Source organism: Camelus bactrianus, chromosome 3, assembly GCF_048773025.1.
Source record: "Camelus bactrianus isolate YW-2024 breed Bactrian camel chromosome 3, ASM4877302v1, whole genome shotgun sequence".
NCBI classification, from domain to species: Eukaryota; Metazoa; Chordata; class Mammalia; order Artiodactyla; family Camelidae; genus Camelus; species Camelus bactrianus.
Window position 1 is genome coordinate 663,131 of NC_133541.1, and position 72,089 is coordinate 735,219.

A 72,089-nucleotide genomic window follows, 5' to 3' on the forward strand; every position below is an offset into this window, starting at 1 on the left:
GGATAGCATAGCTTTTAATGGGTTAATAATTATGGTTGTGGTGGCCCCAATGAATATAACCAGCTTCAAGTGATTAAAATTTAGACCAGCTTTTCAAAATGCTGTAGCATGTATTGATCCAATACATTGATTAACATAATAAAGTACTCTAAGAATAATAGCTCAATTCAAAAGTAGAATTCACTTCAACAATAGGTTTTATACCCTCAGAATTGGATCAGAAGATCCCAGTGTTTTAACTGCTGAAAATGTTTCATTTAATGATTAAAGTTCTTTGAGATATGAGTTCAGACTGGAATGATCCCAGTAAGTTTGTATCTATTATACACTTGTCCCAGTATGAGAGGACAAAAGAATTAAGGGTCACTTTATAAAAGCACCATCAAATTAATTGGTGATACAGTAAAATTTTAATAATTTATATATACCCTAGTGTAGAACATGGTTTGCTACAGTAGCAGAACACAATTGCTTCAAACATAAATCTTTATTTCCTTAAGGTTAAGTCCTCTTCCTAAGAACAGATTTACAATCTACATTCTTTTACTAAGTATTACAGGTTTGCTCACTGTGTCACTTTTCACATTAATTAAAGGGAATTCCTAGGTTCTGGAAATTTAGAGAGGCTCAAATATCATCAATTTATGTATATTATTGCACCAATGCTGGCCTTAACCATGGCTTTCACATTAGCAGTTCCTCTTAACATAACTTATCCACTATCCACTGATGTAAACTTAGGCACACTTCTTATACTGGCTGTATGAAGCCTAGCTTCTTATTCCATGCTCTGATCTGGATGAGTATAATATTAAAAATACACACTAATCAGAGCTTTATGGGCAAGAGCACAATCTCAAATAATGTAAACTAGCAATTATTGGTTTATTATCCCCACTGATAAATGGGTCATTTATACTCTCATTTATTAAACAAGAATACATATGATTAATTTTCCCCTCCCAACCCCTAGCCATATTTTTTTATATTTACCTCTACTGTAGCAGAAATCAACAGAACCCTATTTTGATTTAACAGGAGAATCAAAACTTGTATATACCTTCCATGTAGAATATGTAGCAAGTCTACTTTCTCTGATCTTTATAGCTGAATATGTCAGTATCACTATAATAAATGGTTTCAAAATTATTCTATTTTTAAGGGCATTTCAAAATCCCTGGATAACAGAATTATATACAGCCAAATTACATACAGCCAATGTTATTATTCAAACATGCATCCTAACAATATCCTTTCTATGAATTTGAATATCCTACACACAATTTTTAGATGATCATCTTATACATCTCTTACTTTTTAACATTTTTATTGAGTTATAGTCATTTTCCAATGTTGTGTCTAATTCCAGTGTAGAGCATAATTTTTCAGTTATACATGAACATATATATATATATATATATACATTGTTACATTATTTTCCCTGTGAGCTATCACAAGATCTTGTATATTTTTCCCTGTGCTATACAGTACAATCTTGTTTATATATTCTGCATATGCCTGTCAGTATCTACAAATTTTGAACTCCCAGTTTATCCCTTCCCACCCCTCTCCCCCTTGGCAACCACAAGTTTGTATTCTATGTCTATGAATCTATTTCTGTTTTGGATTTATGTTCTCTTTTTAGATTTCTTTTTTATACATCTCTTATTTATGAAAAAAATTAACACAAAGACTAGCTCTATGTATATGTTTCAGTACCTGTCAGTGCATCAGGCATCCCACTACAAACATAAGAATTATGTCTGACCAAAGAGTTTTGTTTGTTTGTTTTGCTTTGCTTTTAGGGGGGAAGTAAGTAGGTTTATTTATGCATGTTTAAATTTATTATTATTATTATTATTATTATTATTATTATTATTATTATTATTTAAAATATTTAATATGTTATTATTATTATTATTATTATCATCATCATCATCATCATCTAAACATACAATCTACCACTGAGCTATATCCTCCCCCAAAAGAGCTCTTTTAAAATAGTAAATAAAAGAGGTTTAATCAGTTCCTAGAATCATAGGAATTGATCCTACCCCTAAGAATTTTAAAATGTTCATGCTACCATATTATGCCACATTCTATGGTGAATATAGTCTGTTAAATAAACTATCAGGTACATACCCTAAGAGTATTGTTTTATATCTTTAGTATACTAGTAAACCCTATTTTTACTGTCACTCTGCTGACCATTATCTCAGGAATCATTATTTTAATAAAAAGCTCACATGGTACTAGTATTTCCATTCTAAAAGAAAATTAAATGCACAAGTTATAGAAGCATCCAACAAGTCTTTTCTAACAATAAACACCACATCAATACTATTTATATTGGATATTATTATTAATCTAGTATACTCCAGTCAATGAACAAGTACAAAATTCTTTAATCTAAGAGCATCCACCATTTTAACAATAGCCCTATACATAAAATTGAACTTCGCCCATTTCTTTTCTGAGTGATTGAATTTATACAGGGCATACATCATACAATAGAGCCAATCTTATTAATGTGACAGATGTACACCCCTATGTGTTACACCAAATCTCACTGCCCAAAAAACATACTATTCTTCAAAGCTGTATTATTAAGTATCATCAGAAGCTGAGACAGACTAACAAAACCCACTACAAAATTTATAGCCTGCTCATCAACTGTCCATATAAGATGAATAAAAGCTATTACAATGTGTAATCCAATCATGACAACCCTAAATGCACTAATTTGTATCAAAAACACTGTCAACTTACTATTTATGCCCTGTGCATGGACTGCAACAGTATCATTATCACACACATAAAATAAAACTCTTCTGATCATAATTTTTATCCCCATCATCATATTGTCTAAGGTGGTCTGCCACCAGCATAAGGGTTTTTCCTCAAATGAGTAATAACTCAAGATATAACAAAATTCATTAATATCAATCTACAAACATTAGTATTTCTTGCAGCATTTTTCAACATATATTTGTACTTCTGGCTAAAATCTTCCATAGCACTACCTATATTTTTAACAATAAATTATGAAAAAAATGAGATTTTAAACATAGAAAACAACACTGATTATTACTAATCCTAACAGTCACAGGATTACTGCCCTTAATATCAACTGTATCAGTGCTTAAGTATGGATTCAGGTTATACACACCAACAGTTTTCAAATGTTTAAGGAAGTACAATTTCCTTTCTGAAAATATGGATTACAAGAGTTTGTACTACATCAATTGAAGCCAATCAAACACTTTAATTAAGGAAAATACTTAGTAGATTGGTGGGCTTCCACTACAGGAAGTTTCAGTCAGCAGATAAATCTTCTAGTAAACTGGCTTCAGTCTATTTCTCTCTAGATCGCTTTGGGCACTCCTTCCATGTTTAGTTTTGTTATCAACATGGGATGTCTTCTTTTTATAAGGTTTTATTTTATTTCTTTTGGTAATGTCTTTTCCATTTCAATTTACTAGTCTTACACCTTGATAAAGTTGATTCTTAAGTATTCTAGTAATATTGATATTATGTAAAATATAATTCTGTTAAATTATTCTTGATATTATTCATTGTTAGTGTGTACAAGAAAGAAATTCTGATAAATTGACAATTTGTATTGTCTACTTGCTGAAGTATTTGAGTCGCTTACAGCTTAAAAGTTAAGCTACTCAGTGAATTGTTCATGATTTCAAGACTTATATATATATATATGATGTCATCTGATTGGTGAATAGATTTGTTTTTAGTGTAACAATTTTATTTGTTGATAATTTTACGGTCTTTCACCCTGGCTTTTTGTGGAAGTTCCAGGAAAATAGTGAATAAAAGTGTTGAAAGGAAACCTCTGGGCTTTATTCCAGATTTTTATTTACTGTTTCTTATAATGCTCTGTATCATACTAAGATAATTTGTTTCTACCCCTATTTTCAAGAGTGTTTATTCCATGAAGTAAGAGTGGAGTTTCTTAACGTTTCTTGTGATCAATTGAATCAGATTATGTGATTTCTCCTGCTGTAATATTGTTGTTTATTATAGCATTTAGTTTTATGTTAAAATTTAAGACATTGTTTGGTTTAAAATGTTAAAAAATTATAAAATCTTCTGTGGAGACATTTGCTTAAGGTGCATAATCTTTTTATTGTGTGGTTAAATTAAGGTAAGTAGTACTTTAGGTAAGTGGAGGAATCGAATTTAATAGGCAAGTTGATTGTTTTTCTGATGTTTCTGTGGGATTTTATTCCATCAAGATAGTCTTAGGTTATTTCAAGAAAATAGGATTAAGGGATGAGGGGTAGAGAGAGGGTGAAATTAAAATAATCAGTGGTAACGGTTAGATGAAGTGTGTTAGGGGTCAGTGCTAGGGAACAGGGGCCTGGGGAAGTATTGGATGTTTATGTCATGTTTATGGGCTGTGGTTGGGTCTATGGGTAAGAGCTGGGTTAGGCATTATGGCCTAGTGTCAGGGCAAAGGTCAAGGTCTGGGTCATGGTCTAGGTCAGGGTCTAGGGTTTAGGGTCTAGTGTCTAGGGTCAGAGTCAGGGTTTTAGTGTTCGGGTTTGGGTTCAAGCTTGGGTTGGGGTTCAATTCGGGGTTGGGGCTGGGGTTGGAATCAGGTTAGGGTTAAGGTTAGGGTCAGGGTTCAGGCTTATGGTCAGCATTCAGCCTTAGGGTCAGGGTTCAGGTTCAGGGTCAGTGTTTTGGTTCAGGGTCAGGGTTAGGGCTAGGGCTCTGTCTATGGCTAGGTTTAGGGTAAAGGCTTGGTTTCAGGTTAGGGTTTAGGGTTAGGGTTAGGGTAGGGTTAAGGTAAGGTTAGGGTTAGTGTTAACGGTAGGGTTAAGGTAAGGTCCTGTTCAGCATCTGGGTCTGGGTCAGAGTCTGGGTCAGGGTCAATTTCAGGGGTCAGCATTAGGGTCTGGATAGGAGTCAGTGGTCAGTGTTAAGGTCAGTGTTTTTGGTGTGGGGACAAGTTTCTGGGAGAGGTTCAGTTTCAATATCTGTCAGGGTCATGTTCAGGTACAGGGTTTATGGTCAGGGTCAGCAGATGGGGTCAGGGCTTCTGGGTCATGGCTATGGATTGGGCTAGTGTTAGGACTAGGGTTAGGACTAGAGCCAGGGCCAGGGTTTGGGCTTGGGCAGAGTCAGGGCTAGGGTCAGTGTCAGGGTCAATTTCATGGGTAGTGCTGGGTATAGGGCTAGGGGTCAGGGTACAAGTTTATTGCACGGGTAAGTAGGATGCGGGCTCAGGTGTTAGTTAGGGTACATGTTCGTGTTTAGTATGAGGGAGAGGGTGAGGTTGAGGGAGAGGATGAGGGTGCGGATCAGGATGAGAATGAGGCTCGTGTTCAGGTTAGGGGTCAGGGACAAGTTTCTGGTTGGGGTTGGGTCAAGGTTAGGGTTAGAGCTGGGGCTGGGGCAGGTTCAGTGCCAGGGTTTAGTGATAGGAGAAGTGTTCATGGTGAGGGTCAGAGTTCAAGGTTAGGGCCTGGATCCCAGAATGGAACATGTGGAGAAGCATACATTCAGTTAGCATAATGGGCAAGGGTAAATATAGAATCACTTACCCTGAGTTCTCACCACGTTTCTTAGAGCCGGTTTCAAGGTAAAGGCCGTTTGTGATGGAAAATCGATTTGGAGAGAGTGCCTCCCCATATATATACATAGGTATGACTGTGTCCAAATCAATGAAACTCAGTGTTCGCAAAAAGGTAGGTGATGGATGGCTTCCACACACATTCAGTTCCGAGATTTATTTTTTAAAATTTTTATTGATTTATAGTCATTTTACAATGTTGTGTCAATTTCCTATTTAGAGCACAATTTTTCAGTTATACATGAACATATATTTCACATTTTTCTCTCTGTGAGCTACCATAAGATCTTGTATATATTTCTCTGTGCTATACAGTATAATCTTGTTTAACTATTCTACAATTTTGAAATCCCGATCTATCTCTTCCCACCCCCCGTCCCCTTGGCAGCCACAAGTTTGTATTCTATGTCTATGAGTCAGTTTCTGTTTTGTATTTATGCTTTTTTTTTTTTTTGATTCCACATATGAGTGATCTCTTATGGCAATTTTTTTCTCTTTCTGGCTTACTTCACTTAGAATGACATTCTCCAGGAACATCCATGTTGCTGCAAATGGCATTATATTGTCGGGTTTTATGGCTGAATGTTATTCCATTGTATAAATATACCACTTCTTCTTTATCCAGTCATCTGTTGGACATTTAGGCTGTTACCATGTCTTGGCTATTGTAAAGCTGCTATGAACATTGGGGTGCATGTATCATCCTGAAGTAGGGGTCCTTCTGGATATATGCCCAGGAGTGGGATTCCTGGATCATATGGTAACTCTATTCCTAGTCTTTTGAGGAATCTCCATACTATTTTCTACAGTGGCTGCACCAAACTGCATTCCCACTAGCAGTGTAAGAGAGTTCCCTTTTCTCCACAGCCACTCCAGCATTTGTCATTTGTGGACTATTGAACGATGGCCATTCTGACTGGTGTGAGGTGATACCTCATTGTAGTTTTGATTTGCATTTTTCTGATAATTAGTGATATTGAACATTTTTTCATGTGTCTATTGATCATTTATATGTCTTCCTTGGAGAATTGCTTGTTTCGATCTTCTGCCCATTTTTGGATTGTGTCGTTTATTTTTTTCTTTTTGAGTCATATGAGCTGCTTATATATACTTGAGATCAAGCCTTTATCGATTTCATTTGCAAATTTTTTCTCCCATTCCGTAGGTTGTCTTTTTATTTTACTTATGGTTTCTTTTGCTGTGCAGAAGCTTGTAAGGTTCATTAGGTCCCATTTATTTATTCTTGCTTTTATTTCTACTAGGAGAAAAGTTTTGATATGTATGTCAGATAATGTTTTGCCTATGTTTCCCTCTTATTGTATCTTGTCTTATATTTAAGTCTTTGATACATTTTGAGTTTATTTTTGTGTATGTTGTAAGGGAGTGTTCTAGCTTCAATGGGGAATTGTACAAAGCATGCAAAGAAGAACCGATACCAGTCCTTCTCAAACTCTTCCAGAAGATTGAAAAGTAAGGAATGCTCCCAAACTCATTCTATAAAGCCACCATCATCCTGATACCACAACCAGGCTAAGACACTACCAAAAAAGAAATTTATAGGCCAATATCACTGATGAACATAGATGCCAAAATCCTCATCAAAATATTAGCAAATAGAATCTAACAACACATAAAAAGATTATACTTCATGACCAAGTGGTGTTCATCCCAGGAACACAAGGGTGGTTCAACATATGCAAATCAATCAATGTAATACATCACATCAACAAGAGAAAAGACAAAAACCACATGATCATCTCAATAGATGCAGAAAAAGTATTTGATTTTTATTTATAGTCCTGGATTTTTATTTATAGGGAGGTTTCTTATTGCAAATTTGGTTTCATTACTAGTGATTGGTTTGTTCAAGTGGTCAGTTTTTATTGATTCAGTCTTGGTGGACAGCATGTTTCCAGAAACTTGTCCATCTCCTCAAGGTTATCCAGTTTGGTTACATATAGTTTTTCATAATATTCTCAAATGATATTCTGTATTTCTATTTTATTTGTTGCAATTTCTCCATTTCTTTTCTTTTTTTGCTAATTTGTGCTCTCTCTTTTTTCTTCTTTGTGAGTATGGCCAGAGGTTTGTCGATTTTATTTACTTTTTCAAAAAACCAGATTTTGGTTTGGTTGATTTTACCTATGGTCTTGTTAATCTCTATTTTCTTTATTTCATCCCTAATCTGTATAATTTCCTTCCTTCTGCTGCCTTTTGGGGTTTTTTGGTCTTCTTTTTCTAGTTCATTCAGCTGGTGGGTTAAATTGTTTATTTGAGGTTTTTCTTCTTTTTAGAGGAAGGGCTGTATCACTATAAACTTCCCTCTTAGCACTGCCTTTGCTGTGTCCCATAAATTTTGTGTGGTTATGCTTTCATTGTCATTTGTCTCAAGGTATTTTTTAATTTCAGCTTTCACTTCCTCATTGACCCATTGTTTTTTTTAATAACATTTTTTTTAATCTCCAAGCTTTCCTTTTCTTCTTCTTTGTTTCTCTGTTGTTGATTTCTAGTTTCATGGCATTGTTGTCAGTAAAGATGCTTGAGATAATTACTATCTTCTTAAAATTGTTGAGGTTTCTTTTGTGCCCAAGTACATGATCAATCCTGGAAAATGTTCCATGTGCACTTGAAAAGAATGTATATCCTATTTTTGGGGAGTGTAATTCTCTGAAAATATCCACCAAATGTAATTTTTCTATTGTATTATTTAATTTCTCTGTTGCATTATTTAATTTCCCTCTGGAAGATCTGTCTAGTGATGTTAATGTGGTGTTAAAATCTCCAACTATGATTGTATTCCCATCAATATACCCCTTTATCTCTGTTAGTAATGGTCTTATGTACTTAGGTGCTCCTATATTGGGTGAATATATATTAATGTGTGTAATATCCTCATCTTGTATCACTCCTTTAATCATTATAAAACATCCTTCTTTATGGCCTTTGTTTTAATGTCTATTTTGTCTGAAATCAGTACTGCAACACCTGCTTTTTTGGCTTTTCCATTTGCATTTATTATCCTTTTCCATCCTTTCACTCTCAATCTATATGTGTCCTTCTCCCTGAAGTGGGTCTCTTGTATGCAGTATATTGAATGTTCTTGCTTTATTATCCAGTCTGCCACTCAGTGTCTTTAGACTGGAGCATTAGTCCATTAACATTTACAGTAATTAATGACAGATGAGTGTTTATTGCCATTTTGAACTTATCTTTGCAGTTGATTTGGTATTTCCTCTTTGTTCCTTTCTTCTTCCTTTTGTGGTTTGGTAATTTTCCTTTGTATTATCATGAATTTTATTTAGTTTTAGTGACTCCCTTGTAAGTTTTTGGCTCGTGGTTACCCTTTTTTTTAAGTCTATTTACCCATTACTATAACTGTTTTTATTAAACTGATAGTAACATGATCTCAAAATCATTCTACTGAGAACAAGAAATTAAAAAAAAAATTCTGTATTTTCCTGCCTCCCTCTCCCACTCTCAATTATTATATGCCTTCTTTTATAATTTTGTGTTTATTTTATTTGTAATTCATGAGTTATCACCTTTCCAGTTGTGAGTTTCTCGTTTATGTAGAATCCTGCTGCTTTTCTATTTAGAGTAGAACTTTCAATATTTCTTTTAGCATGGGCTTAGTGTTGCTAATCTCTGTAGTTTTTTCTTGTCTGTGAAATTCTTTGTCTCTCCTTCTATCCTAAAGGATAGCCTTGCTGGATAAAGTATACTAGTCTGCATCTTTTTTTCATTCAGGGCTTTGAATATATTTTGCCACTCCCTTCTGGCCTGTAGTGTTTGTGTAGAGAAATCAGCTGAAAGTCTTATGGCGGTTCCCTTGTAACTTACTCTTTGCTTTTCTCTTGCTGACTTTAGGATCATTTCTTTATCCTTGACTCTGGCCATCATGATTATGATATGTGTTGGTGTGGGTCTTTTTGGGTTCTTCCTGTTTGGGACCCTCTGAGCTTCCTATACTTGGATATCTGATTCCTTCTTTACGTTTGGGAAGTTTTCAGTCATGATTTCTTCAAAAACCTTTTCAATCACCTTTGATCTTTCTCCCCCTTCTGGGACCCCTATTTTGGGAAGATTGGGATGCTTTATATTATCCCATATGTCATTTTCATTTATTTTAATTTGTTTATCTTGTAGCTCTTCTCATTGGGTGCTTTCTATTGTCCTGTCTTCTAGGTCACTAAATTGTTCCTCTGCATTTTCTAGTGTGGTTTGCTCAGCCATTAGATCACTCCTCATCTAAGTCAATGAGTTTATCAATTCTACTTGGCTCTTCTTTATAGCTTCAATTTCATTTTTGGCATATTTTATTTCTCTAAACACTATCTCTTTTAGTTCCCTCAATATTTTGATCACTCCTTTTTTGAAATGATCTATTAGTCTATCAATGTCTATTTCATTGATTTTCTTTCAGGGTATTTCTCTTGGTCTTTTAATTGGGGATGCTTTCTCTGCTTCTTCATCATGCTCATGCCTTTCTGGCACTGTGTTTTATGGAGTATCAGTTATCTATTGTGGTCCTTAAGTAGTTTATCTATCTAATGCCTATGTAGGAATGAGACTTAGAAAAAAAAGAGAGAAAGAATTTTAAAAGAATAAAAAAAAGGTTTGAAAAGAGTGTATAATGAATGATAGAACAGGAAGTTGAAGCAGAATAGCAATCGGGTTGAGATGTCATTTAAAAACCTTTAAAAAAGGAGAAAAGTGGAAAAGATGTATCTGGAACCTGTGTGTAATCAATAACAGGACACCAAAGCCAAGAGAAATAAAAATGAATTAAGAAGTAAAAATTAAAAGAGTGATAGAAAATAGAACAGGTAAAAACAGATTTAAAAAAACAAAAAAGGAGGGGCTCAGTGTTCTCCTGTAGACTGTGTGCTTTTGATGTGAGATCTTTCTGTCTTTATCCTGTTTTGGAAGCTCAGCTTGCTGTTTCCAGAGGCCCTCCATTGGCACCCTTGTCTGTGCTGCTCCCAGTGCCTGTCAGCAAGCAGATTGTGCCTCCTCCCAACACTGAGTCAGGTGCAGCTCTCCTTTGCTATGGGTGGGCATGTCACTGCCCCTCCCAATGCCACAGTCAGATTTTGCAGACTGGCCAGGTAGAAGGGTGGGTCACTGCCCCTCCCAGCACTGTGGTCAGGGGCTGCGTTCCTGCCCAAAAGTCAGGGGCCACCCTCCTTCTCCTGGTGCCAGTCGCTTTGCTACTTTCTGCTGCTGTGCTCTCCGCCTGGGTCGGTGCTCCACAGGTGGGCTCAGGGAAGACTGAGGAACATCCCTGTCCCTGCATTGGTATATCTAGAAACAATTATTCTGATTTCTCAGCATGTTTCCTAGAGCTGGTTTCAAGGGCAAGGAGCTTTGCCCTGTAAAAATTGTGTTAGAGCGAGTGTCTCCCCTTAGATATGTAGGTAGCATAATTCCCTTAACACAGAAATCCAGTGTTCCCATCAAGCTCGGTAAAGGATTGCTTTCACACACATTAACATCCCAGAATGGAGTATGTGGAAAGGCATTCTTTCATTTACCAGAAATGGAAATTTTACATCTAGAAACACTTACTCAGATTTCTAAGCATGTTGCCTAGAGCCGGTTTAAAGGGAAAGTCTGTTTGCACTGGAAAACCGAGTTGGAACCTGTGACTACCAATAGATATGTAAGTAGTGTTGTTCCCCTAACACAGTAACAATGTGTTACCAACAAGCTAGTTGAAGGACGGCTTCACACACATTCGGATCCCAGAATGGAGCATTTGGAGATGCATTCTTTCTTCTAGCAGAATCGGCATTGGTACATCTAAAAAACACTTACTCTGATTTCTCAGAATGTTTGCTAGATCTGATATCAAAGGAAAGGAGTTTTTGCTGGAAAACAGAGTTGGAGCGATTGCCTCCTCATAGATATGTAAGTAGTGTAGTTCTCCTAACACAGAAACACTGTGATTCATTAAAGCTAGGTGAAGGACACCATCCACATATTCACATCCCAGAATGGAGCATGTGGAGAGGAGTTCTTTCATTTAGCGTAAAAGGTAAGGTTACATCAACAAAAACTTACTCTCTTTTCTTAACATGTTTCCTAGAGCCGGTTTCAAGGTAAAGGCAGTTTGAACTGTTAAACAGACTTGGAGCCGCTGCCAGTCCATAGATACGTATGTAGATTACTTTGGCTAACCCAGAAACCATCTTCTCCCAACAAATTATTTGAAGGACGGCTTCCACACACATTCGGATCCCTATATGGAGCATGTGGAGAGGCACTCTTTCATCTAGCATAAAGGGCATAGGTACATCTAGAAACACTTACCTGATAACTCAGCATGTTTCCTAGAGCCAATTTTAAGAGAAAGGCAGTTCGCACTGAAAAACAGATTTGGAGCGAGTGCCTCCAGATAGGTCACTTGCATAGTTCCTCTAACACAGAACACCTGTTTTCCCAACAAGCTATTTGAAGGAAGACTTCCAGACACATTCGGATCCCAGAGTGGAGCATGTAGGGAGGAGTTCTTTCACCTAACATAAAGGGCATGGGTACATCTAGAAACACTTACTCTGTTTTCTCAGCATGTTTCCTACAGGCGGTTTCAAGGGACCGGCAGTTTGTGCTGGAAAACCGAGCTGGAGACAGTGCTTCCCCAAAGATATGTAAGTAGCATTGTTCTGCTAACCTCAAAACCCTGTGTTACCCACTAGCTAGGGGAAGGATGTCTTATATGAACACTTACTCTGCTTTCTCAGCATGTTTCCTAGAGTTGGTTTCAAGGGAAAGTCACTTTGCACTGGAAATCCAATTTGGAGCGATTGCCTCCTGAAAGATAGGTAAGTTGCATAGTTCCCCTAACACAGAATTCCTGTGTTCCAATCAAGCTAGTTTAAGGCCGACTTCCACACACATTCGGATCCCACAATGAAGCATGTGGAGAGGAGTTCTTTCATTTAGCATAAAGAGTATGGGTACATCTAGCAATAAATTTTCTGATTTCTCAGCATGTTTCCTACAGCCGGTTTCAAAGGAAAGGCAGTTTGCTCCAGAAAACTGATTAGAAGCAAGTGCCTCCCCATGGATATGTAAGTAGTGTAGTTCTCATGCCACAGAAACCCTGTGTTCAAAGCAAGCTAGATGAAGGATGGCTTTCACACACTTTAGGATCCCAGAATGGAGCATGTGGAGATTCGTTCTTTCTTCTAGCATAAAGGGCATAGGTATCTAAAGATACAGTTAGTCTTAATTCTCCACATATTTCCTAGAAGCAGTTTCAAGGGAAAGAAGATAGCACTGGAAAACCGAGTTGGACTGAGTGCCTCCATATGGATTTGTAAATAGAGTATTCCCCTAACACAGAAACTCTGTGTTCCCAACAAACTAGTTGAAGAATAGCTTACATACACATTTGGATCTCAGAATGAAACATGTAGAGAGGCATTAAGTTCATCTAGCATTTAGAGGAATGGTACATTTAGAAACAATGACTCTGAATTCTTAGCATGTTTCATAGGGCCTGTTTCAAGACAAAGGTAGTTTGTGCAGGAAAACAGTTTTGGAGCGAGTGCCTCCCATCAATCTGTAGGTAGCGAGTTCCTCCAACACAGAAACAATGTATTCCCATCAAACTTGGTTAAAGATATCTTCCACACATATTCAGATAACAGAATGGAACGTGTGGAGAAGAGTTCTTTCGTCTAGCTCAAAGGGCATGGGTACGTCTAGAAACAATTACCCTGATTTCTCAGCATGTTTCCCAGAGCCAGGTTAAAAGGAAAGGCAGTTTACTCTGGAAAAGCAAGTTGGAATGTGTGATTCCCCATATGCTTGTAAGTTGTAAAGCTCCACTAACACAGAAAATATGTGTTCCCAACAAGCTAAGTGAAGGACAGCTTCCACACACACTCGGATCCCAGATAGGAACATGTGGAGAGGCGTTCATTCATGTAGCATAAAGGGCATGATTAGATTTAAAAACCATTAATCTGATTTCCCAGCAAGTTTCCTTGAGCTGGTTTCAAGGGAAAGGAACTTTGATCCGGAAAACTGTGTAGGAGTGATTGCCTCCCAATTGGTCTCTAAGTAACATTGTTCCCTTAATACAGTAACTATGGTTTTCCACCAAGCTAGATTAAGGAAGTCTTCCCAACATTCGGTTCCCAGAATGGAACATGTGGAGAAGCATTCATTCATCTAGCTGAAAGGCATGTGTACATTTAGAAACACTCTGAATTCTCAGCATGTTTTCTGGAGCTGGTTTCAAGGAAAAGGCTGTTTTCCCTGGAAAACCGAGTTGGAGCTATTGCCTCCCCATACGTATGTAACTTGTGTAGTACCCCTAACTCAGAATCTCTGTGTTCCCAGCCAGATAGTTGATGGACGGCTTCCACAGACATTCATATTCCAGAATGGAACATGTGGTGAGGTGTTAATTCATCTAGAAGAAAGGGAATGTAAACATCTAGATACACTTTGATTTCTCAGCATGTTTCCTAGAACAGGTTTCGAGGGAAAGGCAATTTGCCAGGATAACAGAGTTGGAGCAAGTGCCTCTATATAGGTTTCTAAGTAGAGTAGTTCCCACAATGCAGGAACTCTGTCTTCATAACAAGCTAGGTGAAGGAGGCCTTACACCCACATTTGGATCCCAGAATAGAACTTATGGAGAAGTGTTCATTCATCTTGCACAAAGGGCTTGGGTACATCTAACACAAATACTCAGATTTCTCAGCATGTTTCCTAGAGCCAGGTTCAATGGAACAGCAGTTTGTGCTGGAAAACATAGTTGGAGCTCCTGCACCCCCATATGTATTAATGTAATGTAGTTAATTTAACACAGAAGCTATGTGTTAAGAAAAGCTATGTGAAGGATGGCTTGCACACATATTCTGAACCAAATATGGAACTCGTGGACTGGCATTCTTTCATCTAGAACAAAGGGCATCTGTACAGCTATAAACACTCTGAAATCTCAGCCAGTTTCCTAGAACCAGTTTTAAAGGAAAGGCAGTTTGCACTTCAAAACTGAGTTGGAGTGATTGCCACGACATACATATGTAAGTAGCGTAGTTCAGCAAACTTCAAAACACTGTGTTCCCAACAAAATATTTGAAGGAAGGCTTCCACAAATATTCATATCCCAGAATGGAGCTGTGGAGAAGCATTCTTTCACCTAGCATAAAGGTCATGGGTATATCTAAGAACATTTACTCTGATTTCTCAGCATGTTTCTCACAGCCAGTCTCAAGGGAAAGGCAGTTTGCAATTCAAAACTGAGTTCGAGCGAGTGTCTCCCAATAGAAATATAAGTAGCTTAGTTCCCCTAACACAGAACACCTGTGTTTCCAACAAGCTAGTTGAAGGGCTGCTTCCACACACATTCGGATCCCAGTATGGAGCAAATGGACAGGCTTCCTTTCATCTAGCATAAAGGGCATGATTACATCTAGAAATAATTACACTTATTTCTCAGCATGTTTCCTATGGCCGTTTTCAAGGGAAAGGAAGCTTGTGCAGGAAAAACTAGTTGGAGCAAGTCACTCCCCATAAATAGGTAAGTAGCATAACTCCTTTAACACAGAACACCTGTGTGACCAACAAACTTCTGAGAGCAGCTTCCACACACATTCAGATCCCAAATGGAGCATGTGGAGAGGCGCTATTTCATCTAGCATAAAGAGCATGGTTACATCTAGAAAAACTTACTGTGATTTCTCAGCATGTTTCCTAGAGCCATTTTAAAGGGAATGGCTGTTTGCTCTGAATATATGAGTTGAAGTAAATGCCTCCCCATAGATATTTAAGTTGTGCAGTTCCCAGAACACCGATCAACTCTGTTCCCAACAAGCTATATGAAGGAAGGCTTCCACACTCATTTGGATCCCAGAATGGAGCATGTGGAATGCCATTCTTTCATCTAGCATAAAAGGCATGGGTATATATAGAAACAGTCTGATTTCTCAGCATATTTCCTAGAGCTGTTTCAAGGGATAGGCCATTTGCATTAGAAAACCTAGTTGGAGCGAGTGCCTCCCAATAGATAGGTAAGTAGCGTAATTCCCGTAACTCAGAATACCTATGTTCCCAACAAAGTAGTTGAAGGACGGCTTCCACACACATTCAGATGCCAAAATGGAGCATGTGGAGAGTCGTTCTTTCTTCTATCATAAAGGGCATGTGTACATCTAGTAATACTTACTCTGATCCCTCATGTTTCCTAGAGTCGGTTTGCAGGGAAAGGCAGTTTGCGCTGGAAAATTGAGTACCAGCAAGTGCCTACTCACAGATATTTATGTAGCATAGTTCAGTTAACCCAGGAACACTGTGTTAACAAGAAACAACCTGAAGGACAGCTTCCACACACATTGAGATCTCAGATATGAGCATGTGGAGAATGGCATATTCATCCAGCATAAAGGACCTGGCTACAAGTATAAACAATGACACTGATTTAATAAAATGTTTCCTTCAGCCGGTTTCCAAGTAAAGTCAGTGTGCACTGGAAAGCCGAGCTGGAGTGCCTCCCCATAGATATGTAAGTAGCATAGTACCCCCTCATCAAAAACTCGGTTTTCCAAACAAGGTAGGTGAAGGATGGCTTCCACACACATTCAGATCTGAGAATGGGACAAGAACAGAGGCATTGCTGCACCTAGCATCAAGGGCTGGGCATCATCTATAAACACTGACTGTGATTTCTCAGATGTTTCTTAGAGTCACTTTGGAAGGAAAGGCAGTTTGTGCTGGGAAAATGAGTAGGAGGAGCTGCTTCCCGTAGAAATGTAAGTTGCTTTGTTCCCCTCAAGCATAAGTTATGTGTTCCCAACAAGGTAGGATAAGGACGATTTCCACACATATTCAGATCTGAGAATGGAACAAGAAGAGAGGCGTTGCTGCATGTAGTATCAATGGCTGGGGAATATCTGGACACACATACTGTGATTTCTCAGCATGTTTCCTAGAGCTGGATTGTAAGCAAAGGCAGTTTGCACTGGAAAACCTAGTTGGAGTGAGGGCCCCCCCATGGATATGTAAGTAGCGTAGTTCCCCTCAAGCAGAAACTCTGTGTTCCCAAGAAGGTAGGTGAAGGACTGCTTCAACACACATTCTGATCTGAGAATTAAAAAAGGAGAGAGGTGTTTCTCCACCCAGCATCAAGGGCTGCGGGACATCTGGAAACACTCACTGATTTCTCATCATGTTTACTAGAGCTGGTTTGGAAGGAAAGGCAGTTTCCACTGGAAAAACGATTTGGAGTGATTGCCTCTCCATAGATATGTAAGTAGCCTAGTTCCCTTCAAGCAGACACTCACTGCTCCCAACAAGATAGTTGAATAACAGCTTCCACACACATTGAGATCTGAGAATGGAACAAGGAGAGAGGCATTGCTGCATCTAGAATCAAGGACTGGGAGACATCTAGAAACACTGACTGTGATTTCTCAGCATGTTTCCTACAGCCGGTTTGCAAGGAAAGGCCGTTTGCACTGGAAAACTGAGTTGGAACAAGTGACTACCCATGGATATATAAGTAGCGCATTTCCCCTTAAGCAGAAACTATGTGTTCCCAACAAGGTAGGTGAAGGACGGCTTCCACATACATTCAGATCTGAGAATGAAACAAGGTGAGAGACGTTGCTGCATCTAGCAAGGGCTGGGGGACCTTTAGAAACACTGACTGTGATATCTCAGCATGTTTCCTAGAGCAGGCTTGAAAGGAAAGGCAGTTTGCTTGAAATCGGTGTTGGAGAGAGTGCCTCCCCTTTGATATGTAAGTAGCATAGATTACCTCAAGCAGAAACTGTGTTCCCAACAAGGTTGGGGAAGCACAACTTCCACACAAATTCTGATCTGAATATAGAACAATGAGAGAGGCAATGCTGCATGTAGCATTAAGTGCTGGGTGACACCAAGAAACAATGACTGTGAATGCTCAGCACTTTTCCTAGATCTTGTTTGCAAGGAAAGGCAATTTGCAAAGGAAAGCCGAGTTGGAGCGAGTATCTTCCAATAGATTTGTAAGTTGCATAGTTCCCCTCAAGCAGAATCTTGCTGTTCCCAACAAGGTAGGTAAAGGACAGCTTCCAATCACATTCAGAGCTGAAAATGAAACAAGGAGAGAGATATTGCTGCATCTAGAATCAAGGGCTGGGAGACATCTAGAAACACTGTAATTTCTCAGCATGTTCCTTACACCTGGTTTTCAAGGAAAGGCAGTTTGCAATGGAAAGCTGAGTTGGAGCGAGTGACTCCCCATAGATATGAAAGTAGTGTGGTTCACCTCAAAAAGAAAGTTTATATTCCCAACAAGGTAGGTGAATGACAGCTTTCACACACATTCAGATCTCAGAATTGAACAAGGAGAGAGGCGTTACTCCATGTAGAATCAAGGGCTAGGGGATATCCAGAATCACTGATTGTGATTTCTCAATTTGTTTCCTAATGCTGGGTTCCAAGAAAAGGCAATATAAGCTAGAAAAGCGAATTTGATCAAGTGCCTCCCCACACATATGTAACTAGCATAGTTCCCCTCAAGCAGAAACTCAGTGTTCACAGCAACTTAAGGGAAGGACAGCTTCCACACACATTCAGATCTGAGAATGGAACAAGGAGAGTGGCTCTGCTGCATCTAGCACAAGGGCTGGGGAACATCTAGAAACACTGACTGCGACCTCTCAGCATGTTTCATAGAGCCGGTTTGCAAGGAAAGGCAGTTTCCATGGGAAAAGCATGTTGGAGCGAGGGCCTACCCCTAGAAATGTAAGTCTTGTAGTTCCCCTGAAGCAGAAACTAAGTGTTCCCAACAAGGTAGGTGAAGGAAAGCTTCCACACACATTCAGATCTGAGATGGAACAAGGAGAGTGGCGTTGCTGCATCTAGCATCATGGGCTGGGGGACATGTAGAAATAAAGTCTGTGATTTATCAGCATGTTTCCTAGAGCCAGTTTGCAAGGAAGGGCATTTCACACTGGAAAAGAATGTTGGAGTGAGCTCCTCCCCATAGAGATATAAATAGCATTGCTCCCCTCAAGAAGAAACTCAGTGTTCGCCACAAATTAGTGAAAGATGGCTTCCACACACATTCTGATCTGAGAATCTAATAAGGCAAGTGGTGTTGCTGCATATAGCATCAATGACTGGGGACATCTAAAAACACTGACTGTGTTATCTCAGCATGTTTCGTAGAGTCGGTTTGCAGGGAAATGCTGTTTGCATGGTAAAACTGAGTAGGAGCGAGTGCCTCCCAATTGATATGTAAGTAGTATAGTTCACCTCAAGCAGAATGTCTGTATTCCCAACAAGGTATTTGTAGGATGGCTTCCAAACACATTTAGATCTGAAAATTGAATAAGAAGAGAGGTATGCTACATCTAGCATCGAGGGTTGCAGGACATCTAGAAACACTTACTGTGATCTCTCAGCATGTTTCTTAGAGCTGGCTTGCAAGGAAAGGTTCTTTGCACTGGAAAATCAAGTTGCAGCAAGGGCTTGCCCATAGAGATTTAAGTCACATAGTTCCCCTCAAGCAGAAACTCTGTGTTCCAACAATTTATTTGAAGGAGTGCTTCCACACACATTCAGATCTGAGAATGGAACAAGGAGAGAGGTTTTGCTGCATCGAGCATCAAGGTTGGGGATCTTCTAGAAACACTGTCTTTGATATACCAGCATGTTTCCTAGAGTCGTTTTGCAAGGAAAGGCAGTTTCCACTGGAAAAGAGAGTTAGAATGAGGGCCTCCCCCTAGATATGTAAGTCACATAGTTCCCCTCAAGCAGAAATTCTGTGTTCCCGACAAGTTAGTGAAGACGGCTTCCACTTACATTCAAATCTGAGACCCGAACAAGGAGACAGGCATTACTGCATCTAGCATCATGTGGTGGGGAACATATAGAAACACTGACTGTGATTTCTCAGCATGTTTCCTGGAGCCGGTTTGCAAGAAAAAGTAATTTCCAATGGAAAGCCAGTTGGAGCAAGTCTCTCCCAATCAATATGGTAGTAGTGTCAAGCAGAAACTTTGTGTTCTCAACAAGGAAGGTCAAGGACGGCTTCCTCACACATTAAGATCTGAGAATGGAACAATGAGAGAGGCGTTGCTGCATCTAGCATCGAGGGCTGCGGGACATCTAGAAACACTGACTCTGATATATCAGCATGTTTCTTAGAGCCAGTTTACAAGGAAAGGAAGTTTGGACTGAAAATCGGTTTCCAGTGATGGCTTCCCCATAGATATTTAAGTCACATATTTTCCCTCAAGCAGAAACTTTTGTTCCCTACAAGGTAGCTGAAGGAAGGCTTCCTCACACACTCAAACCTGAGAATGGAACAAGGAGAGAGGTGTTTCTGCATTTAACATCAAGGGCTGGAGGACAGCAAGAAACACTGACTTTGACTCTCAGCATGTATCCTGGATCTGGATTGCAAGGAAAGTATTTTGCGCTGGAAAACCAGGTAGGAGTGAGTCCCTTTGAATAGCTATGTAAGTCACATAGTTTCCTGCAAACTGAAAATCTGTGTTCCCAACAAGGAAGGTGAAGGAAGGCTTCCAACACATTCAGATCTGAGAATGGAACAAGGCGAGAGGCGTTGCTGCATCTAGATCAAGGATTGGGGGACATCTAGAAACATTGACTCAGATATATCAGCATGCTTCCTAGAACCCCTTTGCAAGGAAAGGCCACTTGCATGGGAAAGCTGAGTATGAGCGAGTGCCTACCAAGAGATATGTAAGTCGCATAGTTCCCCTTAAGCAGAAACTCTGTGTTCTCAACAAGGTAAATGAAGGACGGCTTCCATACACATTCAGATCTGAGAATGGAACAAGGAGAGAGGCATTGCTGCATCAAGCATCAAGGACTGTGGGACATGTAGAAAGAATGACTGTCATTTCTCAGCATGTTTCCTAGTGCCAGTTTACAAGGAAAGACAGTTTTCACTGGAAAACCGAGTTGGAGCGAGTGCCTCCCCATATATATGTAAATAGTGCAGTTCACCTCAAGCAGAATGTCTATGTTCCCAACAAGGTAGGTGAAGGGCTGCTTCCATACACATTCAGATTTGAGAATGGAACAAGGACAGAGGCGTTGTTGCATCTAGCATTAAGGGCTGGGTGACACCAAGTAAGAATGACTGTGATCTCTCAACATATTTCCTAGAACATGTTGGCAACATAAGGCAGTTTGCAATGGAAAGCCGAGTTGGAGTGAAAGCCTCCCAATAGATATGTAATTAGCATGTTTCCTCTCAAACAGTAAGTCTGTGTTCCCAACAAGCTAGTTGAAGGAAAGCTGCAACACACATTCATATCTGAGAATGGAACAGGGAGAGTGGCATTGCTGCATCTAGAATTAAGGGCTGGGGGACATCTAGAAACACTGACTGTGATCTCTCAGCATGTTTCATAGAGCTGGTTTGCAAAAAAAGGCAGTTTCTGCTGTAAAAGCAGTTAGAGCATGTATCTCCCAATACACATGGAAGTAGTGTACTTCCCCGCAAACAGAAACTCTGTGTTCCCAACAAGGATGGTCAAGGATGGCTTCCTCACACATTCAGATCTGAGAATGGAACAAGGATAGAGGCGTTGCTGCATCTAGCATCAGGGGCTGGGTACATCTCACAACACTTACTTTGATTTCCCCACATGTTACCAAGAGCCAGTTTGCAAGGAAATGCATTTTGCATTAGAAAATCGAGTTGGAGAGAGTGCCTCCCAATAGATATGGAAGTAGTGTTATATCCCTGAAGGAGAAACTGTGTTCCCAACAAGTATTTGAAGAAAGGCTTCCACACACATTCAGATCTGAGAATGGAAGAAGTAGAGAGGCTTTGCTGCATCTATATGCATCTGTAAGCTAGATGAAACAATGCCTCTCCACATGCTTCATTTTAGAATCTGCATGTTTGTGGAAGCCATCCTTCTCTTAGCTTGTTGGCAACATGGAGATTCCGGTTATGAAAACTATGCTACTTATATATCTATAGGCATGCACTGACCAATCTCAGTTTTACAGCCAAAGTGCCTTTCCCTTATAACATGTTCTAGAAAACATACTGAAAATTCATTGTTAGTGATTCTACATGTACCCATGCTGTTTATGCTAGATGATTCAATGGCTCTCCCCATGCTCCATTTTGGGATGTGTATGAATGTGGAAGACCTCCTTCACCTAGCTTGTTGGGCACTCAGAGTTTCTGTGTTAGGAGAACTAAGCTACATTCCTATCAATGATGAGGCACTGACACCAAGTCTGTTTTCCAGCATAAAACTCCTTTCTTGGAAATCGGGCCTAGGAAACATGAGGAGAAATCAGAGTAATTGTTTCTAGAAATACTCGTGCCCTGTATGCTAGATGTAAGAACGCATTTCCACATGCTCCGTAATGGGACCCAAATGTGTTTGGAAGCCATAGTTCACCTAGCTTGTTGGGAAAACAGACTGTCTGTGGTTGGGGAAAAACTCTACTTACATACCTATGAGTATGCACTCTCTCCAACTCGGTTTTCCAGCACAAATTGCCTTTCTCTTGAAACCTGCTCCAGGAAACATGCTGAGCAATCAGGATAAGGGTTTCTAGGTGTATACCTGCCCCTTTTGCTAGATGAATGAACGCTTTTTCACATGTTCCATTTTGAGTTTCTAATCTGTGTGGAAGCAGTCCTTCAACTACTTTGTTGTTAACATGGAGTTTCTGGGATAGGGGCACTGGCCAAACTGTATATATAAGGGAAGGCTCTCGATCCAACTCGACTTACCAGCACAAACTGCCTTTACATTGAAACCGGCTCAAGGAACCATTCCGAGAAGCAGGGTATGTATTTGAAGATATATCTATCCATTTTGAGCTACGTTAGAGAATGCTTCTTGTAATGTTCCATTCTGGGATCCGAATGTGTGCGTAAGCCAACCTTCACAAACCTTGTTGTGAACACAGAGTTACTGGGTTAGAGTCACTGGTCTACCTATATATATTAGGGGAGAGCCTCACTCCAAGTCATTTATTAGCACAAACTGCCTTTACCTTGAAACTGACTATAGGAAACATGCTGAGAAATCAGGGTAATTGTTTCTAGATGTAAACTTGCTCTCTGTGCTAGATAAATGAATGTTTCTCCACATTTTCCATTCTGACATTCGAATGTGTGTGCAAGCCCTCCTCACATACCTTGTTCAGAACACAGAGTTTCTGTATTAAGGGCACTAGGCTACTTATATATATGAGGAGGCACTCACTCCAACTCAATTTTCCAGCGCAAACAACCTCTACCTTGAAACTGGCTCGATGAAACATGCTGAGAAATCAGGCAAAGTATTTCCACGTGTAACCTTGCCCACTCTACTAGAATGAAAGAATGCTTCTGTGATCCTAATGTGTGCAGAAACCGTGATTCACATACCTTGATCCGAACACAGAGTTTCTGGTTTAGGGGCACTGGCTTCCCTATATATATTAGGGGAGGCACATACTCCAACTCAGTTTTCCAGTGCAAACTGCCTTTACCTTGAAAACTACTCTAGGCAACATGCTTAGAAATGAGGGTGTTTCCAGATGTACACTTGCCCTTTGTGCTAGATGAATGAATGCTTTTCCACATGTTCCATTCTGGGAACTGAATGTGTGTGGAAGCTTCCCTTTAACTAGCTTGTTGGGAACACAGAGGTTCTCGGTTAGGGGCACTGGCCAACCTATGTATATTGTGGGAGGTACTTATTCCAACTCAGTTTTCCATTGCAAACTGCCTGTACCTTGAAACTGACTGTAGAAAGCATGTTGAGAAATCAGGGTAACTCTTTCTAGATGTACCATTTCCCTTTGTGCTAGATGAATGTACGATTCACCTAATGTTCCATTTTGGGATCCAAATGTGTGTGGAAGTCATTCTTCACCTGTGTTGTTTGTATCTCACAGTTTTTCGGTTAGTGACACTGGCCTACCTATATATGTAAGGGGAGACAATCGCTCCAACTTGGTTTTCCAGTGCAAAAGCCTTTACCTTGAAACCTGCTCTAGGAAATATGCTGAGAAATCATGGTTAGTATTTTCAGAAGTACTCTTGCCCTTTGTGCTAGCTCAACTAACGCTTCTCCACCTGTCACATTCTGGGATCCAAATGTATGTGTAAGCCACCCTTCACCTACCTTGTTGGGAAAAAAGGGTTTCTGGGTTAGGGGTAATGGTCTACCTGTAATAAAATTGGAGTGAATCACTCCAACTCGGTTTTCCAGCACAAACTGTGTTTACCTTGAAACCATCCCTAGAAATCATGCTGAAAAATCAGGTTAGGTGTTTCTAGAGGTACTCTTGCACTTTCTGCTTGATGAATGAACACTTCTGCACATCTTTAGTTCTGGGATCAGACTGTGTTTGGAAGCAGCCTTTCACCTACTTTATTCTGAATGCAGTGTTTTTCGGTTAGTTGCATTGGCCTACCTATTTATAGAAGGGGAGGCACTCACTCTAACTTGGTTTTCCAGAGCAAACTGCCTTTACCTTGAAACCCAATCTAGGAAGCATGCTGAGAAGTCAAGGTACTTGTTTCTAGATGTACATTTGCCCTTTGTTCTAGCTGAAAGAAAGCTTCTCCACATGTTCCATTCTAGCATCCGAATGTGTGTGTGTAAGGCAACCTTCACCTACCTTGTTCAGAACACAGAGTTTCTGGTTTAGAGGCACTGGCCTACCTCTGTATGTAAAAAGGGGAGTGACTCTCTCCAACTTAGTTTTCCAGCAAAATTGTGTTTACTTTGAAACCCTCTCTAGGAACCATGTTGAGAATTCAGGGTGTTTCTAGATATGTCCACGCCCTTTCTGCTGCAAGAATGAACGCTTCTCCACTTGTTCCATTCTGGGATCTGAAAGTGTGTAGAAGCAGTCTTTCACCTACACTTTTGTGAAAATAGTTTCTGGGTTAGTGGAACTAGCCAAACTTTATATATAAGTGAAGAACACACTCCAACTCGGTATTCCAGAACAAACTGCCTTTACCTTGAAACCAGCTCAAGGAACATGATGAGAAAGGGTAAGTGTTTCTAGATGTAATCTTGCCTTTTGTGCTCGGTGAATGAACGCTTCCCTACATGATTCATTCTGGTATCCAAATGTGTGTCGAATCCTTCATTCACATACCTTGTTCTGAGCACAGAATTTCTCGGTTAGTGGCACTGGCCTGCCTATATATCAAAGGGGAGTCACTTGCTCCAACTCGGCTTTACAGAGCAAACTGGCTTTACTTTGAAACCAGCTTCAGGAAACATGCTGAGAAATGAGGGTAATTGCTTCTAGATGTACCCTTTTCTTTTGTGCTACGTGAATGAACGCTTCTTCACATGTAACATTCTGAGATTCATCTGTGTGTGGAAGCCTTCCTTCAACTACATTTTTATGAACACAAAGTTTCTCTGTTAGTGGCACTGGCCCACCTGTACATATAAGGGAGGCACTCTCTCCAACTGTTATCCAAAGCAAACAGCCTTTACTTTGAAATCGGCTGGAGGAAACATGCAGAGAAACCAGGGTATGTGTTTCTAGATGAACCCTTGTCCTTTGTGCTAGATAAATGAACACATCTCAACATGTTGCATTCCGACATCCCAATGTGTGTGGATGCTGTCATGTAACTACCATGTTGGGAAAACAGAGTATCTGGGTTAGGGGGTCTGTCCTACCTTTATATATAATGGGAGGCACATGCTCCAACTTAGTTTTCCAGAGCAATCTGCCTTTACCTTGAAACGGATTGAGGAAACATGATGAGAATTGAGGGTAAGTGTTTGTAGATGTACCCTTGTCCTTTGTGCTAGATGAATGAACGTTTCCACATGTTCCATTCTGGTATCCAAATGTGTGTGGAAGCCGTCCTTCAACAACCTTGTTGGGAACACAGATTTTCTGGTTTAGGGGCACTTGCCTGCCTATATATATATAAGCAGATTCACTTGCTCCAACATGGTTTTTGAGCACAAACTGCCTTTACATTGAAACCATCAATAGGAAACATGCTGAGAAATCAGGATAAGTGTTTCTAGATATATCCTTGCCCTTTGTGCTAGATGAATAAACTCTTCAGCATATGTTCCATTCTGGGATCTGAATGTGTTTAGAAACCGTCCTTCAACTACCTTGTTTGGAACACACTGTTCCTAGGTTGTGGACACAAGCCTATATACATATGGCAGGACATATTCCAGCTCTGTTTTTCAGGGCATACTGCCTTTTCCTTGAAACCTGCTCTAGGAAACATGCTGAGAAATCAAGGCAAGTGTTCTCAATGTAATTTTGCCCTTTCTGCTAGATTACAGAATGCTCCTGCATATGTTCCATTATGGGATCCTAATGTGTGTGGAAGCTGTCCTTCACCTACCTTGTTGAGAACACAGAGTTTCTGGGTTAGGTGCACTGGCCTACCTGTATATAAAAGTGGAGTCACTCGCTCCAACACGGTTTTCAAGCACAAACTGCCATTACCTTGAAACTGTCTTTAGGAAACATGCTGAGAAATCAGAGTAAGTGTTTCTAGATGTACCCTTGTCCTTTGTGCTAGATGAATGATCGGTTCTACACATGTTCCATTCTGGGATCTGATTGTCTGTGGAAGCCGTCCTTCAACTACCCTGTTGGTAACACCTAGTTTATGGGTTAGTGACACTGGCCTACCTATGTATATAAGGGGAGACACTCACTCCATCTTGGTTTTTCAGCACAAACTTCCTCTCCCTTGAAACCAGCTCTTGGAAACTTGCTGAGAATTCACATTGTTTATACTTGTACCCTTCACTTTCAGTCTAGCTGAATGAAGGCTTTCCCACATGTTCCATTTTTTGATCCAAATGTGTGTGCAAGCTGCTATTCACCTACCATGTTGGGAACAAAATTTTTTTGTGTTATGTTGACAGGCCTTCCTAAATACATAATGAGAGGCACTCTATCTAACTCGGTTTTCCAGCTCAAACCTCCTTTAGCTTCAAACCATCTCTACAGAACTTGATTTTTATTTCAGGGTAATTGTTTCTAGATATACCATGCCTATTCTGGCTAGTTGAATGAACGCTTCTCCACATGTTCCAATCTGGGATCTGAATGTGTTGGAAGCTGTCCTTCAACTACCTTGTTGGAAACAGACTTTCTTTGTTAGGATGACAGGCTTACCTATGTACATAAGGGGAGCAATCACTCCAAATCAACATTCCAGCACAAACTGCCATTACCTTGAAACTGTCTTTAGGAAACATGCTGAGAAATCAGAGTATGTGTTTCTAGATATATTTATGTTTTACATGAAGTTCTATGATTCATTTTGAGTTATTTTTACATAAGGTGTAAGACTTAGGTCAAGGTTCATTTTTTTCTATGCATATCCAATTGTCCCAGTACCTTTGGTTGAAAAGACTTTTCAAAAGTTGCTTTTTGTATCTTTGTCAAAAATCAGTTTCCTGTTCTTGGGTGGGGGCTATTTCTGGGTTTTCTATTCTGTTCCATTGACTTATGTGTCTATTGACTAATATAAATTTTATGTAATGGTTCTAAATATTTCCTACTATACAATCTAGTCGCCTGTCTACTGTAGTCTCCTGTTCATTGCTGTCCTCAACCAGGGACTCTTATCATTATGTTCCTGGTGTAAGTTTTTTGTTTTGGGGTTTGTTTTTTATTTTTGGTCTATAAAGAAGTTATAGAGAATCTTGAATATTATTTTATTTAATGGTATTTTGTGAATTTCCTTGTGAAGAATTTAGTCTCTTTATTAAGCTTTCTTAGAGGGAAAGCCCTCAGCCTCACCATTGAGTATATTAGCTGTGGGCTTTTCATATGTATCATTTATTATGTTGAGGTAGTTATCTTTTATTCCTTGTTTGTTAAGGGTTTACATAATTAAAAGGTGTTAAATTTTGTCAAATGCTCTTTCTGCATAAATTGAGATTATCATGGGTTCCCTTCATCTTTATTCTGCTACTGTGGTATATTAAATTGATTAATATTTGTATGTTGAACAATTCTTGCATTCCAGGAATAAATTCCACTTGGTCACAATGTATAATACTTACAAACGTGCTGTTAAATTGTCTGCTGATATTTTCTTGAGAATTTTCATCAGGAATATTGGTCTGCAATTTTTATAGTGTCCTTGTCAAGATTTGGTATCAGTGTAATGCTGACAGCATAAAATGAGTCTGGAAATGCTCCCTCCTCTTCAAACTTTTGGAAGAGTTTGAGGGAGAATTAGTGTTAATTCCTCTGTAAATGTTTGGTAGACTTCACAAGTGAAGTCTTCTGGCCCTGAGCTTTTATTTGTTGGAAGTTTTTTGATGATTGATTCAATCTCCTAACTAGTTTTGGATGTTTAGATTTTCTATTTCTTTATGGTTCAGTCTTGGTAGGTTTTGTGATTCTAGGAATTTGTCCATTTCATCTGAGATATCCAAATTTTTGGTGTACAATTTTTCATAATGCTTTTATAATACTTTTTATTTCTGTAAAATTTATTGCAATATCCCTTCTTTCATTTATGATTTTAGTTATTTGAGTCTGTTTCCTTTTTCCATAGTCAACCTAGTAAAAAGTTTGTCAATATTGTTTATGTTTTCAATAAAGCAACTCTTGGTTTTATTGATTTTTCTCTGTAGCTTTTCTATTCTCATTTTGAGTATCTCTGCTTGAATCTTTATTATTAAATTTCTGCCACTAGTTTTGCATTTAGTTTGTTCTTTTTTAGTTTTTAAGTTGTAAATTGTTGATTTGGGAATTGTTCTTTTTTTAATATAAGCATTTGCAGGTATAAATTTCCTTCTTAGTACTACTTTTGCAGAATCCCTAAGTTCTGTATGCTAAGTTTTCATTTTCATTTGACTCAGTTTTCCTAAATTTTCTTATGGTTCCTTCTCTGACCCATGGGTTGTTTAAGGGTGTTAATTCTTCACATTAGTGGATCTTCCCAGTTTTTTTCTGCTACTGATAACTAGTTTCATTCCATTTTGATTTAAAAGATTATTTGTATGGTTTCAATCTTTTTAAATTTATTGAGACATTTTTGTGGCCTGACATATAGTGTAACCTGGAGAATATTCCATATGCATTAGTGAACAATGTGTTTTGTTGTTTTGTGAAGTGAAGTTTTCTATATATATATATATCTCTTAGATTCAAATGATCTATAATGTTGTTCAAGCCACCTATTTCCTTATTGACCTTCTGCCTTGTTGTTCTAACTATTATTGAAAGTGTGTTATTGATGATTCCTACTATTATTGTAGAGCTGTCTACTTCTCCCTGCAATTTTGTCAATGTTTTCTTCATATATTTAGGAGGTTTTATGTTTGTTACATATATCATTAAAAATTATATTTGTATAACAACTCAATTGAAAAATAGGCAGGAGACCTGAATAGACATTTTGCCAAATAAGACACAGATGGCCAACAAGCACATGGAAAGATGCTCACCACCACTAATAATCAGAGAAATGCAAATCAAACCCACAATGAGGCATCACCTTTCACCTGTCAGAATGGTCATCTAAAAGAACCCAAGTAACAAATGTTGGCAGGGATATGGAGAAAAGTAATCCCTCATATGCTGTCGGTGAGAATGTAAATTGGTGTAGCCATTGTAGAAAACAGTATGGAGGTTCCTCAAAAAGCTAAAAATGGAACTACCATTTGATCCTTGGTGTATATATATAGATACATATATACACACACACATACATAGAATGGAATACTAATCAGCCATAAAAAATGAAAATTTGCCATTTACAACAACATGGATGGACTTGCAGGGTATTATGCTTGGTGAAATGAGGCAGACAGAGAAAGACAAATACTGTATGATATCACTTATACGTGGAATCTAAAAAATACAACAAATTATAAACTAGTGAATATAACAAAAGAAACAGACTTGTAGAGAACAAACTAGTGGTTACCAGGTTACATTGTTTGTCTTTGTGTTGTTTTGTTAAGTGACTGTGCTAATTTGTCATCATTCAGGATCATCAGGGTGTGCTTAAATAACACATTACTCATAATAATTGAATCATCTTACTTTTTGGAACTCTTAAGAGTTTCTTCATTTCTAACATATGAGAGTTTTCTCCTGCACAGTGAAAAAAAAATTGACAATGAATATATGTATGTTCATGTATAACTGAAACTTGTGTTCTAAACTGGAATTTGACACAACACTGTAAAATGACTATTAGTCAGTAAAAAAAAATTTAAAAAGAGAAAAAGAAGAAAAAAAGAAACTTTTTTAATACAAAATAAAGCACTAAAATATAAAATAGAGGAAAAAAAAAAGAGTTTCCTCCTGGATTCATCTCCCTGTACTCACTTGAAACTCTTATTTTAAAATGTTGCTTTACGGTTTGGTTTGAAGTTTCTAACCCTAGTCTGTATTAACTTTTATATCTTTTCCTTTTTAAAGTTTATCTGAAAAGAAAACTAGAAAAAAAACCCTCTGGCAGCTGTGATATCAAACAGAATTATATTACAATAAAAGTCTTACAAAAGATGAAATGCATTTTTAAACACTTGTAAACAGAACTTACCTGCATGAGGTATGGTTACTAAGCCTAATGTATGGATTTTCCTTGCTTCTGCTTTGAAATCCATGATGCTGAACCAGCAGAGGATGTTGTTGTTTTGTCCCTCCATGGTGTCATGCAGGTGGTCCCCCTATGGTGGTACAAAGAATGACCAGCAATACACCAGACAGGAGATCGTGTCTGGTGTGAAAGTGATGATCATGGCCTATGCTGGGAAGAAAACAGTAAAGGGAGCTTTAATTTAGAGCCTTTTTATTTATGGTCAACAGACAAGCCAGAATTTCGATTTCAGCAGTAGATTTTTTTTTTAGATTCAGAAAACTTAATTCTTTCCTGTAAACTGAATATAGATAGTGAATGTCTTAAAATATTTGAGCAACTGCTTTAAAGTAGAATAGTTACTTTTCTTTTGGTCTTTAACTTAAGGGAATATCCAGAAGTCCAGTGGCATTTCAAAAGCAAGGGCTTGATCCTTGCCTATTACATTTTTTAAGCACAGTAAGAATAACTGTAGACTAGGGTACTGTGGATAACTCAAGAGCTACTTGGATATGTTATATGAAAGTTATAATATCAAAAATTAGAAATATCATGAAAATCAATCAACCTTGGAAATCAATTTGGTATAATTTATTATTTAATAATGTAGATTTAGATAGCCCTTTTGTATTTGTAACACTTATGAAGATAATTTGGCTTTATATAGCTCCTTTGTAGATAAATTATGAAAAATTTGATTTTTTTATCACTTGCTTCTTAAAAATAGAATATTAATTGCATAAAATATATTTTCCTTCAAATTCATAATTTTTCCCTATACTATCTTCATTTGTTTAGATAATTGAACCCACAATCTGATTTATTTTAAACACTCAGTATTGCTTCTGTCAGTTGCTTTATTAGATAGCAAGAATTCTTTATTATTTTTAATAAAATGCACTAGCAGGAAACTATACTGGGATTCTTCCATTCACAGAGTCAAGCAATGATACCTGTTTTGTTAGATCAAGTGTCTAAGCCTCTCAACTTCCAAAAGATTACATGGACAAAGTTAAAAAAGTCATAAGTGATCAACTAACAAAATTTAACATGTTCCTTGATTAAAAGTATAAATATGGGTCAATCTTAAATTCGGATGTAAAGCTTTTATGAATTACATGAGTTTTCTCCAAAATTCTTTAATTTGGGCTTTAAACCCTCCAGTAAAAAACTGGTTTGAAGGAAGAAGTAAGTCGAAAATACATTCAATCCAAATTCTATGGGAATAAACAAAGCTAAATATTTCAGTCATTTTTTGAAGCAGAACAGATATGTTTTCTGCACCATATGATTTTAATAGTATTCATCTTAACATACAGTTTAGACACCATGAGACCACAAGCCAACAAACAAGATCTCAGGCAAATCAAGAAAAACAACTAAGGGGATTTTCTATTGCAAAATTTCCCCCAACTAGAACTGTAATAGAGGAGAATGTATCTGACGCCATATTGGATCTGTTCCTTTACTTTGAAGCACTGTGTCCTGTTTTCCAGGCTTAATCTTGCTGGCTCTGCATCTTTCATAAAACAACGTTGCCTTTAGCCTAAAACCTACAGGAAAGCCTATTCTCGGGGCTCTGACCTTTAAGGATGTTAGCATTTCTGCACTTAGGCAGAGATGGCAAGTTGCAAAATAGAGAATAACCGTTGTCTTGTTGGAGGTTTACAGGGACACCATAGCCTGACTCACATGGATGGCTACAAGAACAAAGAATGCCTGCAGCAAGAAGTTTGCACAATCAACCACACCCCCTCTCCTTTTTAGTTTAAAAGGAGCCTGAATTCTGACCGGCAAGATGGTTCTCCAGGACATTTGTCCCCCATCTTCTTGGTCTGCCAGCTTTCTGAATAAAGTTACTATTCCTTGCCCCAAAACCTCATCTCCTGATTTATTTATTTATCACTGTTGGGCAGTGAGCAGAACAAGTTTGGCCTCGGTAACAGAACCAGCTTTGTCATTACCTCTGATGTGAAATCTCTCTGGGTGTACACGTGCTTGCCTGGTGGTTGTGGTGGTGGTGGTGATGGTGTTGGTGTTGGTGGTAAGCAAAAATATTTCACTTCTCCTAGAATTCAATAGGCTAAAATTTCCTGTTATTTAATTCAACTCTAGACTTTTACATAATCACCTGCAGATGTGCTTCTGGAAGCTACAAAAATTCCAACAAGGAAAACAATTCTATTGTCTCCTGACAAGATACTTTTCCTCAAAATTGAGCAGCTCTGAAATACACTGCGGGAGTACAGATAGATGAAGTGTGCTTCATTTCCCATGCTGTTCCAACACAATTTTCCACTTATATCAAAGTAAATTAAAATCAGCCTTCAATAGCAGATGCTCTAGCATGATACAATAATGTCAATTTCACTTATTTATTGAGCCAGAGCAGCTTTAGAATAAATTATTTGATACCAAACTCCTGCTTGATGCCCTGTCTTCTCCCTGGTGGCTAATTTCTTCTTCTTACTTCCTTCCTTAAAGTTCTACTGTTATGGGAAGTTAGCCTTTACTATGCACATTTGATTGGGAAGGCACAAATTAAATATGTGAGGGGATGACATACATGTTTAATTCTTACTTATACATATATACAAGCACACAGGACCTGTGTCTTGGAAGATGTCATTTCCTAATGTGGGCAAGAGGATGGTCTATAGTACAATCAATGATCTAAAAGCAGTTTTCTAGGGTATAATAAAGCAATGCCTGAGTTATAAGGCAGAAAAACTACTGGATATGGATCAGTGGCACCAATCAGTGGGTGCACGTGAGTACACAAACACGCCCATGCACATGGAGCAGCCTTGGAGACAATCCATCTGTGTTGATGGAGCAAAGCCATGCTAGGGTGATGAGGAAAAAGTGCCTAATACAATCAAACCAGGACACCTGAGTAATGGGTAATAGGAGTCAATTGAATTTTCTGGTTAGCTGAAGGTCAAACAAAAACACTTTTAATTTTAAAAGCCATTGCTAAAAATTTTCTTAAAGCACAGGAGCCCGCTTTCCTGCCTTGCTTAGTGTCATATGACATATTAAACATGACAGATTCATACTTCTCTGAATGTGGAACTGGAAAGGCCTCGCTGTCATATTTCTGAAAATTAGTCTATGTTTTGCAGCACAGTGGATACTGAAAATGGGGCAATTTGAGTGAATGGAAATGGACATAAACTAGCAGTCATTATCTTTGTGTGATTTGCCAACTTTCTCCAAAAAGTAGGGGTAGCAAGCAAATCAGATAAATTGAGTGTTCTTGGGGTGGGGAGTCAGGTGGGCTGACAGTTTAGTGGCCCCAGGAATCTTGTTTTACTGTGTAAAATTGTGACTATGATCCAGACAGTGACACATTGTCAAATTCTTGTGCCTGTAGCTTTGATACCTGGCCAAGTCTGTGCAGCCAATTTTATCGATGGTGCATAATGAAGATAACTAACATTCCCTGAGGACCAGGTTGTGTGACTTCCATGCATTGACTCACTGAATTTCCTAAGCACACTTTGTGGTACGTAACACTCTTAAAATATGAGGCAGGGAATTATTCTGTTTACAGATGATAAAATGAAGCTGTGAACAGTTGAAGCCTGGCCCGAAATCATGCAGATGGGAATCTGCCATGCTGGGAGCTGAGCTCGGGCCAGACTCTAAAACCTGAAGTGCCCAGCAAGTCCCCTAACCCAGGAACCTGGCCCACAGCCACTGCCAGGCCCTGTTCTGTTTCTATGAATGCTCATGGGAAAATGCCAGGGACTCAGGGCCAGTGTGACTTGATTAAGAAATTCAAACTGCAACAGCCTTTTGTTGGGGACTGTAATCTGGGAGTGAAATTGGCAGTGTAGTAAGGGAGGAAACAGCCCTGGTTGTAAGGGTATTTCTAGGGAAGGAGGTTCCCTGATGGGCTGGCATGGGAATCTGTGGTTGTGAGCCCCCAGTTGCCCTGTGGGAGTGGAGGCAGGGAAGGAGAGAGATTCTTCAGACTGGCCATAGTCAATACAGTTTGTAAACAGCTGAGTTCTGTTCCCTCATAGCTCATACACATTCAGGGCATGAGGATGCTTAGCTAATGAACAACAGTGGGTAGTAAAGGCCAAGAGTGGGGTGGGGAGGAGATATATGACCACCCCCTGGAAGAACCTCTGCCCCAGGGGACCAGGAAGCTAATGAATGTTTGGGGATGCACAAAGTGTTTATATGGCCTCATCAGGTAGTTCCCACTTTAAACTGATAATCTGGACTATATGGTAAATTACGGTGGAATGACTGCTCTTATTTTAGGTTCTACAAACTCTTAAACAGATAGATTTTTATCTCCATTACACAAGCACTGCTGGGTAAACTTTATATTCATGTTAGGATCAAAAGAGTGAGTACTTATTAATATTATTATCATGCTTCTACTGAATTAACACTCCAGCAACAGTATAATGTTCCCACTTCTTAACAACTGCCTCTGTAAGAGCCCTTGTAAGTCACAAATAATAATTATAAAGAAAATATATTAAAAATAATAATTACAGTTACAACAACTATGTTATTTTTAACGATGTTAGTGTTAGCATCTCCCTGTCATATTAAACAATACCCAACACTGGATTCCTTAGGAAGGACCGCTAATGCATTTTTGGACTTTTCAAGGTCTTCACCGTGTGAAGCCTTTTTACTCACAGTGGTCCACCACAGCCAGAATTGCTGTTCCTTGCATGATGGGCAGCCACGATCTGATGTCCTGGCCTTTTTCTGGCACCATGCATCTCTACTGGGTAGTCAAGTTTCCACGTGTCCACTCTGATTTCCAATATATTGTTCCCCAGATACAACAGAGGGGCCAGTGGAAAAGAGGCTACAAATAAGGTGGTGAATCCAAGTTGAATAACTGTTGAAGGAATGGACACACATCATGGAGTGGTGGATGGATGGAAGGACAACATATATTCCTTTACTCCTGTAAAGAGAGGGAGGCATATGGTGAACAAAATCCCAAAGAGAAAAGACAGTCATGGTAATAATAATGTTCAATAGTGAAAGAATCCAATCAAAAGACAAATATAAAATCTCTGGGAAGAAGACTAATTACAACCTGTTTCTTTCACGTATATAACATTAATAGGAATAACATACTTAAAAATCTTTAACCAACCATAGTTATTTGCTGATAATAAACTTGGGAATCTTGAAGCATATTATTCATTCTCAGTGTTGAATAATACAATCTTGGAAGATGATTTGTAATTGAGGATTAAAAAAAGAATATTGTGGAAGTATCTAACAATTTAAATAGAAATAAGAAATGTACCTTTGGGAAAGCTATGCATAGAGAATGTTGGAGGAAATATGCTGCAAATAGGCAAGTGAGCAAGCTCCCTTGAGTCTGGGAAAGTGAGTGCAGCACATCCAGAGAGTCTATGAAGTTGTTACAAGTCACAGAAAGGTATGCAATTAAAGTGTCTTCATAAGCAAAATATCCTTCTTCAGGAATTTTTATATTGATATTTCTATGGTCTGTGTGGTCACAGGAAGTGAAAATTATGGTGGTGGCTTGGAAGTTCTTTTCTCTTTGTCTGTAATTTACACGGCGTTGTTACAGATGGGGCAACAGAGACCTGTGGTAAGCTGTTCCATGGGGTGGGGGAGCAGTTAGAAATGATAAGGCCAGAGATCTAAAAGACTTTTAGACCCTCCCCTCCTAACTGGCAGACCTTTAAAGTAAACTAGCACAGGTATGTAACTAAGACAGTGGATGAGAGGAAAATTTATGGTCCCTTTAGGGTTACTGCTCAGTCAAGGGATAGGGACCTCTCGTGCCAGGAACGGCAAGACCGTGGATGGGGTGGATGGGTAGGAGGAGCTGACATTTGCTTCTGACCTGAGAGGCAGGGGTGGGTTGCAGAAAAGCAGACAGTGTTGGAAAGATGCAGCAGCTCCATAGCCCAGAAGGAGCTGTCATATTCAGGGAGGTCAGAGAGGCAAGAACCAGAGTTAGTGATGCCACAAAGTCAGCAGCGTGGCAGCAGTGATGTCAGTATCTGTGTCCATAACCCACCTAATCCTACATGAAATCGTCTGCCTACAGGGGCCAGGTAAGTAACAGAAATGTGTGAAGTGGGTGCAGTTACTGGCAAATTGGCAAGTGGATATCCTAATGAAATGCACTGCTCACAATCACCATATTGGAAAGTGGGCCCCACACTGTCAGATCTCTTTCTCATTCAAGAGAAGCTAGAAATTAAGACTTTATTAGAAATCAACCCAGTACAAATCCCAGAAATCATTTATAATGAAAACAAAGGCACAGAGTATTTAGAAATAAATTAGTGAAAAAAGTTAAAATGGTTCTGATAAATGAGTTAAAAAAAAAGAAGAAAAAAAAGATGATTGAATGAACAGTAGAATACACCATACTCTTCATTGGGCAGACTCAAATTTGGGGGATATAGCACACATTTTCTCCAAAATAAATTTAGAATCTGAATGCAAATTTAGTTAATAATCCCAAATGGATTTAAGAAAAAAAGCTGAAAGGTGATCCTAAAGTTCTTCCAGAAATATACACAAGTATACAAGTAAAATAATGAGGAGGGATGTTTGAATTGGTAATATTAGGGACCTTCTGGAAAAGGATAAAGTAGGACCAAATCTAGGAGGTATTAATCTATGGTCATGGAAACAGTTTAGAAATAGTGCACTGAGATTATGAATGAAATAGTATACATTTCAAAAACAGATGTGGATATTTATGAGATTTCAGTAATATTATAAAACTGACACTTCAAATCAGTGGATTCAACTATTGGAGTAATTAGCTAAATCATTGGAAGTCCTGATAGACTGTCCTCACTTTTGACATTAAAATAAATTCCAGATAACTTTTTTTAATTAAAAAATAGAACACCAGAAAAAAAACCACAACATGATTTAATCTGTTCAGATATTCAAGCAAGAAGAAATTTCTAAAAAGCTTTTGGAACAAAGACCAACAACAGAAAAGGCCTAGCAACTCAGCAAGGCCAGAAAAGCCCACTGTAAAACAAAACTAACCCTCACCTGACCTTCTCTCACGGCCCTGTATTGCTCTCTGATACTTTATACACTTTATTCTTCCCTTTAAATTCCAGTTTCTTGGGGAAGTACATGTGCTGATAACTCCTCCAGGGCTCAGACCCCTGCATCCCCCACGGCCCTCACCACGGCACTGAGAAGGAGTTGCACTGTCGGTGGCTGTGAGTTCCAAACCAGTGGGCGTTTTCAGTAACTGTTTATTTGATTACCAGGTAGCTTTTGCTGTGGACAATTATTTTCCTCTCTGTGGAATGTTCTTTCCCCTTGATTTTTGTTTTACTTAAATAAAATTAAAAAGCCCAGGCAGATATACACAGATCTGTTTTTTAAAGGCTACCTAAGTATAGTTCTCCTCCATTTCCCCAGTCTTGGCAATTAAAGGTGGGCTTTAGCTCTTGCTTTTTTGCCCCACACACCCACCTTTCTCACTATGCTTCTTTTAGTCACTGTTCAAATCCCTCTTAAGCCAGGTTACAGTCTTCCCTGTGTTGCTTCAACTAGTTTTCTCCCAACTGCTCTGCTATTCTTCTTTATCTTGGTGGATTTCTCTTCTCCCATTTGCCATGTACATGGCCATTTTCCCCAGGGCCTCGTCTTCAATCCTCTGCCTGGGAGGACTGAATCACCCCCATGGCCTCACCCACAGCACCTCTGAGATCCTGACTGGTGAATCCAGCTTAACAATGGACATCACCCCTCAGATGTCCCATAGACAATTCACACCCAAAATGCCACACACAGAACCACCTCCTCAAAACCAGCTTCTCCTCTTGTACTCCCCCTGCAGACCCACTCTCCGGATGGGTCGCTGGAAAGTCATCTCAGCAGCTCTGTGCCTCGCCGCCATGCAGTCACCTCTACAGCAGTTACCACTTCTGCCGCCCATGTCACTATCACTCTGCCCAGGGCCTCTCTGCACGTGTGTGCCACTTGTTGTCAGGGTTACCTGTGGTGGCCCCCTGAAGTATCATTTCCCCCAAATATGGGCCTCCCCCCAAAATAGTATCTTCCATTCTGCTGCCAGAATAACCAGATCTTCTCTAACATAAACATTATGCAATTCTCTTGCTTACAAATATTCCAATTTATACTTGTTTCTTTAAGGATACATAAGGTATACTCATCATGACAGAGGCCTTGTGTACCTTATATTCCCACCTGTGGATACTTTGTTCTAGCCCTACTTGTTCTTCAGTCTGGCCAAGCTGCTTCATGCCTGTGTACTCTTATATGTCTCCACCTCTCTGCATGAAGTGTCCACTTTCTCTACCACATGTTAGAGAACTAACTTCCATTCATCGTTCAAAATTCAGTTCAAATATCTCCAGGTCTAAGAAGTCCAATTTGCGTTCACCTGCTTAGTAATACATCAACTACTCGCCATGCCTCACCTGGCCTGGGGAGTGCAGACACCAAGTTTTACCTGTCTTGGTCTCCCCAGCAGTTGATACAGTTTTTGGCATAGCAGGTGCTCAATGTTTGTTGGGTGGATAAATGAATGAGTGAGTAAAGAGATGAGCGGTCTACATTCCCCCCAGTTACTCAGCTGCCATTTTGGAAAGTTCATTCTGCAGAGACAAGGAAATCTCAGTGCAGGTGTTGGGCAGACAGAGCAGAGGTGAGGGCGTGGGGGAGACAGGCCTGGTCCTGGAGGGCGCAGAAGAGTTGTGGATGGGATAGCACTGGAGAGAGGGGGAATGAAGGGGGTGGGTGCAAGGAGATGTTGAAGAGCAACTGATATTAACTGTAGTAAATTAAAAGGAGAACATATTATATGAAGGGAAGATCAAGTTAACACAGCACAGGTGGAAGAGGCAGTAACAAAGACAAAGAGGTCTCACTTCATCATTCACTGCATTTCACTTATGGCACCTGCCCTCTGGGAAGGCATCACCAAATTCTTGACAGACTGGTGTTTGTGTTGTGGGTGCTCTAAGTACAAAAAGGTATCTTACGGCTTCCAGATTTTAAGAATGATAGATTATTTCTCTTATGACCCATGTCTGAGTTCTCAGACAGCAGGATCATTTGCTGGTGGGGGGAGAGCTATTGTGGTTAACAACTCATGGTTACTCTAATAATCTCAAAGGATGGTAGGGAATTCACTAAAACAACGAAAAGAGAAAATTCACTCAGAAAAAAACATGCCATATAGAATCTTGTGGGGGCCTTGAGGGCAATGTTACCACCAACTCATCTAAGAGTTGTACAAGAGTGTGTTGAAACTCCAAGCTCAAGTCACTTAAACACGTATGAGAACCAGGGTCCAGGCTGTGGTGCTCTGGACCTGGACAGGAAAATGCAAAACCTGACTACTGCCTCCAACAGGATCAATCCAGCCGAGGAGCACAATGGACACGGACACAATCACACAACATCAGGAGAAGAATCAAGTGCAATCCATGCCTAGAGAGGAGAGCAGAAAATCTCTAAAAAGTGGAGGGGTTCCTGCCAAGGCTTGGCAAGAATCCTTCCAGGCAGAAAAGGAGAGAAAGGTACTTCAGGCGAAGGAGAATAGGGTTGGTGTCTGGGTGCAAGGCCTAATGAAGCACGGGTGGAGGGCTCCAGGATCACCTCTCAGAAGCTGTTCCCCTTCAGCAGCTAAGAGGTATAACTAAAAAGGCAGGTGGGGTGTCATTAATGATCATGGGGAAAACAGGGATGAGGAAACTGAGGTCAGGAGATCATCACCAAAGGCACTTTATTTTAGAGGAACAAAAATAATTCAAAAAGCAATTGGAAATTCTATCTCCCATGAACCAAAAGAACAAAAAATAGGTTTCACTCCAGCGTTGAATACAGAATAACAGACTGCCTACTCTCAGAAATGGATTGAATTTTCTAATTCATTAGGGATTATTTAGATAATAGGAAAACTAATAAATCTGAAAAATCTCTCTAGAATTGATGTTACTCCATCCTGTTTTGCAGGGTAGGGGGAGGCTGAGTTATTTAATTGGTATTTTAATGAGACTATAAAGTTCTAAAAATCCTATCAATTTCTCCCGAAAGCCTACAACTTTTCCTTTCAATTCCCTTTATTTGACTTAACTAGAACAATAAATTTTTTCCAAGGCTTTTTCTGTGTGTGTTAAAATAATAAATGCTATTCTGCCCCCAGAATGTTGTTGTTATTATTAATGCTGATAATAGCTCCAATAAGAAATATTTACAATTATGACTCATTTTGAAATAACAGGTCAATGTGTTATAGTCCTTTTGAAAATAAGCAAAATAAATGAACATAACTTCTACACCAGGGACTGCAGCTGCACCTTTAATGGAACCTGGTCATGAAACACAGCAAAAGCAAAAATGTAACTCAAATCAGACCCCAGGCCACAAAGCATCACTGACTGAAGATGCCACAAGATGACCTTTCACTCACTGAGGGAACCAGATGCGTTTCCATGTATAATGTATACTTTTAAAAGCAATTATTTTATATATAGAATGTGATTTAGGAAAAAAAAACCTTCCTTTATCTCTAGACTTATAAACAGGAAGCACAAAGTGGTGCCTTTGCTGACATGAACCCTCATGCATAAATGCAAAGCCTATTGGCCAAAATCCTTTTCTGTTTCCTAAGCTTAAAAAAAAAAACTAATTCAAGGCAGTGGTGAGCTGAAACGGCTCAGATAGAAAACTTGCACATCATCAGCTTTCTAGTAGATAAAAGTGTCCCATGCATAATAGAATAGATGGCTTTTCCTATGGAAATCTATTTTAAGATACAACCATTTAAAGGCAACTGAGATCTCAAAACCAAGCTCAACCAAAGAGAAACAGAGCCCAAGCAAATGTACAGAAATGGACAAAGACATTGGAGAAGGAGGGCATCTGTGCTTAACCGATATATGAGATCAGCAAGTTCATCCTGAATTCAAGCCAGTGATGTGCCATGAGGTCACTCAAGGAACCAGGCAGAAACCATCGGTCAGAAGAATGTGAAAAGGAACAATGTGAAAGGCAGGTGTGAGATGTTTAAGGGGTGACACTGTGAACCTTGCTGCCATGACGCAGGATGCTCTTGCAGGCTTTCTGCACAGGCTGGCGGGCTCACATGACACTGTTTAGAAGGATATCAGCCAACAGCTGTGCCACACGGGCTACATGAATATTCCATTTCATTCCTTGGCAGTAAATCTTCAGGTTTGTACAACATAAATATTGACAAAGATACACGGAGGCACCCTATTTGAAAGCCTGACTGCATAATTGCTTCTAATGGAGAAAAGTGGGCTCCGTTTCGGTATGATGGTCATTGTTTGGCTCAGTAACAGATGCTTCTGAGACCCAAAACATACTCTAGTATAACTGACAGCACCGAAATCTCCACTGATGACTTACTCATTTCAAGGTATTCATAAAATAACCCCAGTTTGCCCATGGGCTGCAGATGGCAGTACCATTCCCATCGTGGGGTGGTCTGTTCTGCTTCCGAAACTGTGGCACCATTAGATTCATGACCCAGATGCCAAACAGATCAAATTATAAAGCAGGATATTATCAGACCAAGGTAATAAAAGTATTACTGACAGTTCAAGCTGAACACATCATCTTCCGAAGAATTTAATTTCTTGTTTTCAGGATAAATTTCTTTTTATTGCTGCCACCCTACCCCCAAACATTGTGAAAACTAGTCCTGACTACGTATCTGGGTTTACCAAAATTGTAATGACTGCTAATTTATCTCCTACCTCCTTTTCAGGTGGGCATTTTAGCTTTTAGAAGATACCTTCCCTCATTTGTTTTTTTCCCCCATTTCTCTGCTATTATCCACCATGGACTTTCCAGTCTGAAAATCATCAGAGAAAATAAGCAAAAGAAAGAAAGACAGGGTCTGTGAGCTGGTGATAAGTGCTGTGGAGGAAAATAAAGGAGGACGAGGAATTTGTGGTAGGGAGGAGTGGGGATGGTGCAGTGACCTTTGAATAAGGCAAAGAAGGAGGCCAAGGGGTGGGCAGAGAGAACAGTGATCACAGGCCTGGAGGTCCCTCACGCTGGACAGACAGCATGGAGACTGATGTGGGCCAGAGCAAACAGGAAATCAGTGGTGGTTTTGGGGGTGGAGCCTAAGAGACCACAGTGAGGATGTGGGCATTTTTCCCTCTGTAGGAATTGGAGAGCCATGGAGGGTCACCCTGAAGAAAAAGTGTTACTCTAACTTTGGATCAAACAGGTCCAAGGCCCTAATTTAAGCAGAATAAATCAAGGGTCAGAGAAGTGACATGCCGCCTCAAAGTCAGTGCAGAGCTTAAAAGAAACACAGCCTCGACTTACAGCCCAGTGCTCTGCCCCCTCCTGGATGCTGTCCCACAGAGCTGTCTCTAAGGTTACCTTTTTTCCTCACTCAGAGTCTTGTGGGCCAACTGAATGCTTCCCCCTATTTCAAATGGCAATTTTTCCTGAAATGAAATCGGGGTTGGCAGTGAAACAAGGCATGGGCCTGTAGCCTACAGAGCTGTTGTCCCTGAAAGCAACAGCTGGCACGTGGCTTACTCGTGGAGTTCAGGAGAAGAGACAGAGCAACAACAGACAACTTAGTGTCTGGCAAAGCTTCGGCTGACTGCACTGCACGTTTGGATGGATTTCAAATTTGGACAGAGAGGCAGCTTCACACGAAAGGCCGGTGTATACACCGTACATGCCCACACGTCTATATGCACACACACACGGACACACACAGAGTATGTGATGTGACTTGTAAGGAGCTGCCCCTGCTAGGTTTCCCACTGCCTCTGATCTCAGCGTTAACCTTTCCCTGGCCATGCTCCCAGGTTTGCTACGAGATTTCTTTGCAATGGAACATGCCCTTCGCTTCACAAACTTTCCCCACTGCTTTCAATGACATTAGGGGAAGAGCAGGGAGCTCTGGGAAGTGGTGGGGATATGGACTGAAGATACCCCTGAATCTGAATTCACACTTCATGGCTTATTTGTTATTTAACTTTATTTACATTCAAATGCAATTGTTGCAGATCTCAGAAGATGATTTACACTCACTGCTATGGCAGAAAGTTGCGGTTAGTAGACCCACCCCTGGATCCTCTTATTCAACACGTTCTTCCAATAATTCAGATATTACTGTATCACAAGTGTCCATTTCTATATTTTGATATCTGCTTTTCAGTATAATTATCTTCCTTCTTTATTCTCTAAATCTTAAGATTTTAAAACATTTTTCTGAGAAGTGGTCCACAGGCTCTTTAATTATGATAAGTAGATAAAGAGATCTTGGAGATCAAAACCACATTTAAATCCTGAGATAAACTCAACTCTGTCATATAAATGGCTAGGTTTAGTCTGCAAATACCTTGTTTAGTAATTTTTGCATCAAACAACAAGGTCCTACTGTACAGCACAGGGAACTACATTCAAAAAATTTTAATAGCCGATAGTGAAAAAGAATATGACAAGGTATATATATATATGTATGTATAACTGAATCACTATGCTGTACACCAAGAATTAACACAATATTGTAAACCAACTATACTTTCAACAAAAAAAGTTGAAATAAAATTGGAAGATGAAACTTCCACTGCCCAGGCTGCTGTCAGGATGAAATGATTCAGAGCAGGCCAGGTATTAGCAACCCCCCTAACACATCAAAATGTGGGATCTTCCTTTTGAGCAGCACAGGCTAACTGGCTGTGGCCACCTGTAAATAAGGCTGAAGTCACTTAGACCCTTGATTTGTGGACACCGTGGCCACAGGTTTGGGGGTCACTGCAGCACCTATGAGAATGATGGGGACAGCCTGCTGCTGAAGCTGCTCCCCAGGATGCAGCCCAGAGTGCTGCAGTCAGGTCTGAGGTTCGGCCGGGAGCACGCAGCTCCACAGCTACTTGGAGCCCTGCAGTGCGGGTGGCGCTGGGACCGCCCTCGTCCATCACCCTTCCTGGCACCCAGACTCGGGAGTCTCTTGGGGGAATTTTTCTCTGCCTCATACTTCCTGTCTCAGCCTCTTGTGGAATCCGGTCCATGTCCCACGGAAACAGGGCTTTTACCCTCCAGGACCTAAATCAATCACGGTTTGGATCCAGGATGAAACTTCCATGCTAACTCATCTGGCAATACCTTCTTGTGCTGAAATGCTCTCCCCCGCCGATGGTATTAGGTCATATTAGAAGTCCCGACTTGCTTGTCCTTAGCTAAGACTCTGACCCTCTTTCTCAGTCTTCCTGAGTGGAACCACTCATCTGTCGCAGAAAATCTTGGGCTGTCGTCTACCCATCATTGTCCTCAGTCTTTTGGGTTTTCTGTTGGGTTATGGTTCTTGTGCAGGGATATCAATTTGCACATGCGAAGCACCTGTAGACATTTTAAAAAATACAGGCACTGGATCCTCCCCCCTCTCTGTCCAAGGCTGGAAGCTTTCTCCCTCTAGCAGGGGTTACACAATCATTTGCTTGGGAATTGACCACAGATTAGCATAATCATAGTAAATTGCCTTTTACTCAGTGCTTGCCACGTGGCACTTTCTACTTCATGTTGTCTTTGTACCTTCATTATCACATTTAATCTCTGCATTATAGATAATCACCATTTCTGTTGAGGACACTCCCACTTGCTAATCTTGAATATAAGTATCTTTGATTCTCTGAATCTATTTCATTCCTGAGTTTCCTGTTCCTGAATTTAAAGAGTGAATTACAGACACATGTATTTAAGATTCTCTTATTATATGTCTCTGCCTCATCCTCTAACCAAATCATATCTGGAGAAGAGAGATTTTCTTATTATATAGTAGTGCATACCCGCGGTGGAAAATGTAGAAAACATAAAGTAAGAAAATTACAGCCATACATTATCTAAACACCAAAGGACAATGCTATGCCATTTTGGGCATTTAACTATTTTTCTTAATATTTTATCCTAAAATTTCTCCAGGGCAAGTTGCTTAACCCTGGAGTCATACTAGCCTTTTGTCAAGTACAGAATAACATTCCCAGAAATGATCCCAATATCAAAATAGTATGTGAGGCTGGGAAGGCCACAGGGCTCTCAGCTTATTCTCTGAGTCCTACAAATAATGCTGTTAATTCACTGATGTTATGCATTCGATGCCTGTGAGTCACTCACTCATCAGCTGGCTTGGACTGAGACCTACTATATACCAGGTGCTGATCCAAGTGCTGGGGAGACGCCAGAGGGAGCCTGGATCATGGCTTCACTGTCCTTCATTTGCTCCCAGAATCCTACTCAAGAGCCCCACATGGAATTGGGGGGTGTAGGCAAGTGAGTTATTTCATTTCATTATGTTCCTTTGGACATATTTAAATAGCATGAAAATAGTCGCTAACTTTGATAAGTTTTCTTTTCCCTTCCTATGTATTTTTGATGATGGGTGCAGTTTTGGCATAGCAAGAATTACTGATAGATATTTGGTATGTTAGGATTTAATATGAAAAAGTAAGAAGGAGACTGGCACCTTATACAAAGAGAAGAGGCAGTGAGGAAAACACAAGCCACCCTCGAACTTGGCTACCACTCAGCATTCCTGGTTTTCAAACAAGGGAATTATAATTCAAAACATATTCCCTAAATATTTTAGCCCATAGTAGAAATACATGGAGGCAAAGTTCAGCTCACTGGAACCTACAACAATGAGCTTACTTAAGTGAAAGAATAAACAGACCACAGATACTATAATGCATCCTTTACTTTAAACTAGTTCATGTGAGCAAGTTTCATTTCACATGAATTTCTCAGTACCAATTTAGGAAATATATCCTTCTCCTTGATTGGTTAAAATAGCTCACTGACAACCAGATTCAACAAAATTTAGTGTTAAATAATTAACCTATTTCCTTTAGGAAATGCTTTTGAGTAACCTGAGTTTAGTATTTCCTCTATCTGATCTATTTCTTTTCACAGAGAAAAATAGAATATTTGCACATGAGCTACATTTACTCCTCTGGAAAAATCTGTGGGCTCAGTGTAAGAGTTGTGCACTGCACAGCAGGGAAAAAAAAGATTCATTTCACAGCAAAGAACAGAATCTTTTTTTTGAGGGGTGTGGTGAGCTGGGGGACAAGGGAAATGCCTTTGTTTAGAGACAGGCCCCAGTAATCCATACTGAACCTGAAAGATGAAGCCCTTGTGAAGAAATGTGGAAGGACACGCTGACACCCAAAGGTGTTCACTCTGCAAAAACAGAAAGAAAGGAAGAAAAAATAATTTAACTGCCCTATAAAGAGAATGGACAGAAACTTGGTAATAAGGGAGAGAGAAGGAAGGTTTAGGGAAGGGAGGAGAAACAATGAAAGGGAAGTTGGATGTGGTGGGCAGAATAGCAGGTTTCTGGAGCTTACAATGAAGGATGATAAGAAAAAAAGTAAAGTTTTAAAAAAGTAACAAAGTTTAAAATAGTTTAAAAATTAAAAAAGAAGTTAAAAAATAAATTTTTTATAGTGGCATGGAAGATTTTAAAATGATGGATGTTTTTTATTTCAAAATTCAAGTTGTTTGAGTGTCTCCTCCATGCTCCAAACATCAGGAAGGCTTGCTTGTGTAAGTGGTTTTGGGGGACACCACAGAGAGGGGTGAGCTCTGCAGTTAGGTTGGCCAGGAGAAAAATGCTGGTGTGAAAGGCAAGACAGAAGAGAGATCAACAGTTTTGTGAGAACAGAAACTGAAAGCCAAACATTATCCTAAAAGGGTTAGCATGGTAGGCAGAAAAATGGTCCCCCCCAAAGATGTCCATGTCTTAATCCCCAGAACATATGAAGAGGTCAGGGTCCCTGGCAAAGGGGGACTATGGTTGCAGATGCAGTTACGGTTGCTAACCAGCCAACTCTAAGAGAGAGGTGGGCCCAGTGTAATCACCAGGGTCATTAAAGGAGGGAGAGGGAGGCAGAAGAGGGGAGAGAGGAGAGGAGATATGACCACAGAATCAGAGTCAGAGGCACACCGTGCTGACCTTGAGAGAGAGAAAATAGGTCACAGGCCAAGAGACACAGGTGGCCTCTGGAAGCCAGAAGAGGCAAAGATACATGTTCCCCTGGGACCTTCAGAAACAGCCCTGCCAACACCTTGACTTCAGCAGGCTTCTGCATTCAAGAGCCCTAGGAGGTTTAATTTGTGTTGTTTAGTGGAGAATTTTTCTTTTTTCTTCCTACTACCATGACGCTTGGGGATACTTGTTACAGCAGCAACAGAAAGTGAATACAGTAAGCTCCTTGAATTGTGCAGAAATTGCAGATAACACTGGACTGTCCACCTTGATATGGGATTGGGCTTATGTGAAAATCTAAAGGACAGTGTGACCTTAGCTAATATCTGCTTTTCTCATTTTTAGAAGAGAACAGTAAGTCAAAACCTCTGTAGTTATTATTTTAGACAAGTGTCTCTTAAAACATTATGTAACCTTGTGCCTTAGGACCACAAGAGAGCCTCTGTTCTTAGAAGAACATGGATTCAGAGAGATAGGGTCTTACATCTGAGTCCCACAGTGGTCTCTTATTGGTAATGAGAGCTTGGGCAAATCAATTACCCTCTTTAAGCCACAGGATCTTCATTTGCAAAAGGGAGATAAGAATAAGGATTGTTTGGGTGATTAAATTATACACACACACGCACACACACATATATGTACAACACTTAATACAGTGACTAGCACATACTAGCACTCAACAAATTCCTGTTATGGATTTTTAAGTGCATGTATAAAAGGAGGAGAAAGTTGTGGGAAGTTGTGGGAAATCTTAGCTCACGGCCCCAACAAGGGCCATCTCTCAAAGGGCTCTGATCAGTCAGCCCCCAGTGATGGGCTAATAAGCAGAAATTATAGCACTTGGGGATTTAAGTTAAACATAAAAAGAAGGTATTTAAGCATAATTATTAAACAGCAGGTACGTTTACACTGTTGGATGGATCATCTTATCTGGAGACCATTAATAAGCAGAGTCTCCCCTGTTTTAGAGATGGGCATGCAGGAAAATGACTTGGATGGGTGGGCCATTCTCACCCCAAGATCACATGACTTAGTATTCACGGAAGTAACACCTCTTGTGTGTTATTCCAGATTGACTGTCCTCCCATGATTATTGTCAGCTGTGTCATCAGTTCAAGGAGACAGCCACCTGGGTCACACTGGAATATTAGAAAGAAAATATCATTTAAATTTTAGATAGCTATAACATGAAATAAAGTCATTATTTTATGGCTAAAAAAATCTAAGGAACAGACAGTAAAGACACTCTTCTTTGAGCAACGAGGGGAAAACTTGAACCAGGTTAGACTGTCAGAACACAAAGCTGTATTCACAGCACTTCATTTCTGTATTTTCACAGCCAATACATCGGATCTCCTGGATAAGTCACAAATCTGCCCTTAAAGAATGTGATGTAGAAACACGAAGAGTAGTAGTTGAAAAACTGGAACAAGAACACCTCCATGGCTAGGTTGTTCTCATAGTCATTATGGTCCTTGGGAGCTCTGCAGCTAGAATAAAGAAAAGTTAAGTCTCTAAAGCTGTGAACAGCTTTGAGACTAATCAAAGCCACGGATACATGAGTTAACACGGTAAATATATATATATATATATACACACACAATTCACACTGTTTTCATTTAAGCTGTTTTGAATTCCTTAACATAGCTACTATGTTAATTCCAAGTGTACACACTGTTGTAAGAATTTCTCACACTATGAACACAATATCCCACAAGGCAAAAAAAATAGTCAGCTGTTCCTTAAAATTTGTAAGCACAACAGTATCCAATGGGCAAGAACTGTCCTCTGTCAGGTGTAAGTTGGTAGAAAACTACTTCTGAACATCCTGCTAAATGATAATCTCTTGTCTCCCTGAACGGCAGGAAGGTAGGACTATTGAATAAAACAAACAAAACACGGGGAAACTTGCTAGAAGAATTTGGGGAACATAAAACAGGTCATCCTCCTAGTTTAGAATTTAAATTGGTCTTAGTGTTTTCAGAAGATGACTACTGAGCAGACCACTGGGAGAACGACCCAGCCACATGCAGCTTGTGGGAAGCACTTGGGCCGCTAAGCCGCTGGCTGGGATAAAAGCCAGAGAGAAGAAACATTTATTATAGAAGCTATAGATGATGAGAATGGAGCTACACTAACAGGAACAGCATCGGGGAAAGACACATAACACTGTGATTACTTGTCCTCTCTGTAACACACGAGCAAATCTGCCACTGGAACCATGACTCTCTTCCACTTATTTGCAATAAAGAGACTATTTACTTTCAAAAATAGGGTACATGATCTAATGTAATTGAAAATACTATTCAGTACTGACATCTTTACACAGAGCTTGGACATTCTAATGCTTGCTTTGTCCCTTTAAATAATGCAAAGCTGGAGCTAATTCACTTCTCATATAGGCTAGAGAAAATACGTTTACACTTGACGTTTTCTAAAGACTGTAAAGTTCTGGAATTGAAGTGCCCAAAAGATACAGTTTCTGTTTTGACCTGGTTCTAAAAGTGGTGTAGAAATGACCTCAGCTACAATAGAGGCTTACCAGAGTCTGTCCTCATGATTGCCACTTTCTCATATACTGCCTTCAGGGTCACAATGATGATAAAACTGATGAGAGAAGCAGTGATGGGCGTGGCCCATCTGCACAGTCAGGTACTTCTGGATTGGGTCTCTTCCATGCAGGTTCTTGGGAAGTTTTGCAGAAAATACAATGAACACTGAGAGTCCGTAGACAATGATCCCAATAACTGAAGCAATGGTGAACAGGACCTGACAACCCAAAAACCGAGCAGCATGAGACTCACTAATGATCATATTTTTACACAGAAAACTTGCCCCAACCCACGCTTAAACAGACAACATGCATGTGCTCTAAACCTCACATACACGTGAGAAGTGATGTAAATCGCACATAAATGCCACAAGAGACGTGAATATCAGTTACGTTAATTTTTAGGGTAGGAGGAATGAAGGATGTCAAAAAGAATGAGTGCATCCACTAATGTAACATGCTGGCAGCAGGAGCAGCTGTGTGCAGGGCATAGGGAATATATGGGAACTCCACTTTCTGTGAATTTTTCTGTAAACCTAAAACTGCACTAAAGAAGGAAGCCTGTTAAGTATATCTTTAAATGGGTGAAAATGGAGTAACTGGTGACATGTTCTTTTGGAGACAAGTCTGTGATAGCAGAACCAATGAAAATATCCCTTCTACATCTATAGAATTACGTAGGTTATGAACTAGTTGTAACCCATGAAGGGGATATGCTTCCTTTAAAGGGAGAACCTATCACTGATTCAGGGGCCAGCAGGTGCTAGCTGTCGTCTTCATTCTGAATAGGACCAGTGAAGCTGTGGACATGTCCTGAGGGAAACACTGGAAGTGACAGCAGATCTCTGTTGATGAAAGCTTCACATGCTTTTCATACTCCTTGAGATTTTAAAATGGCAGGTATTCATACTCCCTGCATTTGCACAAGATTCATGTCCCTGATCCATTGTAGTTCTGACTGTGTGGACCCAAGGGCAACGGGGGTGTGAAGCATAATTTGCACGTGGCTGATAGGGTTTCAGTTACTCACTAGGCATGTTTTTTTCTGGCCACTGAAGAATGCACATTAAAGATCCCATTTTTAAACTGTTTTCCTTCCATCTATCTTCTTGGTCATAGTCCAGAAGCATGTCTCAGTGTCCCTGGCTGCTCCTGATGGCTTCCCCAGAGAGAAAGCTCCAAAGAATGTGAATTTCAAGACTAAGTAAACCACATCATGTTATTTACAGTAATAGCGGGAGGCTGGCTTGCACCTGCAGGGGAGAGCAGAGGGAGTGCTTACAAGCCCCTCCTGGAGCCACACTCCTGCATCTGGATCCCAGCTCTGATGCTAGCTGTGGGGCCTAGTGCAAATTTCTTAACCTCTAGGGGCTTCAATCTCCTCACCCATATAGTGGGGGGATAATAATAGCAATTTATAGGATTATTGTGATGAGTCAATGATTTACTAATTGTGAAAACAATTAGAACGTTAATCACAGGCATGTGAAAAACTCTACCTAATTATTAGCTATGAATATGGTGACCAAAGTCTTAAAAAGGTGTTTTTTTCTTAGTTTTTAAGCCATCAGTTTGTAGAGAAAGCATTTTATTTCCTCCTCTACTCTCTTTCATTATCCTTTTCTTCACAGTTAAGGCTTCATGCTTGTGAAAGGAATAACATTTTGGTGTGTGTGTGTGATTAAATGTGAAAAGTAGTTAAGGCTGAGAAAAATGTATTATAGAAGGTATATTAAGCCTTCCTCTCTTGTACAACACATATAGGCCATTTAAATAGTATGCATTTTTAAAAAGTCTGCATAATAATTTTTTAATTATGTATTAAGTAATCAAAATAGTTAAGATTCTTTAAATGCTTACTATTGCTTCAGCACAGATCTATTTTTCTAAATCCTCACAATCACCCTGTGGGAAAGGTAATATTATATCTCTTTTACAGATGAGGAAATAGATCCACGTGGAGATGATGCAATTTGCCCCAAATGAAACAACTATTAAGTGAAAGAACTGAAATACTCAAAGAGCCCAAAGACACACTAACCGTATAGCACTGCCTCCTACATGGACTGTGAAATCAATTCTAATTCATTTCAGAACTTATACAAACTTGACACATTTCCATTTTTCTTCCAAGAACTTAATGGGTTCAATATTTCTTAAGAAACAGGAAAGCTTTCCATTCTCCTTCCTCAAGTTTCTTCTTACTTATCGTCTTTTCTGATCATAACTTTAATATTTGCTTATTAATGAAAATTTGAAAGTACTCAGTATTGGACAGAACTGCTGTCCTGGAGCTGTCCCCAGTCTTAGAAGAGGACCCAGATTTTGCTTTAGGATAAATAACTTCCCTTCTATCTTTAGTCCTGTGATTTAAGCTTGATTGACACACTCTTTCTGAAGCACCAGAGGTAGATCTCAGTTGGTTTAAGACAAATAATACCCCTCATTCTATTGGTCTCACACATGATTTGAGAATTGGCAAATAACACAGTAAAAGTCACTGTTATGTGAGGAGATACGTGCTGGTGCCCATGTGAATGATGAGCTTCCTCTATCAAGAGAGGAATCTGCCAAAAGAGACCTCTCTTGGCTTGGATGGATGTGTGATCTGTCATGCTGAGTGCCTAGAAGCAGCATGCTGAGACATCCTTGGACACAGAATGAAGACAGGACAAAAGCAGCCCTTGACATCATCTGGGCTACAGTATCTCTCCTTGACTGAAGCCAGACCTCAGACCTGAGGTTTTCATTTACAGGAACCAATAAATCCCATGCATCCCCATTTTTTGGTTGTTGTTTAAACACATTGGAGATTGATTTTGTCACCTACAATGAAAAGACTCCAACTCTGAAAATGAATAAAAAATAAAATAAGAAAAATGCTTCTACCTATAGAAATAATTCCTTCAGAACTGTGCATTGTTTGTATATTAAAAATCATTTTATATATTAATTTTATTCTCAAGCCTATCATAAGCATAACACTTTGACATGTCATAAAATATATTCATGGACACACATTTTCATGACTGCAAAATATTCTACTATGTGAAGTGTTGGAAGAATATTTTGGCTGAGATTTTATATATATATACATATAAAAGTATGTCTGTGAATTTCATCCACACTGACTTTTCCTTGCCATTTTGAAATACTTCCTTATTAAAAGTTTTTCAAAGCTGAATTAGTGGATTAAATTATATGAATATTTTTGACTCTTGATATGAACTGCCAGACTGCACTCTAAGAAGGCTGGAGGAGTACACCGGAATCTAACACAGCATTGTAAATCAACCATACTTCACAAAAACTATCCAGTAGCCTAGGCATGGGATTGGTGTTCTCTGGCTCTTCATCCTTATAAACAGATCTGTGTCACTTGAGAGGTGGAAAACTATTTCATTCTGATGTGCAATGACTGAATTACTATTGGAGTGTGACATCTATTTTTTCCTTTGTGAATATGTGTTCATGTTCTCGGCCTTCTACGCTCCTGAGATTTTTTGGTGTTACGTTTGAAGTGATCTTAACTCTCTGTGTATTGAAGGAATTAGCCCCTTGTCAGATTTGTAAACAACATCCTCTAATGTTTTGTTTAAAATTAGGATGCTTCTGATGCATGGAAATCTTAATATATTTTCCCCTGAAACTTACTGCTCATCTAGAAGTTGTATATTCATCCATATTTATTTCTAGTTTTTTTCTAATTGTGTTACTTTTTTAAATATTTCTGGAATTTCTCACAATATATGGTTCACTGTTTTATGTCAATCTTTTCTTTTCCCCTCAAGTAGCTATCATATGTTCCATTTATTGAATAACCTTTATTTATCTCCCTGATTTGTAATGCCTTCCATCTCATATATTAAATTATTATTGATATCAGAAACCATATCTGGAATTCCTGTCCTATTTACTAATCTGGCTATTCTTTAGCTAGTAAAACTCTCATTGTCTTATTAATTATTATATTAGTAATATGATTTTATTCACAATAAATCACAAAATAATTTTATAACTTCTGATATTTTGGAGATATGATCTTTTAATGTAGAATCATGTGATTAAAGCTTCTTTTATGTCTTTCAGTTGTTTTTATTTATTTAATTTTTTTGACAGTTCCTACTATCCTTTTGTTAGGCTATTCTTAGACATTTTACCTTGGTTGTTACTCTTGGAAAATTTTAGAATTCTTAATGCCTCCATCTGGTCTCAATCAGAACCTGGAGAATCCTAAAGCACGGATCTGATTTGAACAAATGAGTTGAAAAGAACTGGGGGAAGCACTGTGAGCAGAAGAGACTCTGGAACCTCCAGATTGGAGCCCTGCATTGGCTGAGGTGTTCTCTGGAAACAGTTTTCCCTATGAGACTACATATTCCCCAGCTTGACTTTCAGTTTCCTCAGCATTTCACATTAGATTTTAAGAAGTCTGTGGCAGATTCTTACCCAGAAAAAGAGCACTTGCACAAAGGGTTATATGTATACACTTTCCCCAGGTGGTAAAAGGAACACGCTCTTCTTCCTAATTAAAAAAAATGTTTAGTCAATCAAGGGATTACACCACTGAAATGATTTTTCTCCTAACTGGTCACTAAATCCTAAGCATAATTTAAAAAAAAAAATAATTTTCAGACATAGCCTCCTTATTTTTAAACTGCATGGGTTTTTTTCCTTTTTTTTTTCTTTTCTTTTCTTTTCTGTTAATGATGTCAAACACACAACAAAATACGTACAGTGTTCATTTTAATATTATTTTTTGAAAATGCACATGTGAACAGCAAACTGTTTCCCTGCCATGGTCTGAGCTTAGGGGTCTGGGTACCTGACGAGGCCAAGCTGTAAAGCTCTATTCCTGAGCTTGCCTTAGATTTCAGAAGTGACGGAAGTGACAGCTTAGAGTCCATGCAGGACAGAAAGTTTCAGAGGTGTCTGCAGCTAACTGGTCTCCACTGTGTGTTTCTTGGTTGGGCTTTATTGGTTAATTAGCTACAACTATGAAGTTTGAGAGTTTCCATTTTAGAGTTTATATTTAGATGTTTTTTAGAGATGATATCAGTAAGACTCAAGGTTTACCTGGATTATAAAAGCAGCAGGAGTATAATAATACCTGTAACTAAGTACATGGCCCCTCCTCTGTGCCAGGAAGTCTTCCAAGTAGATTCTGTACATTAATTCGACCCGTCCTTACCACAGTCATGAGGAACTCTCCTATTCTTATTTTATAGGAAACTATGGCACAGAGAAGTTAAGTTCTCCAAGATCACTCAGGAAGCAAGCTGCTGTGCTCAAATATGAATTTAGGCAACTTCATTCCCAAGGTCTCACTACCACAATGCTGGCCTCTGTAAAAAATGGAGCATGCATTCGCAATTAAAATAAAACACTTCAATTAAAAAACTAAAAAAAAATATAAAAAATTTTTAAATAAGGAAGAATGATAAAGTGAAATTAATCTTCATCTTCAATTTTTCAACAAGCATGTTCCAATGAAAATTTAAACTTATTAGTTGACAATTTTAAATTTAAAATTGGCAGTTTAAATGACCAAAAAACTTTTCTTCAGTATTTTTTGTATTCTGTCAATATGATACGTTTTTGTTTTTCAGGACTCAAAAACATTATGAACATCTAATTTTGTCTAAGTTTCAGCTTTCATCTCTGAATGTACAGTCTTTCACCAACATATGCTTTGACCGCCATCTTCAGTTGTAAACAATGGGAACTATTCATAATGGGGATTATTAGAAGCTTATTACATTTTAAAAGGCAAATGTCACTTTCTATTGGTAGCTAAACCTCATTTTTTTCCATTTATAAAAAGAGGAGTTTGACCTGCACCCTCCAGAACTTTTCAGTGCCAACGTTCTGTAGATATGTGATTCAATTTATAAAATCTATAGTTGGAGACATTTTCAGATGCTCCTAGTAAAAGCATTTTATTTCCAAGAGTTATTCATGCTCACAACCTGCTGTCCTGCTGCTGCTGACTGCAAGTACCATCAGCTCTAAATTATCTCAGCTGATGGAAAGAAGCAATAATACAGATGACTCAAAAAATCATCTTTTCATAGCTCTGGAAGGTTGATACAAAGATATATAGTTTTATTTTTTTAAATTTTGCAGCAGGAGTGGCAGCAATAAATTTACATTTCCAATTATATAAAATGCCTAGCTCAGTGCACAAACACTGATGACACCTCAACAAAGGTTTCCCTGCTTCTTCTACCCTTTCTCTGACTTTAGGATGAGAGTCATGCTGCTTTGTGCACATCCCAAAAGGAAGGGGGAGCAGTGACCAGGACTTAGTTCAAGAAAAAAGGGCACCTAGTCTATGATGAAAAGGAGGCCGCAATAATGAATGCACATGTGAAAAAATGGGAGTCAACTATAAAACCAATGTGTCTTTCTTTCTACATCTATGTCATAGCGGCTAATTTATATTTTGCATTTTTTTTATTGGTGTTATGAAAGGATACAATTCAATGCCTCTTTTCTTATACAATTACCAGCCTTTTCCTTTTTCCCCTTTTTACTGTTATTATGAAGGAAGGACCACACTTCTCTTCTATGTCCACCATTCCAGGCAGTGCTCCTTCAACTTGGCTGCACATTAGAATAACCAGAGGAGCTTTAAAAACTTCCCTATGCCAGAATGCACCCCAGGCCACTAAGTACCATCGGAGTTTGCAGTGATGGAATCCAAGCACCAACATTTTTTAAGGTCCCCTGTTGATTCCATCATGCAGCCAAGGCGGACAACTCCAAAATTAAACAGACTAAAGTGCATCTAATCAGAGCCTGCTTTTCCTGGGTAATCTCGTCTATCTCCACGTGGGGACACCACACCTCCTATTCTGACCAGACTTGTTCTTCCTGCTCAACCCTGTCCCATTTGTACTCAAGTTCTGCCTGGCGCCGCTTCCAGAACTCCAGAAGTATGGTGACTAACACTGAGAGACAACAGCAGAATGTGGATCTTCAGTGAAGACTGATGCTTCAGAAATCTGTACTTAATATTTATTACCCTTAACACTTTGGTAAATGATTAATAAAATCACATTTTATTTATAGGCGATACTAAAGAGAAACATGAGTTAATGCCTTTCTTTTAAGAAAAAGGAAAATGTAGATAATTTATTGAACTTGTGAAAACAGAATATCTAGCTCTCTAGCTCAGGGGAAACGTATTAACGTGATGGTCAGAGGCAGGTGACTGTGTCTGATGCTAAAGTACCTGCTACAAGCATATTATGCCCACTAAAAACACAAATATCGGGGGGAAGGGTGGGTATAGCTCAGTGGTAGAGCACGTGCTTAGCATGTACAAGGTCCTGGGTTCAAACCCCAGTACCTCCATTACAAAAGAAAGTTAAAAAAAAGCACAAGTAACTGTCATAATTTAAAAGCAGTGCATGGTCCACCCTCCAAGTCTTCTCCTCACATCCCTCTGTCTCTTCTGTCTGAAGGACCTGAGGTTAGGGAAGGGGATGAGAATGCTCTAGTAGCCCCTGCATTTCTATTCCACAACCCCAGTCAGACAAAATTTAAATAATATTCTTAAATATGGAAAACTGCCATTTTCCTCAATCTTCGGTAAAGTAATTTTTAGAAATCGTCATTCTGTTTTAAGACTCAACACTTCAAATAGTAGACAAAAACAACATGAAATGTTAATTGAAAATGTGGCTTCAGGGTAAATCACCTAAGTCCTTCTTCCAACCAGACTGTTACCCCTAGGCCCCAACTACAGAGAAATTTCAGAATAACCACTGTTCCCTCCACCATTATACCTGAGTCTCTACCATGCCCTGAGAATAAAGAGAAAAGAGACACAGTCCCTGCTTCTGGGAGCTCCTAGGTGCACAGAAGTCATCATGAAATGAAGGCTGAGCAGGCGTGTTAAGAGGGCTTGGATAAGAGTCAGCAGAGGGTGCTCAGGACAGAGAGCCAGAACTGTAGCCAAGGCTTTCCCAGAAGAGGGAACCACTGTGGTGAGTTCTGAGATGCCCTAGAAGTGATCAGGTGAAGGTATAATGTTAAGACAATTTCTCCCTGGGGAGCTGCACATGCAAAGGTGGGAGGCCAAAGAGAGCCAGGTCCCTTCCAGAAACTCCAAATAGTCTAGAAGTGAGCACAGTTTGTGGGAAGCAGGTGAGGCAACCAGGTGGAGAGATCACAGGTGCACATCACAAAGGACTCTGTGTGCCTCCAAAGTAGAGGAGACCTGCAAAGTGATCAAGAAAGAGACAAGATAGAGGCAGGGAGACCTATTGGCAGGTTCATGTGAAGGCCTGCTGAGGCCCCGCCAGGAGGAGAGAGACGAAAACATTTAAGCAGGTGGACGGATTGGCCACAGGTGTGATGGAAGGGAAGGAAGAGGTCAAAGATGCCGGGCAGCTTTCTGGCTTTGGCAGTGTCTTAAATTATAGTGCCATTCCCTGAAATAAGAAGGGCAGGAAGAGGGGCAAGCCATGAGAGGAGACAACTAATTCAGTTCTGGGTGGGTGCCTGTGGGCTCCAGGAGAGATGTCCAGTATGCAAATCAAAGTCTAGAAATCAGGAGAAAGTTCTAGGCTGAGACAAGTAGTTTTCCTGTTTCAAGAGGATAATGGGTGTGAGTGGACAAGCTCAAGAGAAGAGGTGTGGAGGGGTAGCTCTCACCCTCCTGCACATGGGAAGCATCTGGGAGTCTTTAAAAAATAGTGTGCCCCAGCCTGGAGTGGGGACTTTGTACTGTTTATTGTTTTTTAAATACTTCTTTCCTTTTTTGGGGGGTAGTTAGTTTTATTTATTTTAATGGAGGTACTGGGAATTGAACCCAGGACCTCTTGCATGCTAAGCACGGGCTCTACCACTGAGCTGTACCCTCCCCACCTTTTTTTGTTTTTAGACATTAGCTCTACTGAGCAGTCAGGGTTGAGACTCAACCTGTAGAGAGCAGAGAACCTTGGGGTAGAGATCAAGAAGAAGCTGCCCAGATCCCTGCAGACCCCACCAGGGGCAGCCAGAGACACAGGGAGCCTCAGATGGGCTGTGATGAACGTGAACTCAACACTTCCCAATGGCGAAGACGACAAACATGTTTCAAGCACCCACTTCCCAGCAGTGTTTGTTCCGACTTTACTAGATTTCCAGTAATACTGAGTGAGAATAGAAATAATCTGGACACAGGGATCAAATTCAAATGCCGGCTCTGACCATTCTTAACTGCGTGATTACTGATTAAAAAGCTACCCATCTGCCACGTGTAAAATGGGGGGCCTAGAACCGTGCTTGTGGGCTGCTGTGAGCGTAATGAAATGACATCTATAAATGGCCTCCTGACTCTCAGAGGTAATTGCTACTATTGTCCCCTTTTGGGACACCAAGAAACAGAGGCACAGAAAGCTTCAAACACTTGCCCAAGATGAGGGTTGGGGTCAGGAATCAAGCCAATGACTTCTTGGATCCAGAGCCCAGGATCTTCTTATGAACAACACATCACTGCCCAGGCTCCCTGCTCCAAAACCCGCCTCCCTTTGGCTCAGTTCCATGGCACCTGCGCTGCACAGATGTCACTGCCTGCCTGCCTGCCTGGTGTCTGATCTCGGCACTCCTCCCTCCATCCCACACACTGCTTCCTTGGGCACACCAACTCTCACGAGGCCATTGCTGTGGCTACTCGTATGTTTACACGGAAACGCAGGTGGCAGCCCAGCTTTTTGCTATAGATGCTGCTGTCAGTGGAGGCAAAGAGCTCACAGTTTGTGGGGGAGGCCAATTCTGGTCTCCTCTTTGGCTGGAGAGCTGGATGGAATCTAGTTTCCCTCTGCAACTTAGACATCCAGCATGAGAGACATGTAAGGCCATCTGGCCTCTCAACATAGAAATGATGCCCCCACAGTTGTACTTAACATTGTAATCTCCTGGCTCCACCAGAGAGCAGAGGCCATGGCCTGTTGTCCACCAAGTTTTGTTTCCTTGCACGACAGCTGCAATGGGGTGAGTTAACACTGGACCAGAAAATCTACAAAGCCCTCGTGTACTATTTCCTGACACCTGCAGGTCACCCAAATATCCGAGATCCTCCAAGTAAACAACTAGTAAGAGGAACTGAGCTGGCTTGTCTGTCAGACCCCTGATGGCAGGACTGATTTGGCCTCTCCTGCTCTTGGGATGATCTGTTCTCCTTCTATGTGCCCTTCCCTGAGTGAAAGAGACTGTTCTTTGTTTATGGGCTAGGGAGTATTTGTGGCTCTCTGACCAGAACCTTCAAAAGTAGAGCTCTTGGTGAGAATGGAAGCATGGCACCCACATCTCATGAGATCAGCTACCCAACAGCCTCATCTAGCCAAGACTGTGGCCAAAACCAGGGGTCCATGCTGTTGAGTGTTGGGTCTGGAGAGCAATGCCTCCACCACTGAGAAGCTGCCCCACCACTTGTGCCCTTGTCCCCATCCAGGGGGAGGTGATGCATCCATGTGATGAAAGCCTTGAGGGCACTAGGTGACTGTGGAACAAGCTGTGACTCGCTGGTCCTTCTCCCAATGTGACCCATGTTAGCCTCACATGCAGAAAATCCCCAAAGAGACCCCTGCTTGAGTGAATGGGTCACCTATAAGCCAACTGTCCTCGGGCCACCTAAGAAGCAACACAGTATACACAGTGAGCCACCGACACACTGATGTCCCCAAGGCTCACATCTCCCTAATGTGACACCAGGTACCCCCAGCAAAAAGAAGACCCTTACTTTATAATTGACTCGAGAATTCTACTGCCAATGCTGCCTTCACCTTCCACTTATGAAGTTCTTTCCACTCTTTCCCCTGCTCTGCAATTTTGCAATCAGTCCAGAGCTCCTTCATGAGACAGGAGGGAAGGGGGCTGGGCAGAGCCATTAAAAGAATGGCACAGCCATTAGCACCAAGACAGTGGGAAAGAACTCCCAGTAGATTTTGAGCTTCAACACACACTCACCGAAATACACCAGGATGCTAAATGGCACTCCCACAGGTGCCAGGACAGGTTCAAGGCTGACCATAAAATGTCAAAGGGTGTGTGGTGGCCCAATTTCTGGGAATCCCAACACCTTCTCCAAAGCGGTTGGAATATTCCTCCCACTTATTGGCATATGAAGATACTGAGTGCATAAAAACTAACCCCACACCTCGTGGCTGCTTTCTCTGCTGAGGGAGACAGCCCACACTCTGTCTGTGGAGTGTGTATCTACTTTTACTTTAAACTGGAGCACCCAACTCCCACGCTTCATGGCCTTTCTCTTGCCTTCTGAAACAGCCCAGTCTGTCTATGGAGTATATATCTCTCTGAATAAATCTACTTTTACGGAACTGTGTCTCTCTCTTGAATTCGTTCCTGTGCAAACCAAGGACCCACACTTGGCAAGGTGCATCCCAGGGATCCAAATAAGACCTGGGATACGGCCATCCTCTCCCCCCCATTTTCCTGTATCATACATTCCTTCCCAAAGGATCTCACATTGTGCACTCCAAAATAGACAGCACTCATGTGTCCTGACCTGGATCTGCTTCTGCATGTATCATTCTCATGTCCACTAGAATGTCACCTTCATGAGGACAGGGATTTGGTTCTGTTCACAATGGAAGCACCAGCACATCACAGGAGCTGGAGAAGTATTAACTGATTGAATGAGCTGTGGGAAGTCCTGGGAATTCCACCTGCAACTCCTAGCCTCTTGGGTTCCAGCTGACTCCAGTTGCTCCCGGCTACTCATGGCTGACCTCTTGCCACCACTCTCAACTCTGCCACCACCTGAGCCGGGATGAGCTTAGATGAGCACACACCCCAGAGGGCATGGCGGCTGGTTCATGAGGTTGCAACACACTCGCCCCTTGACTGCTAGGGGTTACTTAGGATGGACAAACTGTAGGAAGCACCATGAGCACCGTCCTACCCCACAAATCACTTGAAGCACCAGGACTGCACACAGGGGAAACGCTGGCCCTTTCCAAACTAAGGAGAGGGACTATGGGTGAGAAGAGGTTCTCTGTCAACTAACAGTCTCTTTACAAGCCCAGTCTTAGAAAAGCTCTTTAAAGACACTTTTGGTATCTTCCTTGTGTTTCTGTAATCCCTCTAGATTTTGTCATTCTCATCTACACATCAGAAATACAGATGCTCTTGAAATCTCTATTGATTTTCAATGAAGAAAATCCTCAATTTCCTTCTCTGCTAAGAAAATTACTGCACTTTATATTAAAAAAAAAAGCAGCTTCCTTTCATGAGTTTCTATCTTCAAACACCTAATTTCACAAGAATCAGTGAAGCAGGACATGAAAATCATGCTGTGCTTTACCACCTACTGGTGGGCAGGAATGAAATGAATGAGTACTGATCTCATGAGACGGGAAGGCTGGGGCTGTCTTATTCCTGCTACAGATGGAAGGGTCCATATCTGTAAGGGTGAGGAAGGACCAAGGATGAGAAACCAAAATTTTCTAACCCATTTCCCTTTTTCAGATTCCCAGACAAACAGTGTGATTGTATCAACAAAAACAAGAACATCTGCACCCTTCTAAAAGCATGCTACGAATTTACTACTACACACAGCACTCTGTCACTGACCTAAAGGCTGATGACAGCCAAGAAATTTGCAGGGATCTTATTCTGTGCTCATCCCTTTTTGTCTTTGGAAACTCAGGAAATTTGCCTCCTCTCCATGAATGTCATTTTCCTCATCCTTCAAATGGGAGTGTAACAGTCATTCATTTGCTCAGTGTCTATTCGACAACAGGAGACGGCTTATGAAAACAACAACAAAAAAAAGCAAAACAGCTATTCTGATCTGTGCTGTCTTCCTCCTCCTCCCTGAACTTGAACTTACAGGGTAAAATGGTATCTTTCACTAAATCCCGAACTTAAGGAGCACTTCTGATAAGGAAGTCAAAGGACTGCCATGTAACCGAGAAATGACCTGGTGAAAAAGAATGAGTTGCCAGCAAATCCTCAAAACCCGTAAGGGTGCAAACCCTGGGAGTTACAGGCATGGGTGGGAGTTCCTTAGTTCCCCACTTCACAAAGCCGAGAACTTTGCAGGGTCCATGAAAGACAAAGATAGCCCAGTACAGCCACACCATGTTTTGGAGTACACTGGTACCACATCACTGCTGACCTGTACTTCTTTGTGTCCCAGAGCAAGAGCCCTGGGTGGGGGTGACTGTGATTGAGGATGGACAAGAAATTCCTGTTCTGTCTCTTTTGCTCTCTCTCTTCCTGCAGTAAAACAACTGGAAGGAGTCTGGTGGGGAGCACTGCACCCACATTCTCCAGCATACCACACACCAGGCAGCTCTAGCTGATCTGAGAGGACTCTTCAATGAACATATATACGCCAAAGTCAGGCAGAAGGCTGCCTGTGACCTTGGGAATCCAAACCAGCTTGTCCTGTTAATCAGGATGTTAGACATCTAAAGAAAGTGTGCACCAGGTGAAGACGATGACTTAGACAGCATTGGTGGTTATGTTCAGCAGTGTCTAAGGGCAAGTCATGCTCTGGTAGATGGGAGCATTTTGGTTGCTTTAAGAGTTTGCTACTGAAGGGCTGGGATATTTAATTGGGCCTTGAAACTCCAGACCTCTTTACTCACAAAGGCAGACAAGTTAGGTAAGCCAGCTCAGTCTTTATTCCAACTTCCTAACCAAAAGTCTATGTGGTTGAAAATATATTTCTCAGACTCTTCTGCAGCAAGGGTTCCAGATGTGGCTTTAAAAATGCCCATCAGAGATTGAGATTTGAAAATATTAACTACTATATATAAAAATAGCTAAAAAAACTAAATTTCTTCTGTATAGCACAAGGAACTATATTTAATATCTTATAATAAATTTAATGAAAAAGAATATGAAAAGGAATTCATACATATATATGTGTATATGAATGACTGGAACATTGTGCCGTATATTAGAAATTGACACATTGTAACTGACTATACTTCAATTAAAAAAATATATATATATAATGCCCATCAGCAGCATCTGAGTGTCACTAAAAGCAGAAACCCAGATGAATAGAGGCAGAGGTGGTTGGAGGAGCTACATTATTTTGCTGGGGTGGATGCAGCCAGCATTTCAGAGATATAGAAGTAATGGTCACAACAGCCACACACTGATCTGCAAGTGAGTTAGGGTAACAGCTTCCTGAAATCCTCCCCGCCACTCCTGATGAGCCAGGTGTTTGGTGTTTCTCTGGAAGTCACTAGGCGCAGCCTAGAACTCAAAGGTAAAAATTAAAAACTGCAGTCATGCTGCAAAGGGACTGGCAGGACACGTTGGACAAAAGTAGGTCAGAAAGAACAAGGAATGGGGAGGGGATAGAACGTGTGCTGAGGACCCTGACTTCAGTGGTGGATTGTCTGTGTTGAGGAATCTGAGTCAGTATGAGTAGATGGATTGGTGTGGACTAAAATGGTGGCCATTCTTCAGATAAGTGTGTGATTTGGACGATATTTATTAGAGGAGGGTTATTTTTTCCCCCTTCAACATTGATCATTTCTCAGGAGCAGAAAAATACTCTGCCACACAACATCTAATTGCAAAAGAGATGCTACGGGATGATAGTGATATGAAAAATTTCAGTTCTGCAGTTCCAAGGTTTCTTTAATGAGGTTCACAGCAGTAGGTACTTAAAATAAAATAAGGTAAGTAAAATAAAGACATCATCATATGTACATATCCTTAAAGATACACATATGGTGCTATAAGTGGGCCTGAAATGTGTTCTGCATTCTAAAATCCAATGAAATAAAATCAGTAGCTCAATATGCCTGTCGGCTCTATAAACATGATGTAGCTAATGATCACAGAAAGCAAGATCAGCTGGGAAACTTGAGATTTGTCTTTTCTAGTGTCAAAGATAATATTTTTTGCTTTAGTTAAAAAGCATTTTTTTTAATTAGGGCTCTCAGCATCCATTGGTGTACGGGGTTTAGTAGATGTGTTCAGATGTTCTAGACAGTGAATCAGAGCAAAGACTGAGGTTTAGACAGTAGTTAAATGTCTCACCTGTGTGATCAGCATCCACATATTGCTACACTGAAAACCCTTAAAAGTGAGAACTTCATTAAAGCAACGAAAAGAGACGGAAGAAAATAGCCACAGACTAGTGGAAGTTTTTTATCGTGTAAAAATGACAAAGGGCTATTCATGAGCATATTTTTAAAAACTACACTTTAATAAGAAAAGCAAAAAACTGACAACAGATTGCACACTGCTCCATGTAGGAGAAGCCATGCAGAAGGACTCTTATGTGAATGGGGCTGGAGCTGTAGAATTAGTTAGTCTTGCAAGTAATTCAGTTAAAAACAAATGCACATGGGATACACTTCTAGAATATCTGAGTAAAAATCTTGGAAAACTTACTCCTCTATGAAGCAATGACAATGGCAAAATTTGTCAAAATTAACCTCTGCAGAACTCTGGAAATTAAACAAAGGCTTCCAGCAGTCCAGGGAGTGTTTATTTGAGGGAAAAATACCAGCTAAATCTCCATAAAGATAGTGAGTTTTGTGGCATTGTAACTTGATCTACCCCCATCCCCGTATCCTCACCTAAATGGTGGCCTTTAAAAGCAACAGTCTCACAATCAAGGTAGGGGCAGAAGTGATTTGAAGTTACCCAAAAAATCCGTCCCCAGAGAGCTGTCACTATTTGACCTATCTCAAACTCATGCTGTGCAAACAGCCTGTCCCCAGAGTGTGTGTGGAAAACAATCAGCAGTGAGTATTTAACATTAAAACTGCCTGAGGCAGTGGTACCAGTAGAGGCTAACTAGATGCTGACTAGGAAACTTAGAAGGCAAAATTGAGTAATGATACATTCTGGGGGTGGAGGTACTGTTAAAAATCTCCAAAAAAAAATCTGAGAATTGTAGAAGGCCGTACACATGTGTGGCACTTGGCAAGGAAAGATCTGAGAAAATCTTAAGCCTTCAACTCTGGCTGAAATTGAGGTTCTGCATAAGCAAGAACTAAAGGCTATGGAAGAGCTGCAGACTGCCTGCTGGTGCTGAGGGCATCCCTCAGCACGCAGACACACAGCCACCTGGCAACAGCTCAAACTATTGGCTCCAGGCATTGAAAGAAATCACTGACCAATCATTATTACAGTGATGACAACTAGGCTTTCTGCACACACACTGATCTCATGGCCATGCATGATAAAGAATACAGACTTTACAGAATTTGTTCAGGAAATTAACTAAATAAATAGCTGCAGCAGCAATGACAATGGAAGCAACGATAAACCCTGGAGATGAGGAAAATCTGGCTTTCAGATCTGGCACACTGTAATATTTTAAATGTCCAGTTTTCAACAGAAAATTACAAGATGTACAAAGAAACAGAAAAATTTAGCCATAACACAGGGGAAAAAGTAGTCAATAGAAACTCCCTGAGGAAGCCCAGACACTGGACTTACTAGACAAAGACATAAATAAGCAATTACACATATATTCAAAGAGCTAACAGAAACCATGCCTAAAGAATTAAATTATGTGAACATCTCATTGTACAGAGAATATCAATAGGTAAAAATTTATATTAAAAACCAACTAGAAATTCTAGAGATACAAATATAATGACTAAAATGAAAAATTCAATAAAAGATTTCTCTGTAGATATGAACTTGTTGAAGAAAAAGTCAGTTAACTTAAAAATACTGAGATTATCCAGTCTGTGGAACAGAAAGAAAAAGGAATGAAAAAAAAAAAAGAACACTGTGTCAGAGATAGGTGGGACACCATCAACAATACCAATAAACATATAATGGGGGCGCCAGAAGGAAGGAGAGAAAAAAAGGGTTAGAAAGATTATATAAAGAAATAATGGCTGTAAACTTCCCAAATTTGATGAAAACATTAACTTGTACATCCCAGCAGCTCAACAAACTCCACGTGGTATAAACATAGAGACATCTAAAATAGGCACATCATACTCAGTGTGTCAAAAGACAAGAACAAAGAACCTTGACATCAGAAAGAGAAAAGTGGCTCAACATATACAAAGGCTCCTCAGTAAGACAGTTGATTTCTCATCAAAAACCATGGAGACCAGAAGGCAGTGGGATGGTATTGTCAAAGTGATAAAAGGAAAAGACTGTCACCAAGTATTTTATAGCCAGCAAAGTGATTCTTCAAAAAAATTAAAGGAGAAATTAAGACCCTCCTACAAAAACAAAATCTGAAAGAATTCATTGCTAGCAGGCCTGCCCTACAAGAAATACTAAGGATAGTCCAGCAGGTGTAAATGAAAGGATACTCACCTGAAAAATAAAGAGCACTAGTAGAGGCAACTACATGAGTAAAAAAAAAAAAAACAAAACACAGTATAAATATAGTATTACATGTAAGTGTTTTCTTCTATTTGATGTAAAAGACAACTGCATAAAACAATATTTATGAAACTGTATAAATGTGCTTATAAATGCATAAAGGTGTAATTTGTATGACAGTGACAGCATGAGGAGGGGGAGGGAAAAGATTGATACCAAAGCCAAGTTTTTGTGTACTATTGAAATTAAGTTGGCATTCATGTGAACTAGATTGCTTTAAAACAAGATGATAATTATAATCTCCAGGGCAATGGAGGAGAAGGAGGAGGAGTAGGAGGAGGAGAAGGAGAAGAAAAAGATAAAACAACAAATTAAAATGGTACACTGGAAATTGCCTACTTTGTACCAAAAATGTGTAGTAATAGAGGAATGGGAAGAAAAAGACATACAGAAAGCAGATAGCAGAGGTAACTTCATCCTGATAAGAAATTACATTAATGTAAATGAATTAAACTTTCTAATCAAAATCCTAAAGGCAGAAATAAATGGAATAGAGAATTGATGAACAACAGAGAATAACCAACAAGAAGAAAAGTTGGTTCTTTGAAAAGATCAACAAAATTTACAAAGTTTAACTAGTACTGAAGAAAAAAAGTGAGGAGATTCAAATTACTAAAAAGAAATGAAAGGAAGGATGGCACTACTGCCCTTACAAAAATAACAAGGAATATAAGGGAATACCATGAATAATTATATAGCCAATAAATGAGATAATCTAGATGAAATGGATAAATTCCTAGAAGGACATAAATGACTGAAGCTAATTCAAGGAGAAATAGAAAACTCAAATAATCCTACAATAATTAGTGACTGAAATAGTAATCCAAAACTTTCCCACGAGGAAATGCTAGGCCCCTATGGCTTTGCTGGTGAATTCCATCAACTACTTAAAGAAAAAACAAACAAACAAACAAAAAAACAAACAAAAATAAACAATGCTTCACAAACTCGTCTATAAAAAAGAGGTGGGCACACTTCCCAATTCATTCAATGAGACTAGTATCACACTGATACCAAAACCAGATAAAGGCATCACAAGAAAACTAAAGACTGTCTCTTATGAATATAAAGGCAAAAATCCTCAACAGAATACAAGCAAATCCAATCCAGTAACATATAAAATAGGCCACAATTAAGTGGGATGTATCCAGGTATGCAAAGGCAGTTCAACATACAAAAGTCAATTCATGTAATATGCCATATTAATAGAATAATGGATAAAAACTAGGAATAGAAGAGAACTTCCTCAACTTGACAGACAACATCTATGAAAAACCTGGAGCAAAGATCATACATAATGGTGAAAGACTGAATTATTTCCTCCCAAAATCAACATTGTACTAGAGGTTCTAGTCAAAGCAACCAGACAAAGAAAATAAAGCCTCTAGATTAGAAAGAAAGAAATAAAACTATTTCGATTCCACATGACATGATATTATATATTGAAATCCCAAGGAATCCACAAAGAAAAAGAGAGAGAGAGAAAAGAAAAAAAAAACTTATTAGAATTAATAACCCAGTCTGACCAAAATTGTAAGACACAAATCAATATATAAAAAAGTAATTATATTTCTATACAACAGCAGTGAATAATCTAAAAATAAAATGAAGGAAACATTTTCATTTACAATAGCATCCAAAAGAATAAAATACTTAGGAATATTAAGAAAAATATGTGGAATACTGAGAAAAATGTCTGAAACTTGTATATTGAAAAGTAAAATACTACTGATAGAAGTTAAAAATGACCTAAAATAAATGGAAAGCTCTTCTGTGTTCATGGATCAGAAGCCTTATTGTTAGGATGGCAATTGTCCTCAAAATGACCTATAGATTCAATGCAACTCTGGCTTTTTGGCATAAATGAACAAGGTGATCCTAAAACTAATATGGAAATGCAAGATACCCAGAATGGTCAAAACAATCTTGAAAAAGAACAAAGTTTTGAATTTTCCACATTCAAAACTCACTAACAAAACTGTAATCCATACAGTGTGGTACTTGCCTAAAGGATAGACAAATAGATTGAGAGAAAAGAACTGAGAGTCCATAAACAAACTCTTACACGTAGCCAGTTAATTTTTGACCAAGGTGCCATGACAATCCAATGGGGAAAAATAATCTTTACAAAAATGATGCTGGGACACCTGAACATACACCTGGAAAGAAAGAAAACTGAACTTTTAACACCATTTATGAAAATTAACTCAAAATAAATCACAGAAATGATACTATAAAACTTTAACAAAATGAACAATGAGAAAATCTTCAGGACATTGGATTACAAATACTTCTAAGATATGACACCAAAAGCACAAAAAACAAAAGAAAAAAAATCAAGTAAACTGGACTTCTGTAAAATTAAAAACTTCTGTGCTTCAAAGGACTTCATCAAGAAAGTAAGAAGACAATCCACAGAATGGGTGAAAATATTTCCAATATGATAAGGGACATTTATCCAGAATAGACAAAGAAGACTTAAAACGTGACAATACAAAGACAAATACAATTAAAATGGGCAAAGAATTTGAATAGATGTTTCTCCAAAGAAGACAATCGAATGGGAAATAAGCACATAAAAAGATGTTCAACATCAGTAGGCATTAGGGAAACAGAAATCAAAAGCACAATGTCATGCCGGTTCATACCAACTAGGGTGACAAATATATATGATATATGATATATAAATATGTATGTATAAACCCGGTAATAAAAAGCGTTGATGAGGATGTGGAGAAACTGGACTCCTCATACGTTACTACTGGAAATATAAAATGGTGCAGTCACTTTAAAAACTACTTTAGCAATTCCTCAAAATGTTAAAAGTAGAATACATCCCAGCAATTCCATTTTTTGATATATGCTCAAGAGAACTGAAAATATGTGTTCACACAAAAACTTGTCCATGAGCATTTACAGCAGAATTATTCATCATCAACAGATGGATGGATAAGCAATGTGGTGTATTTATAAAAATGGCATATTATTTGAACACAAAAAGGAATTTGGGTACTGATATATGCTACACCATGGATGAGCCTTGACAACGTCACACTAAATGAAAGACAACAATCAAAAAAGGCAGCATACTGTATGGTTCTACTTATATGAAATGCCCAGAACAGGCAAATCCATAGAGGCAGAAAGTAGAGTGGTGGCTGCTGGGGGCTAAGAGAAAGGAAGGTTAGGAAGTGACTTACTAAAGGGTACTGCTTCCTTTTGGGGGTGATGGCTACACAAACCTGAAATGTACTTAAAACCCTAATGCACACTTTCAAAGGCTGCATTTTATGGCATGTGAATTATATCTCCATAAAGTTGTTATTCTTGAAGCTGAGCCCACATATGGAGCAACTGGCACAGCACTGACTGCGGCATCTGGAGGGGAATGACCCACCCGCCCACCGCGAAGGAGAGCAGCATCTGATCCAGTGCTGGAGGGGTGCGATCTTCTTGCCGACAGACACTGTGAGCAGCACAGATGAGGGTATCAACAGAGCAAGCTGAGTTCGTGAAACAGGGCAAAGACACAAAGACCTCTCAATAAAACCATTAAGAGCGCAGTCTCTAGGAGAACACATCTTTGTTTTTTAAATCTTTTTATATCTGTTTTATTTTCTATTACCTTTTTAACCTTTACTTTTTAAAAATTTCTATATGTTTACAGTTCTCATTTTATTTTTAATTCTCTTGGTTTTGATCTGTTATTGATTATTCACAGGTTTCAAATATTGTGTTTTAATTTTTTCTTTTTATTAACATTTATAAAAGACATCTCAACTCGATTCCTATTCTGCTTCAACTTGCTCTTCTATTATTGATTATACACTGTTTTCAAACCTTCTTTTCCTCCATTCTTTTAAAATTCTCTCTCTCTCTCTCGTTTTTAAGTTTTATTCCCGCATAGGCTTTAGATAGATAAATAAATAAACATCCTTTAAGGGCCACAATAGATAACTGATACTCCTTAAGCCACAGTGCCAGAGAGATATGAGCAGCATGAAGAAGCAGAGGAAGCACTCCCAATTAAAAGAGCAAGAGAAATCCCCTGAAAGAATGGTCAATAAAATAGGCATTGATTTCCTACTAGATCAAGATTTCAAAAAAAGAAGTATCAAATTACTGAAGGAACTAAAAGAGATAGTGTTTAGAGACATAAAATATGCCAAAAACAAAATAGAAGCTATAAAGAAGAGCCAAGTAGAATTGGTAAATTCATTGGCTGAAATGAGATCTCACCTAAAGCCTATACAAAGCAGGCTAGATAATGCAGAGGAACGAATAAGTGACCTAGAAGACAGGACAACGGAAAGCACCCAATAAGAACAGATGAGAGATAAACAAATAAAAAACAATGAAAACAATATAAGGAACCTATGTGATAATATAAAGCATGCCAATCAATGCATAATATGGGTTCCAGAAGGGGAAGAAAAAACAAATGGGATGGGAAAGGTATTTAAAAAATCATGACTGAAAACTTCCCAAACCTTAAGAAGGAATCAGACACCCAAGTACAGGAGGCTCAGTGGTTCCCAAACAGGAAGAGCCCAAAGAGACCCACACCAAGACATATCATAATCAAGATGGGCAGACTGAAAGATAAACAAATGATCCTAAAGGCAGCAAGAGAAAAAAAAAAGAGTGAGTTACAAGAGAAGACTCTCAGCTGATTTCTCTACAGAATCACTACAGGCCAGAAGGGAGTGGCAAGATATATTCAAAGTCCAAAATGAAAAAAAAAAAAAAAAAGCAACTACGGTTACTTTCTCCAGCAAGGCTATCCTTTAGAATAGAAGGAGAGATAAAGAATTTCACAGAGAAGCAAAAACTAAAAGACTTTAGCAACACTAAAGCCATGCTAAAAGAAATATTGAAATGTCTACTCCAAATAGAAAAGAAGCAGAATGCTACAGAAATGAGAACTCATAAATGGAAAGGTGATAACTACCATGAATTACAAATAGAATAACCATGAAATTGTAAAAGAAGACATCTAAACCATTGAGTG